The following is a 72,089-nucleotide window of genomic DNA, read 5'->3' on the forward strand; positions in this document are numbered from 1 at the left end:
ATTTAACTTTGAATGAGAAGATCTACTGTCGTATTACAGAAATGAGTAGAGCGTGGGTCTATAGAAAGATATTTCAGAAGTTTGAATATTTTTTTTACCATCAAAGGTAATTGCTGAGATGGCAGAAATGTAGGGAGAGAAAGATATAAGGTAAAAGAAGAAAAAAGTAGGAAAAAGGAGTTAGCAGATAAGAGGAGAGAGCAGCTCATTAGTATCTAGTCTGAAGATTTAATAATTAAAGAAATCTTCAGAGGCTAATATTTTGATTATACATTGAGTAAATAACAGGGCTGTGGCAGTTGGAAGATAGAATTGAAACAAACTAAAAGCTTAAAGTTTTAGAGCAGACGAATACTCAAGGTGAAGATTATGCAAGCCACTTATTTGTGGAAAAAAATAATATTTAGGACAGACAAGACGGATGAAACTGATAACAGCTGCATCTGCCGCAAGAGCAAGGAAAACAATAAAAGGGAAATGTAATTGATGGGAAAAGTGTGGAAGAAAGAAGGAACAAAAGGAGAACTTTGGAAAACAAAAGATCAGTAAGTACACAGAAAAGGAGTCAGCCCCCCTCTCAAAAAAAAAAAAAAAAAAGAAGAAGAAAAAAGATAAAATAATTCAGATCAGTTATAAAAAAAAAAACATAAAAAGAAGGCAGAAAAAAGTACTACGAATCAATGAGAAAATCAGGAAAAGATGCAAAAATATGTAAACTTTGTTAGCCAGATGTATTGGCTTTCAAAGTTTACTGATGATTACAAAATAGGGATTGATGTTAAGTCACTATCCGATACCCAAACCCTCCAGATTGAGCTCTCTCTCTCTCTCTCTCTCTTGCATACTGTTGGTGTGCTAAAATGGCCTCAAACTATATGTTAAAAAGTGCAGTATCATCATCACTTTTGGTAGACCCCTCCCCATACTATAAAGACTGCCAGGTGTCTTTGGCAAGAAGGTACCTGTGTCATTTGTCTTTTATTTTCTTCCACCACAAGCCAGCTAATCACCCATTGAAAAATACTGTTATCAAAGGCCACTCTATGGCTGTGTGACTGCTTTCAGTGACTGCTTCAAGAATGCCTCCCTAACCTCTTCCATTTCCTCCAGGGTGCCATCCTCTTTCCTTTTTTTCTTGTCTTTCTGCCTTTTCCTTTCTCCTGTTGCCCTCCTGTATTCTTTTTTTCAGGTCTCATTCACTGCCAGGTAGTTCCACAATTGGGCATCTGGTGTTCTCTATTTCTGTATTAAGGCCTCTATTGTTTTAAATGGTTACCCACCATCCTTTTCTCTGCATGCTAAATTATCCTCTTTATCTCTCCCATTTCTCCAGATTTCATTTTTCTTCCCTATCTTTGCCCCCATCATTTTAGAGGGTTCCCTTCACTACACTCCTTGCATCCCAATTCCTTTAGTGTTATTTCACTTGTGTACCTTAGTACACTTTTACATATTGCCTTACTCTGTCTGGTTAACCTCCCCCTTTTCTGTTTTTATCTAGTGACTTATTTTGCATGCCAGTACATACATAGGGATATGCAGCTTCATTTTCCTATTCATTCTCATTTCTGCCCTGCTCACATTTTCTCCTTGTCCCTAGAGTCTACTTGTACTTCACAGAGAGGGTGGAGAATTGTTGGTAGTATGCTTGCTGCATTAATTCTCCCAAGAAACGTGCATGTCTTTTCCCATCCCCGTAAAGTTTCCCCTTACTCTTTTTCTAACTTCCTCTTCATTTGCCTCTATTGTTTTTTCACCACGATACCAAACTAAATTCCTAGGTACTTTAGGAGCTTCACCTCTTTTATCTCACCCATCCCACCCTACCCCTTCCATTTTTCTAATCTCAGTGCCACTGTCTTTTTGTTATTGTATCTGTTTCCTGTCATTTCTATAAACTTATGCAATGTCTCTATTATAGCTTTCATTGCCACAGCCACATCCTGTGACATTAACATACAGTCATCTGCATATAATAGAAACTTAGATTTTATCCCCTCCTTTTCTTCCAATATTGCTAAATTGTGTCCGACTTCCACTGATGTCTTGTCAACAGGCCTGGGGACAGTGAGCTTGCCTGTCGGAACCTTGTCTTTGCAAATACTCCTTAATTTTTGAGTGTTTCAGTGTTTGGCTCATGGTATACAGCCTGTATCTAAATTGTAAACTTTTCCCTACCTGCGTTTGCTGCAGCGTCTTCCTTTACCAACTCACCATACTGAAGGCCTTCTCCAGGTCAAAGAACACAATCCCACCTTTCAGTCCCATTTCTGCTCTTTCCTGAGCATAAATTCAAGCAGGTCCAGTCAGTTTTTTTTTCCTTTCTTCCCTTTATGAAGCCATTTTTCATGCTTATATTATTTTTGGCAATACTTCATTCAGTCTTCCTGTCAATACTTTTGCCAAAATCATAGCGTCTATATTAATCTAAGAAATACGGCTATAATTTTTCCCTTTTTCCCTTTCTCCTTCTCCTTTAGGTATCATGGGTGTCATGGCCCTTGGCATACCTTTAGACTTTTGCTGGAGTCCTGTATTCTCTTATATTCTTCTTCTCGGGCATTCCACATTTCTATTTTGTAAATTTTACATAATGGCTAAAACCACCTAATCTGAGCACTCATGTGGTTTGTCTTTTTTTTTTTTTATTTGCATATTTGTTTCAAACAAAAATCTGTTGACTAATCTGTAATGACAGTTTTATGCGTCACCATTTTTCATTCACTTTACCTTTATTTATTGTATGTTTATTAGAACTTTCCTGTGGCTTTTGCCAGAGTCTAAACTCCTGGCATCCAGAAGCCTTCCTTTTGTTTAAAAAGATTCTGTAGTAAAACTGAATGAACTGTGTTCATCTGCTACAAAATACTTACACACTTTGAGATTTGAGATTTTTTTTCTCTCGCTACATGTATGGAAATAAAATCAAATATAAAATGCTCTTTCCCCAAGTATGTTGTAGCAGCCTGATGTCATAGATTTTTCCTAACATAACAAATTCTTTCCTAAAATAACAAATAATTAGTTATGTTAGAAAACTAAACTATTAACACTGAGTATTGTACAGAACTCACATTAAATGACAAAACCAAATCAAACCCAGTGGACATTGCCAATATCCTAGCAAATAAGCTATCCAAAGTCTTACAATCCTCATTGCTCTTCTTTGCCTCCAACTTCACTTAAGAACATATACTGAAAGTGCTGTCCAAGACTAAGAACACTTTATCTGTGGGACCAGATAACATACACATCTCATTTATAAATGGTACGAAACACACACTGGCAGAACTTTTACATAAGCTATTTAACCTGAGCCTGGCTACAGGCTCAGTCTCAGAAGTTTGGCATACAGCACTACTAATGCCACTCCATAAAGATGACCCTACTTCAGACCCCAGAAACTGTAGGCCCATCAGCCTGTGTCTTATTTGTAAGGCCATGAAACACATTATAACAGATTTGATTAACATAGACATTAAAATTCTTGTCAGGCTAGATGTGCAGCCATTTGGTTTTGTGAAACTAAATCCTGTTTAATGACCCTGGTTAACTTCTTTGAGAAGGTAACTCAAGCTGTTGATAGCAGTCATACTGTACACAGCTTACTATGATCTGGCCAAGGCATTTGACACCATACTAACATAATTAATGAACTAAATGCATTACAAACAGATTCCCTAACTGGTAAGATGCATAGCAGGTTAGATAAAAGGCAGAACCCACATATGCAGATGAACATGAAGGTGACCAGTGGTGGGACTGCTTTTGTTCGGTATTTACTTCTCTAGCCTACAAACTGAAGACAGAGATATATGGCTAACCAAGTTGGTTGATGGCTGCAAACAGGGAGTCATTGTCAAATAACTTTCTAACACAGACGTCCTAAAACAGCAATTTACACTTATACATTTCTGGTGTATTGAAATGGGTTTAAATTAAATGTTAAAAATGCAATTTTATTGTATTTGGCAGGCAAGCCACTTTCCCAGCATATAGCCTTGAAAACCTTTAAAATAAAAATGTAGTTAGAGATCTAGGAACACGGGTTCATAATTCTCTTTCCTTTGACCACCATGCAAAAATTATCAGGAAATCCTTCTGGGCACAGCTTATTGTCAAGGGAATATCACCTGGATCTAAAGATGTCACTGTCCCCTTGTATTCATCATTGGTCAGACCAGTTTATAGAATACAATGTCCTGTTTGGGATATACTTCACCAGACATATGAACAGTTGGAAATACCCCAAAAGTTCCTAACAAAGAGGATCACAGGCTTAAAATCCCTAAACTACCAGAAAAACTAGAAGCATCGTTCTTCTTTTCTGTGTCTTATAGGTTCCCCAGAGGAGACTTGCCTTCTGAGCAATTAGTGAGGCAGACGTCCAGGATATCTTTTACCTTCATAAATCAAACCTCACAAATTTCAGAACAAGAGATCTAAACCTGTTTCAGCAGATCAATAAAATACGATGGAGAGGCAGATCTGTTGCTCAGCATCTCCCTACCAATGAAACAGGCTTCCCCTGTAGATAAAGCAGTGTGATACACTACCTTCCTTCAAATGGGCCTTAGATAATAGGATGGGCATTCAGAAATTAATCCCGGGCATGACTGACATAGCCCTCCTTGAGAAGGGAAGTACAGTCTGTGATGGGAACTGACACGGTGAAATGATCACAAGAATCAGTAGTCTTGAACTTGGTATGATTCCTGTTACAGAGAATTAGGAATGTTTCTACTGTTAGCTGTGGCTGCAGGCAATGTTTCATAGTTAACAGTTATCATCCTGAAGTCTCCCAGTAAGACAGTCATGAGTCCAGTTTGCTTACCATTACAATTGCTTTTGTGTTGTACTCATAGCATTTTATTTTAGCTCTTATAATTTTCAGCTTGCCTAAAAATCATGCTATATATTGCACTGAGGTAGATGCAAGGCTGTGACTGTGACTGTGCCTGCACCTTGTGGAGAACATACACGGGCTTAGTCTATAGTTAATCATACCAAAAAGAAGGGGGAACAGGGTACAGGAAATGAGTGCCTAATGGCCAGCTGGTCTGTTCTGGGAGGAATGGCTTGGTGGCTCAGCTTGTGATTTGTCCTAATTATAGAGTTGTCAGTCAGCTCAGCATTATCCACAGGCTAAAATGGAGCCTCTGAAGGAGGAGTCTTAGCTTGTGGAAGTATGTACTTACAATGACATCTGCTTCACTGATCACAAGTGCTGGGGGGGATGAGAAGAGCACTGCAAAAATCCCTCCCATCTCTGGGTGTAATGACTGTAGGACCCACTGCCACCCTAAGTGAAAAATGACTGGGTAATATGGGTTACTGAAGGATTATGAGTAATCGTACATCAGGATATGGGACAATACAGAAACAATACAATCAACTCATAATGACGTTCACATTTCAAACCATGTGACAGTCTAGTTTTCTGTCTCTAATCATAAAAAAGCAAAAAGAAGAAGTTGTATTAAATAATTTTTATTGATACTTAGAAAAAACTAGCACATTTACAGTAAATGATCCTTTTTGGTTCTGTGAGTAGAAGAAATCCACATTTTGCTTCATTCTTCACTTCACGTTGCTCCCGTTATGGGCATTCATTCTTCACTCTCTCCTTTCTGAAAAAAAATTCACAATATATGAATGACAGTATTACATTTTACATTAACATTTATTTTACTGTTTTCAATTTGTTTATATACAGTGGTATATTCTACATGAATTTTCAAAACTAAGCTTGAGTCCTAAGAATCATCTTAAAATAACACTTTAAATATTTTAGTTTATGTTTTACTTTTTATTTGCCGAACCATTGAAGTGCAATTATTTTTATGACTGATAGCATAAAAATAATTTTCATTGCCTGAATTAATGCTTGCCGGTATCAAACTCCTTTGTGATATGAGATTGGGATCATATGAAGAAATTGTATTGAGAATATATGAATTGTTTATGCTTTTCTACCCTCTGCCTTGCTGATGTGAAGCTTTTTATAACCGACTTGAGTTCATTCATCCCTAGTGCTGAGGGCCCCCTAGATCCATTAGGGTAAAGGCTGTTAAAGGGTGCTGTCATTTTAGCAGATATTCAATAATTTGGTTTCTCACCAGCAATGCAGGTATGAGAGCATTTTTGTATAAAGGCCCTAACCTCATCTCTGGATGGGAGAGTAGGCTATCAGCATAAACACATCGACTCACAACACCTTCTTCCTGCAATCACATGCTCCTCTGCACCTGCTAAGGAAGGCTACCACCAGGCAGTGATTTGTTGAGTCATATGCCCACCCTCATGACATATACTGCATTGGCACATTTTCTTAGAAATTGTGTTTTTTATGCAAGCTGCTGCACTCCACCCTGCCCTAGGATGGACCTGCCCATCCTCTACACCCTCCCTCCAAGGATGGACCTGCCCATCTTCTCCATCCTCCCCCTAGGATGGACCCGCCCATCCTCTACACCCTCCCCCTTAGGATGGACCTGCTCATTTTCTCCACCCTCCCCCTAGGATGGACCTGCCCATCCTTCTTTGCCAGTGCCATCAAGTGTCCGAGCTGCTAATCCATCTCAAATTGCCTGGGCAGTCAGGGCTTTATACTTCCATGTCTGTAGTGCTGGCTATACATATGTAGATCTCTGGACTGTGGAACAAAGTATTTACTGATGTATTGTATTATAAGTCAAGTTCATTTTGGGTGTTGCAAAATGTAAATGTTATTTATGATATCTTCAGTATAGATTACTGTGTGCTGGTTAAAGAAATCCAGAATGTATAAGGTAATAGTATTTTCTGAAAAAGACAAATTATGATGGCAACTGGATGAAAAGCTTGGGAATTCTTTATCTGTGGTACTTAGTTAACTGTATGTATGGATATATTGTAAATGCATTTTTATATTCTCTGGTTTATGTTCTATTTAAACACAGTATGAACTCCTTTTTGTCCCCAACAAGTGCTAACATTTCTTTAGCACTCTCTGATCTGTCACCAACATGGACAGATGTGAGCATAGTATCTAACATCTCATTTGAAGCTTGCTACTCAGGGATCCATTAGTCAGTCTGCACTGCGGTGCTACTACAATATGACTTTAAAAGCTTGATGTGGTGAAACAAATGATTGCCTTCTGAGATTTCCGACATCAAAGGTTAAGTATGCTCAACGTGTTAAGCCAATGGCATTGAGATGTCATGTGCACTAAGTTATAATTGTTAAAAGATGAGTGCGCTCACCACACTGAAAATATGGTACTGCTCATATCTGAGAAACACAAAGAAGATACTCCGACTAACTGGACCTAGGAAACATACCTCCATGTATTCAAAAGTTAGTAGTCAGAGGCACTGAAATATCATACAGGTACCATGTTGAATTATCTTTGCTTTGGTTTTGGAAAAAAAAGGAGATTACATGGAACTAAAGGCAGTCTTGTTAAAATAAACATTTTTCATTAAACTAGTCTGTGTCTGCATACGTTATTCAATGGCTTCTTACATTACAGAATGATTCTGACTCTGATAATCTACTTGACTTATGTTTACTGGTTTAATGCCTGCCATTTGACAACCCTGTATTCTTGAAGTAAAATTGGCCAAGGACCACTGTTCTGTTGTTATACAGGTATTTGTTGCAGACTGACAGATTTACAGTCTTTGTACACAGAACTTTACTGACAATCTCATTTGACAACTGCAGACCACAACAAATAATAACCACGTTTATAATAAAAGGATATTGTCTGTAGTATCATGCCATCTCCATCCCACCTTTATTATATATTATTAACTTCATGTCCTTGTAACTTTGAAGTGAGTGAAATTTGCTCTGTTATCAAATTACATACTAGTTACTTGGCTATTGATTGAGTAATTTCTCATTGAGTTACTACTGAAAAATTAAATGAATATTCAGTTTTGTAGATAGCAGTAGTTGTAGAAAATTTAGATAGACTGCATTGAGTTTTTTAACTTTCATCTGCCTTTTTCAATAACTACTTGTCATAAGCCCATGGAAAAAATAAAACTCTGTATTTGTGAATCTGAGTGACTAGAATGTATTCTTCCATTGTATGTGTTTGTGGATACCTGGATTATTTGAAATGTGTAGGTATAACAAAGCTGTAAAACTGTTTTTGTCTGTCTCCTAGACAGCAAAAATTATTAAAATTACCAGAATAAAGTAAATTATTCCTTTTTACCTAAGCCTCAGTTATAATATATAATAAGACTAAACTAGTCTTGAACTATATAAGGTCTCAGTGCCAAGGATTGCCTTTGAATGTTGTGAGTAAATTACAAAACACAGACAAAAGCCCTTTTCATAAGAACCATGTAAATGGCAGTATACATTACATTACATTTGTTTACTAGTATCTCCATTATAAATTGCATTATCACAGTTATGGCCTTAGGGATATAAAGTAGTAACTTTGTGCAGTTTAGTGATTTATAATTTAAATAAATACCATAAGGGAAAGCAAAGAATAATATAATATTTTGTATGTCTAATCAAAAGCCCAAAATGTAATTCATTTTATGAAATTATAACAAGAAAGTATTGAGTTTCCAGTTTTTCAAACGGTCCATCTTGTGTCTTTATATATATATATAGAGATATATATATATATATATATATATATATATATATATATATATATATATATATATATATATATATATATATATATTTTTTTTTAGTACAAGAAACTCACCTTGCCACCAATATCACGGCTCTTAGCTCTGAGCTTGTTGACCTGGGACTCGGCGATATCAGCACGTTCCTCTGCTTCTTCAAGCTCATGCTGGACCTTTCTGAACTTGGAAAGTTGGGTATTAACCTGCTCCTCCTGGAAGGCAGAAAATAGGAAAATATCACATTTAGTGCAATCCTAATGTCAAATACAAAATGAATTTGTTGTAAATAATATTTTTTGCTAAATCTAAAAGTTGAGTTGTTAAAAATGAACTAGAGTGTTAGTTATTACTTACAGATTCTTCTGATTGTCTCTTGTAAGTTTTGACTTTCAGTTGGAGTTTGTCGACCAGATCCTGAAGTCTCAATATGTTTTTCTTGTCCTCTTCAGACTGCAATGAAATGTTAACAGTTGAATGTATGTTTCACATATCTGAAAATTTAAAGAAACTTATCAAAGACTAGTGAATGAAGGGCTAATATACCTGATAACTGAGCTCCTTAACTCTCCTTTCATATTTGCGAACACCCTTGATAGCTTCAGCACCTCGTTTCTGTTCTGCTTCCAGCTCATTTTCTAGTTCACGTACCTGAAATATCACAAAAGAAATCATTGTTATATGTGGCTTTTCCATACAGAACTATAGAGAAATTTATTCTGAAAGCACATACTCTGGATTCCAGTTTCTGGAGCTGTTTCTTTCCACCCTTCATTGCTAACTGCTCAGCCTCATCCAAACGATGTTGCAGGTCCTTCACACTCTGTTCAAGGTTCTTCTTCATCCTTTCAAGGTGGGCACTGGTGTCCTGTTCTTTCTTCAGTTCTTCAGCCATTAAGGAAGCCTATTAATAAAGTAGATTAGACTGATCATAATTCAATTTTCTAAAAGTATATGATAATACAAGTGCACTGTATGGATGTAATGTATTACAGTTCAGAATTAGAATAATGGAAACATTAGATCTATTTTTTCTGCCTTACTGTTCTATCATCTGCACGTACGTCTTGTAGACTATGGCATACATAGTCGGATTTTGTTACACAGACTATGATCGCATTGTGTCATACATTTCTTAGTTAAAAACAACAACACTGTACAGAAAGGCTGCTAGGAATTTTGGGAGGCTCTTACTTTATAAAAGGGTATTCATTGACATTTGCATATTTTTTCACACCAGGTAATACGTCTCGCTAGTTTAAGAGCACTGCAATATTTGTACCTGCAGTGGTATTCTGTTCTATGCCATGTAGTGCAACTTTACTTTTTTAGTACAATTTAGTGCTTACATTTTAAACTGTTGCCAACATACTTTTTTAATTAACAGAGATGTATGGCTGTAGTTAGTTAATGACAAAAAGGAAGGGTGAGATCAGTCATTTATTATGTTATTTGTCTCACCAGAAGGTAAACAACATTCCATTTTGATAAGACAGATGTACAAAGAACAAGAAATATTTTTGCAATAGAGCAACCTAATGCTGATTTTATGGCAAGTCTGACATGCAAGTCAGAAAGAACTATGTGCTAGAAAACATTTAAGGCACATAGTTACAATCCTCTTTATTTTATTTTTCTTGGGATGTCCTATGTCACTGCAGAATAAAATATTTTAAAACCATATTGCATGTGAATCAAGCTAATGTTTGCCCGAATCATTTTTCTGGAAAGTATTTATAGTTCTGTTCTAATGTACTTTGTTATTTAAGTATTTTCTAACAACCAAGAAATATTTATATTTATGTTTATCTAAAAGTATGATTTTGCTACTCTGGTATTTGGTGGCAGATGCTTTAAATAGCAAATGTTAAATTTTATAGCATAATTTCAACTTAGTTTTCTGCTTTGGTCAACAGACTGTTTAAAATGGCAAGAATCATCATGTTATCATTTAGTGAGATAACTTTGTCACCCTCACAAGGGTCTATATGTTTAATGGAACATGAAGCATCTTTCTAGTCTTGTTTCAGTGTTACATTCTAGATTTAAAATAAGAGATTTGTAATTCCACAAGAATGTGATAAATGACTACAGTTATATTTTTGCACCTTGCATGCCAGATATCTAGGTATCTCTGCTTTATGTGCTCCTCTCTGGTACTGGGCCACAACACAAAGATAATTTATAATACCAGAGAATTTATACTACTTTGGACTATTTTCTAGTTAACTTTTGATCATTCTTTTTACTGTTTTTGTATTACAGGTGTAATGGTATAAGTACAGGTCTGGGATTAAAGTTGCAGCTGTAAAATTCCACCAACATAGCAAAAACAGTACACAAGCAAAAATGCAAACAAACAAATAAATAAAACTGTTTAGCAACTGTAGCTCCTGTACTTTCAATGCATAGTGGTTAGAGTAGCTAAATGGTTCGCAGTGTAGACAGATTGCCATGACCTTCTCTTTTTAAAACAAAGAAAAACTGACATTTTAAAATTAAACAAACACTTAATATATATATATATTTTTTTAACTTACTAAAAAGTAGTTCAATTTCAACCACAGAATACTACCACGTGAACCACATTATATGAGGAATACCACCCTTTTTGAGTATATGATTTTCTTCTGCCTGTGGTATTTGTGCCATTAAGTCTCTGTCTGGTATACAGTATCCAGAGCCAACAACAACATCACTATTTGTCTTGGAGAAGAACTCTCCAACACTCCCCCTCCCTTGTAATTACAAATGAAATCTTTGAGGGAATGTTTAATGTTGCCTCTTTTACAAGGAAGAAAAAACACTCAACTGTAGTATTTATAAAACTAAGGGTGGTCCACGTTATAAATGTGGGGAGGCTACCCCCATTGCAAAACAACCTTCCTTTCACTAATTATTGCAAAACAACCTTCCTTTCACTACTCTGAATTGTACTACTTTGTCAAAACAGTGAGTGCTGAATACCATTTCATTGACATGACAAATGACAAAGAAGTCAAGAAATACCAAAGTGGTTCTCCTTTGCAAACAGGTATTGGCTTAGTGGTTACAAGTTAATAAAGTAGGTCAGATTCAGAAACTGTGCCTTGTAGCGTCATGCTGGCTTCCTCTAGGCTGCTAGTTAAACACAGAATTGCAAAGTGCAAATTATAAAGATGGCTCCATATGGAACCCTTGTACATATTTAATAATATGGCTCGGTAGGGCATACAGTATTTATGATGACCTAGTGTGATACTCCCTCACCAACAATCGGAGATCACCATGACATTAGATGGGGTGTGACTGGTACCTTTAGGTTAACACATAGCTGAGCCACTTGCAAAAATCCACATTAGACTAAGGTTGCTGTTAGTCACTACTGTGGTTGCTCAAAGATAATTCTTCTTTGTTATAGTTTGGGTGTTTAAAACAACAATGTTTTTGATGTGTTTTGGGTGATTTCACCTTGTACTTAGAAGCAACTACCCATTACAGCTGAGAGCAAGTTTTCCTTAATCTAGCCAATAATTGAAAACAATTTTACATATCATAAACAATTATATAGTTTTAGTTCTTGTAAATAACTTTATTTTGATTGGAGAAAATGAAACATCTGTCTTAAATCTGTAGCAACAAAAAGTATGAGACAATGAGGAAATGGACCTGGTTAACTTTGTAATTTCACTTGGCATAGTCTACACTTTGTGGCGTTACAGTCCAATTAGACTTTGCTGTCAAATGAAATTGAATGAAAACATTTGGAAAAGATTTGATAGCAACCTAATTATAAATCAGTCACCACCATTTCTGTTTCCTTTTCCCTTTCTATAATATTATACAGATGAATATAACTTAAATAAGCTATCTTCTTTTATTTCTGGTATTCTGTCATCTAAGCAATGATTATTTTTATTAATTATTTCTAATTTAGACAATGAAAATTATCCTTACATCAGTGATGGCCTTCTTTGCCTTTTCCTCAGCATTCCTTGCTTCCTGCACTGATTCATCCACCTCTGACTGGAGCTGGGTGATGTCACTCTCAAGCTTCTTCTTGGTGTTGATAAGGCTGGTGTTCTACAAAAGAGATACATTGTAACATTTAATTAGTACCACCTATTGTTAAAGAACTGGAACTAAAATCACAACACAGATACAAATAGCTATGCTGTGTTACCTGGGAATGCAGGAGCTGCACACGCTCACTTGCATCTAGCAGTTCTTGTTCTGCAACCTTGCGGCCTCTCTCTGTTTGTTCAAGTGCAGCTCTTATCTCTTCAACTTCTGCTTGCAACAAGGTATTCCTGCGCTCAATCACAGCTACCTGTTCTTTCAGGTCATCCTGGCTTCTGAGAGCATCGTCAAGGTGTAGTTGAGCATCCTGTGACAACGTTTAACAAAAGTTTCAGATATTGCTGTTTCATTTTCTGCCTCTTATTACACCAGGCATTATTGCTCCTATATGTCTTTATTATATTTCTGACAGTTTTAAATTAAATTTATTGACAGTATTTATACTGCATTTGTTTCATTTGTGAGCTATGATTATCCAGAATGCCAGAGTTTGAGTATAGCAAGTTTGACTGGAATATTATGCCATTTTAAGGAATCTATTTCAGTATTTGAAAAGTCTTGAATGTCTCTTTAAATATACAATGTTGTCTTGGTAGTATATTCCAGTTAAAGAAAACAGTTTATAGAACATATCTATATACACCTCAAGCCTATTGTATTTTAGTATTTTATTAAAATGATACTCTCTGGTTTGGGTTTTTATATTTCAATTCTTACTAAGACTCTTTTTGTACTTCGGGCTTGTCATTCATAAATTACAGTATACAAAACTGTCTCACCTGTGTTTCCTGCCCTTCATTGATTGCCGTAATTCTAAGCCTTTATTTGAAAATATAAAACTATACATTTTTACGCCTCACAGTTAGAAGTTGCCCGTTCGATTCTCAGAGCGTCTACTGTGTGACGACATGCGTGAATGGGCGTTCCTTCATTGAAGGTTGTGCTTTAGGCCCAGCAAGCCAGCACGTAAAACTTTACTACCAATCATTAGCGGACTGGAGTTCCACTGTGGCGACCCCTAACTGGGAAAAGCCGAAAGACACACACATTTTTACCTTAAGTTGACCTTGAGTGTTCCTCAGATGTTTCTGAGCTTCAGCAGCTTGTCGGTTGGCATGGCTCAGCTGAATTTCCATCTCATTCAGATCTCCTTCCATCTTCTTCTTCACTCTAAGGGCATCATTTCTGCTCCTGACTTCAGAATCCAGTGTGCTCTGCATGGATTCTACCACCCTTGCATGGTTTCTTTTCATTTGTTCAATCTCTTCATCTTTCTCTGCAATCTTCCTGTCCACTTCAGACTTGACTTGGTTCAACTCCAGCTGAATACGGAGTATTTTAGCCTCTTCATGTTCCAGTGATCCCTTTTCATAAAAATAATTACAAGTACAATTATACCAAAAAATATTTAAGTAAGTAAAGTGTACCCAAAACAAAAAAATGCAACCTATATTGTATATATTGATCTGGATGCCTCTACCTCTGCCTCCTCAAGTGCGGCCTGGAGGTCACTTTTCTCTTGCTCAACCTGCTTCTTGGCTTTTTCCATCTCATGGATGCACTTTCCTGTCTCACCAATTTGTTCAGTAAGATCTGAGATTTCCTCTGTATCACAGGAATAACAAAAATGCTATATTAAGTGGTTTATTAACACAAGATTATTTTTGTATTACACACTTTTCCCTACAAAATAGAATGTTGTATTTTTGTTTTGTCTGTAATTCTTTCCGTAGCACAATTATTGGTTAGTTTCAAATGGCAAACATCCAAGTTTTAACTGCCATTACCTTGACTTTTCTACTTACGCTGCAAGTTCTTGTTTTCACGTTTCATTGTTTCAAGCTGGTCCAGAGTTTCCTCATAGGCATTTTTGAGTTTGAAGATTTCTGTACTGAGGCTACGGGATTCCTTCTGAGCAGCTTCCAGCTCAGCCTGACCTTCTTCATGCTTCTGCTTCCATTCTGCCAGAACCTTTTGAGAAAATTACAAATAGAGTAAGTTCTACCTGTAAGACATACTAGGTATGTTCAGACAAGTAAAATACCATTAACAGGTGCTATAATTTACCTTGTCAAAGTTTCTCTGTTTTTTGTCAAGAGCTGCAGCTGCAGAGTTTGATCTCTCAACATCAATCATCAGATCTTCAACTTCAGCCTGAAGTCTCTGCTTGGTCTTTTCTAAGGAAGCGCATTTGGAGTTTACAGCCTCAATTTGTTCCTCAGCTTCTTGCAGGCGTTGAGCAAGCTTTTTCCTTAAATTGCATAACATAATTGCTATGAAATGATTCGTAATATACATCAGATTAATGCTCATACTTCATCTCCCAAAAGAGCTGTTATTACCATGAAGTGCAAATCACTGAAAACAATTTGTTAAAAACTTAAGTCCAAAAGAAAAGCCAGTGGACATTAATGCCTGAAAGAGAGTTACTTTAACTAAACCTACAACATTACTGCTAAACGCATTATCTGTTTTACTTAGTTGTCACTGCAAGTGTTCCTACATAAGGGTCCTTCTCCCTACGTCTCCCTACTTAAAATATGCTAAGTGAATTATTATACTGTCTTAGAAAAAGGACAAAATCCAATACCTGTCCTTTTTCCAGGGTGGGATAACATGAAATTTTGTATATTTTTAGTCTGGTGGTACAAGTGGGCTTATTGCCGTGTATCACAGTGTTAATCTCGTCACTCTAGTGCATTTAGCTTACTGTTATTCACAACCATTGTTTTGGCAGTCTGTTAATTGTGATGTGTGTTTGTAATATGTGACTCACACATACTTTGGCAAGCCAACCTAAAACCCAAATTAATGTTTAAATTAGATATGGCTTACTTTGCCTCTTCCAGCTCTTCTGTGCGCTGGATAGCATCTGTTTCATATTTGGTTCGCCACTGTGCAACTTCACTATTGGCTTTGGACATGGATCTCTGAAGTTCAGCTTTTGCTTCCTGTTCTTCCTCAAATTGTTCACGAAGCAGATCACAGTCATGGCGGGCAGACTGCAAGGCATGTGCCAGTGCATTCTTGGCCTATAATCAAAAGGAATATAAAAGTTTTTTTTTTTGTGAACTGTTTATGGCATCATGAAAAGAATGGAACATCACTTACATTCTCAGTTGTTCATCTAAGGTTCTTGCTCTGAATATCACCACTTTATTTCAGTTTCTTTGATAGAGACTAATTATTCTGAGCTGTTCATCTAAGGTTCTAACTCTGAGCCTCACCTACTTTATTTTCAGTTTGACTCAGACTTATTACTCTGAGGATTACAGAACAATTGCACTTAAGATGTATGCTTTCTGAAAAACTTCTTAATCTGTAAGCATGTGCCAGTATTACTTTTAAGATTTACTTTTTGCAGTAATTTGATATAGAAAATTGATAATGTAGTTTCAAAGTCTGTGTAGTCCTATACTCACTGGGTAATATTTCGTCATGTCCCATATCTTACCTTAACTTCTTCTTCCAGGTGCCTCTTCAGTTCCTCAGTCTGTTGAGTAAAGGCTTGTTTACCCCTTGTCAGTTGTGATACCAGGGCTTCCTTTTCTTCAAGTTGTCGTGCAAATTCACCTGACAATTGATTTTTTTAAATAAAAGCAGTTACTTTAATAATTCAGTTTCTTTTACAATATTCTTTTAATGTAAGTATATTTACATAATATTATTTGTTTCTATTTTCTTTATATATTTAGTGTAGTAAGCAGTAATTTAGTACCTGTTTCTGTCTGCAGTCTTGCTTTTTGAGCAGTTAAATCGCTAATAAGGCGCACATGCTCATCATCTTTTGACTTGACCTCACTCAGTTGATCTTCAAGTGATCGAGCAAGTTTTTCAAGATTTGCCTGCAATTCAGAATAACAGATAAAAGTTCATGAAATCATTTGTTTTAGAATTCTTAACCTATACATATTCATTTTCTTTTGTGAAACAGACCTTTGATTTTGAGACAGATTCCATGTTGCCGGCAAGATCGTCAATTTCCATCTTCAGTTCACTTTTTTCCTTCTCTAGTTTTTGCTTCACACGTTGCAGGTTATCAATCTGCTCTCCAAGCTCTGCGACAGTATCAGCCTGCTTCTTACGGAGAGCAGCAGATGTGGCTTCGTGTTGCAGTGTGGCCTCTTCCAGATCCCGGCGCAGTTTCTGAAACTCTGCTTCGCGCTTCTTGTTCATCTCAGTCTGGACAGCGGTTGCACCACCAGCTTCTTCAAGTCTTTCGCTGATTTCTTCAAGTTCCCTGGCAAGGTCAGCCCTCTGCTTTTCTATTTTAGCTCTGGAAGCACGTTCAGCTTCGATTTCTTCTTCAAGTTCTTCAATACGAGCCTGAAATTATGATAACACTTTTACAGTTTACCTCAAAATAAAAATGTAGTCTGATAAGACTCCATTTCAGTCTATGACTAATGGCAGCAGGATGGAAACACTAAAACACTATAATTGCAGCAGTCTTAAATAAAAACACTAAAGCAATATAATCTCTTGGCAACAAAATATGCCATTAATAACCAAGAATGCTAAATGGCTACATCTCAAGCAAATGACAGATCTTTGGGTTGGCTCACAGATATTTATGCTTTTTACATTTACATTTAGAAAGCTTTCCCTCCACAGCTGTAAAACTTACATTGATATTCCCATCCTATAACCTGAGAAATTCTAAACGTTAAGGACCATTGTTGTGTACACTTAGAACCAGCCTTCACTGCACAGTTTATACAGCTTTTCTGCTCTGGGTCCAACATTATGGGAATCACTACCTTCAAATCTTAAGGAACTAACCTCCTATTTCAAATTCACCTTAAGCCTCATCTTCTCAAATCAGTCATTTCCATCTGCTTAATCTCATGTCATATTACATAATATTTGGACACCTAAGCCAATTACAGTAGAGAGTCAATTATCCGAAATTTCAGTTATCAGAACCAGCCTTCCAAAGTTTTTGGGTAGGAAAAATCATAAGGTCTGAATATGTAAACATTATAAGTATTTGAGCACATTTTTTGAGCTTGTAGCCAGTTTTTGTGTGAAAAATATTTTTATTGCCCACTGGAATCGCTGAATGGTTGAAAAGTATATTCCTGCATGCAGAAAAAAACAAGATTTTAGAAGTTTTTTTTATCCGGTTCAATTATATGTTTGATTATCCAAACTACCCTAGGTCCCAGTTAGTTTGGATAATCGACTGTCTACTTTAATCTATGTTAGCTACTTCTCTGCCATATAGCTCATACTTTAAATTGAATGTCTTTACTTCACCCTCATCTTCCTTTCTTCTCCCCCATTTTATTAATTTTCCCGTTATATACTGTATTCTACATACCAGTGACTTTTGTTTATAACCTGTCAGCATAGTTCTTATCTGTAGAATGTATGTATCTTTTACTTACGTGATACTTTTTTATATATTTCTCTTTTTCTCTTTATATATATATATATATATATATATATATATATATATATATATATATATATATATCCATGTTAGATGTTTCTAATCTATGTAGACAGTTGTTTGTATCTATGTGCTTTTATATTCTGCATGTGCTCTGGGGTAATCCTGAATTTGTCAATATGAATCAATGCACTAGCTTGGTAAACAAAAAATCATAAATACAAACATACATTTATTCACTGGTAGAAAAAATATACCTGCAGCTCTTTGATTTTTTTCTGCAGTTGTGACCCCATAGCTTGTTCATCCTCTATTTTGCTCTGCAGCTGACTAAGCTCAAAGTCTTTCCTAAAAAGAAAAATTCACATGTGAAAAATTAACACAATCCAAATGCATAATGCATTCAATTTGTTGCTAAAGGTAGAAAGATTCATTACTAACTTTTTTAGCTTTTCTTCTGCTTGTTGCTTGTCATTTTCAAGATCCAGAACAGTTTCTTGTGATAGTTTTAAATCTCCTTCTAGCTTTCTCTTGGCTCTTTCAAGATCCATGCGTAATTTTTTCTCTTGCTCCAGGGAACCTTCAAGCTGCACATAGAAATAAGCACTCATTTAACCATTCTATTAAGAACACAGTCTGATTATATTTCCTGTTTAGCTAGAGCATACTTACATCATCAACTTGTTGTTCAAGCTTTGTCTTGGCCTTTGTCAGAGTGTTGACTTTGTCTTCTTCAGCCTGAAGGTCATCAAGAGTCTGCTGGTGTGCCTCTTGAAGGGCCTTCTTCTCCTTATTTAGCTTAGCAATGCCTTCATCAAGGGTTGCTAGTTCTTCTGTCAGATTTTTTACCTAATTTAGATAGAAAAGTATGTGATTCTCCTATTTTAAAATATCTAGAAGGGAAAACAAACTACAGCAAATGAGTGTCCCCTACGAGTTTCTAACATATAATATACCTTATTTTCAGTGGCATGTTTCTCCTTCTCAACCTTTGCCAGAGTGAGTTCTAAGTCGTCAATGTCTTTCTTAAGCTCTGAGCACTCATCCTCCAGTTTCCTTTTTTTGGCTGTTAACTCAGCATTTGATTCCTCCTCATCTTCCAGCCTTTCATTCAGCTCTTTAACTTTGGCTTCAAGCTGAATCTTACTCTTGATGAGTCCATCACATCTTTCTTCTGCATCTGCTAGGGCCTCAGTTTCCTGTTATTTATAAAATATGTTTAGTTAAATTGTCCTCAGAAGAAATTAACTTTATTTTTAGTTGTCATAAAAACTTCTGATTTGCTTACCGACTGAACAGATAGTTGAAGGTCATTCTTCTCCTGTGAGAGGGAAATCATTTTCTCTTCTAGTTCCTTTCTTCTGGCCTCTGACTTTGCCAGTTCGGCCTTGGTCTTTTCAAACTCTTCCTTCATGTTGGCCATTTCTTTCTCAGACTCTGCACTCTTCAGCAAAGGCTTTATTTTGAAGTACAACTGCATCCATGGCCAGGTCTTGACATTCATGAATGATCTGATGTTATACTGGATGGTAAAAATGGATTCCCTGTTAAGAAAGCAACACAGTCATTATTTAATAAATGCTTCAATTGGACTTTGTGTGAGCCAGGCTAAATACTGCTCTATCACATACCTCCTTTCCATCATCTTCTTAAATTCAAGTCTCATTACATAACCACGACAGATGGCTTGTGTACGAGTGATAAGCATTGCAAGTTTCTCATCTCGCATTTCCTCAAGGGTACCCAAAAGACCAGCTTTGAAGAATACCTATATAACATGAAGTAATTTAGGAATGCATGGTTTTAGCTCTTGCAGTGGTTGGCATAACATTCAAGAATTGCAGTGAACTTGTGTTGAACTTTATCTGCTATACATTATTTCTTACCTTAGTATGTCCAAATCTATATTGGGTGTGATCTACATCAATGGATCCCAGAAGTTTTTCTGATGCCTTCTTACTGTCAATGAATTGACCCTCAGGAATGGCACTTGCATTCAGGACCCTGTATCTGTTTTAATATATTTAATTTGAGTTAATTCACATGGAATATTATCATCAAACTATGTTCAACATTAGAGGAACTGTTTTAGTTCCTTCTTTAAATGCAATCATTTTGCACAGTAATTAAGACAGTAGTTCCCAAGTATCTTTTATAATTCCAATTATTGTCTTATAGTAGGTGAATTTAAGGAATAAGATACTTTGAGTTTCTTAAAAAATATTGTATATTACTTAAAGTATTTCAGATTATAGCCTCAAGTGAAATATCTTTTGGTCTGTAGATGTTTTGTGTAAAATTCTGATAATTTTTTAAAACAATGATAATTATTACAAACCTTTGTTTGAAATCAGCATAGATGATTCTGCTTGGAAATCCTTTCCTGCAAATCCTGATACCTTCTAGTACACCATTACATCTCAGCTGATGCAGTAAGAGCTCATTGTCCATTACACCTAAAACAACAAATCAAAGTATAAGATAAACATATACCCTTTACTAAGTACAGCTGGTTTATAGTTTCACATGCACATATCTCTGTATTCACTTGCGCGTATGCACATTTGATATAGATATAGCCAGCACGTGGCCATCAATGATTATGGATTTTCCAATGACCAGCCCAGTTTTACATTTTGCGAAAAACATATATATCCCCCATCAGAGATGGTCAAGTAGTGATTATTTTTATCATACACTGGAGTTATTTTAAAAAGATATTTCTTACCTTTTTAATAACTCCATTATCAAAATAAACTTCATCTTGACTTACTTTTCTGATGTGGGCAGACAGACTTGGGATGCAGAGAGTGTCTGGTGATGCCCAAGTATAACCTTTTGGCTAAGATCAAATGTGGTAATTGATTACCCTTTGGACACTGAAGACTCAGCATGCAGTAGTGTCACTAACAGTGTGGCTTATTATTAATTATCACAGTAACACTTTTGCTAGTTTAATTATTTGCATTTCTTTCTTCATTGGCTTTATAAGTTACATTCTGAAATGTGCTGTGTCTGCTTTGCTGTACTGGGGACATTTGTCCAAATTTGCAATTTTCAATGCTGGGTTGCCAAATGCTGGAGTATTCCATTTTTTTTAAACTGATTAGTTAAGCAGATGTTTTGTTGTGGTATTTGCAGTTTACTGCCACTAATCAAATAATCCCATTGGTGGTCTGTTTTAGAAGAGTTGTATAATATGCATTATTACCTGGTGTTTTGGTTTCATTGGGAATCAGGCAACGCACAAAGTGGGGATGAGTACTTCTCAAGTTAGTCATCAGCTTGTTCAAGTTTTCCTGTAGTTCAACAAAAAGCAAACAGGGTTCTTATGTTATATGCAAACTCTGGTTTTATTAAAATTCATCAATTTAAAATCATAAGCCAGGCTTACTGCAACTGACTCTTGTCTGGTGGGATTATACAGTGACTATAATCATTTATTTATATACATACCCTGAAGACAGCAGATACTGTCTGGAAGGAGGAGCCCTTCTTTTTACCACCACCCTTCTTTCCACCAGACTCTAAGATAAATTGAAAGGAAACAGAAATGTAAAACAATATAGGGCAACAGCTTACTCCTGACATGCAATACTATAGTAGTCTGCAAAACTGGCTTAATGCAAATAATTGTAAAACATTTTGTAATCAAAATGTATTCCTAATCAGTTTTATTATAAATTTTTACTATAAACAGATTATTTAGACAAAGCTAAACCATATTCCAAGTCAGACAAAACTGAATTATTTGCTGTCACATTCAGACTAAGAAAGATGGAAACACATTATCCGTTATTAGTAATGATCCAAATTTGTAGCAGTCTAGAAGTGAGCTTAAATGCTTTAGCATTTGTTTACCTTTTGGTTTAGTAACATCATACTACATGAATGAACTATGTGGTAAAGACCCATAAGGTACTAGCGTTTGTCTCCAGGATGGACTCAGGAACAGTGCTTAGGTTAAATAACCTTGTTTAGTTTAATAATGGCAGTGCCCATACAGACTGAATGGACCAAACTATCCCATTACCAGCTTTAAAGCTTAGTGCTGGGCCATGTGTAACAATAGTATTTCTGCAGATTTTGTGATGTCAGAAATTTGGTGATGCATGAAACACAAAGCAGTGTGCTATAAAGAATGATTAGTACTTTTACAGTCGAGTAATTTGCATATAGTTAAAGCACAGAACAAGATATTTCGGTTATGCTGTCATGCACACAAGTACAAATGTATCATGTACAGGTAGCTCTGCTTTCAAGAATGTGCTGAAATGTAGTTCCAGGTGCAAAGATAGTAAGCAAACCCTGTGTGTGTGTGTGTGTATGTGTGTGTGTGTGTGTGTGTGTGTGTGTTTGTGTGTGTGTGTGTGTGTGTGTGTGTGTGTGTGTGTGTGTGTGTGTGTGTGTGTGTGTGTGTGTGTGTGTGTGTGTATGCGCGCGTGTGTGTGTGATGTTTACCTACTGTATCCTGAGCCTGGATGTCAAGTTTAATACAAGAATGTTCCCTGGCAGGTTATCAGAGTATTATTTTGTATTGTATTTGGTTGTTTACTGGAGTAGTGGACTGATCCATAGGGCCATATTTAAGCCATTTCCTGGAAGTACAGTCTGGTTAAGTGACTTCATCAAATAAACACACTAAACAAGTGTAGGCTGTGGGAATGAAATGCTGGGCTATAGGATGAATCTCACTAATGGGTTGTAGTCTTAACCCACTACACTAACTGCCATATAGAGTACTAAAAAGTATGTCAAAATATTACATTTGTTGTATATCAGTAACTGGCATAATTCTAGTCTTTGTTTCCTTGCCAGGCCAGTATAATTACCTTCTGCACCCCCATAGGCTGCATAGAGGAAGGAAAGCAGTTTTAGGGAAGATTTCTGGTAGAGCCCCACAACGGTTTCATTCAGTGGGTCCTTATTCTTCTCCAGCCATCCAGTGATGTTGTAATCTACAGTGCCAGCATAGTGCACCAGTGAGAAGTGAGCTTCAGCCTTTCCTTTGGCAGGTTTGGGCTTCTGGAAGTTGTTGGACTTTCCAAGATGCTGTTCATAGAGCTTGTTCTTGAAGGAAGTGTCTGTGGCCTTGGGGAACATGCACTCCTCTTCAAGGATGGAGAAAATGCCCATAGGCTAGAAAAGAGAATATTACTATTATAAATTTAGAAATTGCAGTTTTCCAAATACAAAAAATATTTCGGATGAAAGCATCACTCACCTTCTCAATCAGCTCAATACAAGCAGCCAGGTCCATACCAAAGTCAATGAACTCCCAGTCAATGCCTTCCTTCTTGTACTCTTCTTGTTCCAGGACAAACATGGTGTGGTTGAAAAACTGTTGCAGTTTCTCATTGGTAAAGTTGATACACAGCTGTTCCAATGTGTTGAACTATACAGGTGATAACCAGAAACTCCATAAGTAATTCATACGTACCATGTATTCTTACCATACGTAAGTCACTATTATTTTACAAAACTTACATCAAAAATTTCAAAACCAGCAATATCCAGGACACCAATGAAGAACTGTCTTGCTTGCTTAGTATCCAACTGCTGGTTGATACGGAATACCATCCACAAGAACATTTTCTCATAAACGGACCTAACCAGGGCACCAACAGCATTGTACACCTAAAGAAAGAAGTCATAAAGAATTTATTGATATGGTCTCAACAAAATGTACAGATAATGAGGTAGATTTAATTTATAACTGTGTAACTGTAGGTGATCCTTTACCTGTGGGACAGTTTGACCCTTGGTAACAAATTCATTTCCGACCTTTACTCTTGGATAGCAGAGAGCTTTGAGCAGGTCTGCAGAGTTCAGGCCCATCAGGTAGGCAATCTTATCAGCCACTGTTGAATAAGGACACAATAACAGTTATTTGGATGCTACTGATTACACCATAATGAAAATGTCTGAGATTAAGTTACTTTCTAATTATGCATTAAACAGGTGTCACCAAACATTTATGGTAATATAAGACTTTGCAGAGAACTCATATATGATATCAGCTCATATTCTATGAAAGCTAGTTCTTTCTGATAGAAATTCCAGGAATTCTACACGGCATCTGACATAGACCTTATTGGGTTATTACAGTACTGTTCATTGTTACTAGCAACCCAGTTGCCTTTCTTATAAATAGTGAGACATATGTTAAATATATTAATATTTCCAACTTATATTGCCCCTTCTGTTAAAGAATGGGCAGGCAGATAAGAAATGGCATAAAATACACTCAAATTACAGTGTACAGCTGTTACATTATAGTAATTATGTATTACTGTTTGTGTCACAATAATTGTCTACTTAAGCAACTCTGTCCCATTTCTATGATAACCTTGGTTGAGTTTTAGATTTTTAGAGCATTAAGAACAATTATGTAAATGTTTAAAGCAGAACAAAGAAGAAAAGTATGCAGTACAGAATCTAATATGCAGGGTATGATTTGGACATAACTGCCAATAAACATAATACAACTTTAAAAGCAACAAAGAACAGGTAGGATATAAAGCAATAACTCATCTCAGGCTAGGTAGGTATGAGAGATAAAGCAGAAGAATTAAGTAAAGATATCAAGGGAATAGTACACAGATTTTAGGGACTAGGATGCAGTTACATGTGCTTAGCAAAACAGATGTTATTTCGTTAATGGTCTCAGTAAAATATGTGTCACAGAGTACGCCTAGATTTCAGGTAGTCCTGTTTTAGATAAGATATGAGGAAAGGAAGATGTGATGAATGGAGAACATGCTTACAGTTCTTGTACTGAATTAACAGAGCTAATATACCAAGGAGGGAGATATTAGTCAATGTCGCAGAGCAGAAGACAAAATAGTTATTATCTGACACTTCAGTGTATCAGTTTAGGAAGGTAAACATATAGTATAAAGAAAGGCACAATGCTCCTGTCCCCAGGGTTAAAGTAATGCAGGGATATGGAGACCCTCACGCGAAGACTCCCCAAAGTGCTGAGAGGAGTGAAATGGACATTCATCCTAACCATCTTTTTAGGAATCTATAGTCACATGTGACATATCTGCCTATCTGTTTTCAAAGTAATTAATGGACCATGTTATCACAAAGAGGCACATTTTTGCATAATCAGTATGAGATTAACAGAATAAGATCACTTGTGAGAGATGCAAAGACAGCAGAGATATTAAGGGCTTTTGCCAGATATACAGAACTATCCAATCTGTACGTATCACTGCCGTGGTAATGTAGTCTATTCTGAATTATACTGCAGGACATCACAAAGTGTTTTTTTATTTTTTTCTATTGTTCTTTTTCTTTTCCTGACCAGGTTAGTCCTACTAAGCTAGTAGCCTTTTTCAGGGGAGACAAGAGGTGTAATTTCTACTACTAGTGTAAATTTGGCCAGGACATCATGGAACTTTCCTTGCTCTTTTTGATAGATTGCCATGGAATCTTTTACAGCCACCTGAGCTACCCCCAACCCAAGCAGATGGGACTTCAGTTTAATGTCTCATCTGAAGGACGACACACTCAAGAATGCAGTGAAGTGCCTCCTAATGCTGCACTGCAGTACTAGTAATCTAATCTCCTGGAATGGGAGTAGAACCCACAGCCTTCTGGTCTTCCAGCACTAAAGGCAAGTGCTCTGCCAGACACTGACATTAAAGTTGTACTAAACCAAGTAATCCTGGATCCGTAGAAAAATATTTTTAGTAGTTTAAGAATAGCAGACAGACTTGCCTGTCATCTTCCATTTTATTGAGTGTTCAGACTTGCGTTCCAGCAGAGTCAGATATAATACCAATAACAATGATCTACTGAAAAGGGTTTATGGGGAATGAGCCAGAATGGGGGGGGGGGGGTACTGATGAATATGTTTTTAATTTTCATATAAGTTTCTACCAATGTTCCCAGACCTTTTTTTAGCAATGGAAACTAAAGTCTAAAGGATAAGTTCAGGTTGTTTTGATTTCATCAAACCTATGCCAAATCTAGTCCAGTTGAGAAAAAAGTTATTGACAGTGTTGTACAGTATTTTTTTATGTATGCATCACCTATTGCTTATACTAGTATCTAAAGTACTAATCTTAGTAAGTGTAAGAAGATGCTGCAGGCTGCATAAATTATTCTAGAATACTGCAACAGATCACATCTAAAAAGTGCCAACCTTCAGTGCCATCGGGCTCTGCCTGCTCCTCACGTTGCTTCTGCTTGAACTTCAAGTTGCTGTGATGCATGATCGCACCAGTCAACTTGTAGATGCCCATTTTTTCTTCATTTGTGAAGCCCAAAATGTCAATGGCTCCCTGTGGGATTAAAGAGAAGCAAGAAATAAAGAAGCCATTCTACACAACTGTCTTATAAAGAGCTTTATTTGTAAATTTTGATCCACTTACATCGGTGGCCATCAACTCCTCTTCATCATTGATGCTTTTTACAGTGATCTCACCCTGACTGCAGAAAGGGAAGTCGTATGGGTTGGTGGAGATCAGCAACATCTCTGAAAGGAAGCGAAACATATGGTTAAGGCTGATTGCTATAATGTATCTCAGATCAGACCTAAAAACTGTTGTAACTTACTATCACTATAGAATGATTCCTCTAACAGTTTTATATTATGGTATGATTTTGCTGGAATAACAATAATGAGAGTGTGTGTGCGTGCGTGCGTGCGTGCGTGTGTGTGTGTGTGTGTGTGTGTGTGTGTGTGTGTGTGTGTGTGCGTGTGTGTGCCTACGTGAGAATAGTTTTCTTTTTTATAACTGGTCTTACAAATGCTACTGTTAAACATTTGGAATGAATAGCAGGTGGCACAGATCTTCTATTGTATTGTATTATTTTTAATTGCATATACTGAAACCTGTCAGAACATTGTAAACACATAATTAAATGTGTCATTTTCAAGATACTAACAATGAAAAACAAAATTACCAATAAGTTCAGGTTTCTTGTTGCACATGATTTGGTAAAAGATATGGTAACCTCTTTCAGTTGGAAGCTGGAATGTCACTCTAGACTTTTCAAGCAGATCTGTGAAGCAAGAAGGCATTTAACATAATTGTAAAAAACTGAATTCAGATTCTTAGATGGTATTTATTGAATGTAGTACAGTTTTCTTACATGTTTCAATATCAGCAGAGGCCAGTTTTCCTGTAGCACCAAAGTGAATTCTGATGAATTTACCCTAAGGGTTATATATCAGAAAGATTTATGTTAAGAACATTTTCTATACAAATTAGATGTCATAAGTACTGCATTATACAGATAGTCCGATATGACTTACAAAACGTGAGGAATTGTCATTTCTCACAGTCTTGGCATTACCAAAGGCTTCCAGCAGTGGGTTGGCCTGAATGATTTGATCTTCCAGAGTTCCCTAAAGAAAGAAAAAAATAAAGTTGTATATGATTGCTAATTGCTTATATGCATTTTACTCATTAAAGTTATACAGTCCATGATAATGTCACATTTACCTGTATTTTGCCACTTGGCTGTGGTTCTTGCTTCTTCTTGTCCCCCAGAGCTGCAATTGTTGCAAAGTACTGGATGACACGTTTTGTGTTCACAGTCTTTCCTGCACCAGATTCTCCACTTCAGGTATAATGAAAGTCATAAACAAATGTTAAAAATGACTTCATATTCTCAAAAAGCATCAGTCACATGTTTGCACATACCCCCTCCCTGCCAGTTATACTTACGTGATCAGGATAGACTGGTTCTCACGATCTGTAAGAAGTCAAAAAGAAATGTTCAGTGAACAGTATGCCACAGGAATTAATAAGGTTAGATTAGAAGGGTTCCCTCTTACCAGTTAACATGAACTGATAGGCATTGTCAGAGATGGAGAAGATGTGGGGAGGAGCTTCCTGACGCTTCTTGCCTCTGTAGGCAGCAACCACCTCTGGGTTATACACAGGCAACCACTTGTAGGGGTTAACAGTGGCACAGAACAAGCCAGAGTAAGTCTGGAATAAAAAGAACAGAACAGTTTAAGTTTAAGAAATAAACTTTATGCCATGTTCCCTTTTTATGGAAAAATAATTTTATGTTCAGTTCCGGAATTTTTCTGTTTATGTGCATGTTCTGTGTATAATGTTTTGCAGAGGTTGCTACAAAGTGGAATACTGCATCGAATATATTTTTCTACACAATAAAATATTGTTGTATAATATGTTCCAGATTCAAGTACCATAGTGCAGTTGCTTGTAAGATTTGAAAAACAGAACACAAGAGAAAAAAAAAATCAGAACTCAGGTAATAGAGTATTATGATTTCTTTTCACCAACTAAATACTATAGTTTTAATAATTAACACAGCTGTTAATCTCTTATCTCTGTTGTTTATAACATCTGTGAAATATCTTGAATTTATATTTAGCCTGGCTCAGTTTTCATCCAATAAAAGACATGATTAGCATTTTTCCTCTAACTGACAACTGTTGTTATGTTCAGAAAAAGAAGACAGAAGAATGATGCAGGAATACCCGTTTGAACAGTGCTAACAATACCTGCTTGAACAGTGCTAACAATACCCATTTGAACAGTGCTAACAATACCCATCGGAAGAGTGCTAAAAATACCTGTTTGAAGAGTGCTAGCAATATCCATTTGAACAGTGCTAACAATACGGGTTTGAACAGTGCTAACAATACTCGATTAAACAGTGCTAACAATACCCATTTGAAGAGCGCTAGAAATACCCGTTTGAAGAGTGCTAACAATACCCATTTGAAGAGCACTAGCAATACCCACTTGAACAGTGCTAACAATACCCATTTGAACAATGCTAGCAATAAAGGTTTGAAAACTGCTAGCAGTACCTGTTTGAACAGTGCTAACAACACTGTAATTTTAAAAACAGAGACCTTATAAACTTAAAAGACAAAAACAGGCAGAATATTTTGATTTATATTGATATATTATGCATTACTAATACCTTTACATCCCTAAAAAAATATTTTATGTTTTGTTTTACTGTAAAATAATATGTAGCAATGGCCATTGTGGCAAGATTTTTTTTAAAGAAAGGCTTTCTCTTCCCACATTGCAATGATGACCTAGAGACCACAATGGTTTATCATGTGATCTTTAATCAGGTCAGGAAACCTCACAGAAGACAGCATGGTCATGATGTCACTATTTTAGTATGTTGGAATTTATTTACATTCATTATGTTAGAAGGTTTATCTGGTTGGCATTCCCAAAAAAAGGCACTATAAGGGTGGACAGTGTTTTAGCCAATTTTCAACAGTCTAGAAGGGAGAGGTGCAGACCATCCCTAGCAAAGCAGTGCGGCCTGTTGATCATATCCTGCTAGACTGATAAGCATTGTACCCCATCTGAATGACACCAAATCTTAGACAGTTATTGAAGTCAATTATTTTTTGCTCATACTGAGGCATCATCCCTGGGTTAGGTAGGATACTGCTCACTGCTAGGCTCATATCTGCCTCGGACACATACTTCAAGAGCTTCATCATGTCTCTCTCCATATAGCCCAGTGAGGCACATCTCAAGTTATGTAAATCTACATGTACTCTGACAGAGTCATACTGATATTTGCTTTTGAAGGACTTGAGGGTGTGCATGATCTAATGACTCCTGGCATTAGACAAGCAACTGACCATCACCTTCTCCTTACTCAGGCTGATGAGTAGTGCATCACTATGTCTTAAAATGGAGTCGCCTATGATTAGAATATTTGGTTGGGTGCATGTCTGTCCATGACACTTAGGACCCCTAGTGCTGTATCAGGTGGTAAGCTTTGCAGACTTAGAGTATTTTGGATAGTTCTAATGCCCTTATCACAGATTAGATGTATTTGTGGTTTGGAACAGTTAAGCTTTAGAACCTTGGCATATGATAGATGATGTGTTTTATGTGGACTGTGAGAAGGTATGTTTTGGGAGAACTGATGACAATCCTGGTATCAGTGTTGCCTGTGTATGAGATACTTTGACCTCCAGTGACATTATATATGTACATCTTTTACATAGTGCACTATAGTGTTTGAGTAATAGGTTAGTAGATACCCATCTTAATCTGACTGGCTTCAGAAATTGTGGGAAAGTGCTGGTCCATGATTTCAACTGGTCTGATTCTGAGGGCAGGGAGGTCATTACCTAATAAGGTAGGTAGATGAGTTTGGTTCTGGAGTGCAGAGTTGACAATACCTGCTGGGATAGGTAGTTTGGGATGGCTATTCAATTGTGGGAGGTATAATAGTGAGTAAGTGAGTGGGGGTGAAGAGCAGCTGCACAAAAGCAAGAAAATTATGTATTTTACTCATTAAACTAATAAAATGATGTAAAAACAGTCTTAAAGGTAGCAAAAATCAAATAGCCTATTAAAATATTGAGAATTGTCTTGCATGCTATTTAAAGAAGGGCTAGCTTCAAAACACTCCATTTCTACGTCAGTGTGAAAAAGGAAAAAGGGAAAAAAGGCAAATTTATGTCATATGGATATGCAATGCAGGAAACAACTAGCCTTAGCTGAAAAAAAATATGTATTAAAACTGTTAGCCCCAGCATGAAATTTGTGATATAACACAAATTATAAAATAAGTCTTACAATACTATGATGCACAAACATTAATGTTTCAGAGATCATCTGTATGAAATCCAAAGGAATGTTTTTGTGGTTTCTGGTTATAGCTATCCGTAAAAACAACCACCTTAAGCTTTAACAGTTAGTAGCAAAAAGATCTGCCAGTACAAGAAAATGTTATTCATTATCAAATTTGGCTACGTTTCCTGGACTTCCTGTGTAATTAATAAGATTTTCTTTTAAGTTTCTCACCTTGGACAGCCTATCTGAACTAATGTGCTTTTTGTAAACTGATGTCTGACTTTAACAAAATGTTATAATTTGCTGCACATGGTAATAAGACAATGTTTTCTTAAACCGATTTATTAAATTATCACTTGACACTGCATATGTTGGTCTCACAGTTTTAATTTATTTCTATGTAATTTGCTCCTTCCCTTTTTTAAAGATTCCTATTCCAGTTCTTGTATCTCTTTTACAATATTCAATATATCAAATAGAGTTGGTTTAGACTTTGATTTCCATTTTCTAGTAATTGCTTTTTTGGCAGCTGACAGAATTAAACTTAACAGGTCCTTACTATGTTTAGGAAATTCAGATCTTGTATCCCATCTCAAGCACATCAATTCCTTAGTTACAGCAATTTGGTCATCCAAAGTTTTTTTCAGAGTACTCTGTAGGAAATGTTTAAAATCTGCCAACTCATTACACTTTCAAACATATGTTGGCAGTTACTGCTTTCTTCCCCATCACACCTCAAACAATTGCTACCTACCTGGGGAAAAATTATTTGAAGTCTGCTTGGGGCTGGTAATAAACAACTATGTTGGTGTTAGAGCTCATCCCACAGTACAAAGTTAAATCCCTAGAGAACTCTGCATCCCAAATATCCATGAGGAATATTTACATGCATTGTAAACATTGATTAGTCACCATTATAGAATAGAAAAGCAATTCAGCATAAAGTGTTCATTTCAGAGAATATTTTGTACAATTAATAAAGATGTATGATGACAAAAAATAAGCAAAACACTGATTTAGGTTTGAAAAACAACAGAAAGAGAGAGGGTAGATCAGTTTTTTACTCACATAGATCATCCAGGCTGCATAACGATCTGCAAGGTTATACAGCACAGAGGGTTCATTCAAATGGGTCAGCATGGCCATGTCTTCAATTTTGTCAAATTTGGGAGGGTTCTGTGGACAGACTTGGTCTTCCTTAACAGTCACAGACTGAAAAACAATGGGAAAATGAAGTTAGTTATACATGTCTACATTCTGGAGTCACCTGAGAGTAAATTACCAAACTTTTGTTTCCAGACTTACCGCACCCTCATCGTTTTTCACGGTGACTTTGTCACCTTCCCTAGCTGTGATCATTCCTCTAGCATACACCCTCTTAGGATGTATCACAAAGCAGCTGTTCTTGGCATCAAAAGGTTTGCTCTGTGCTTCAATTCGCTCCTTCTCAGACTTGCGCAAGAATGACGCAGCCTCGCCAAAAACAGCCATCTCAGAGTCGGAAGACATGATTGCAGCTTACTAAAGAGAATATAAAAATGTATAGAAAGAGAATAAAGGATGATTGATTTTCAGCTGCCCACACTGCTTGTTAGCTGTCACAGAATTAATTTATCCACAACCAACTTACTGCTCTCAACATATATTATTTTTTTGTTCCATATATGGCTATATGATAATTATATATGCTCATACACACACACACACACACACACACACACACACACACACACACACACACACACACACACACACACACACACACTTATCTCCTCCATTTCTTTTTATTTCCCAAAGTGTTTCTTTTTCATCTTTCTCAATGCAGTCTCTTTTTTAACTGTTCAACAGCATGTTTTTATGTTTCTTGTTGCATTTGCATTCTTGCACAGAGCATGAGTTTAACACTCTTATGGTATTTTATTGTAGTTTCTGCTAAATGCAGGGCCGGTGTTACCATTTAGGGGGCCCTTGGAAAATGCCAAATGGGGCCCCCCCTTGGTGCTTTCAGTCTAAGTATAACCCTGTCACTGACACCCCTCCTAAGCGACTTATTTTTTTCATGCTGCAAACTTAGTAAGCACAGACTGACCTGTAGCTACAATGCTCTTACATTACAACAGTCTATGTACCACATTATGTTGGCCCATCGCACAAAAGGGACATTTACAGTTACTGGCATTTAGTTGCAACAATGATACATTACAGCAACTCCATGTACAAGTCTGGACTTAGGCAAAATAGCACCCTAAGCACTGACTACTGTTGCTTGCCCCCCACACACACACCCAACAGTGAACCCCTCTGTTTTCCCCGTCTTGAGCTTCTCACACCATGCACATTATGTTTTTTTCTCCATCTTCTCACATTTTACCTTACTCTTCGGCTTATTCAAGATGCCATGACTTTCAATATTTTCTGAAGTGCATGTTAAAGGTTATATTTTCTTTCTACATAACCTTTTCATCAAGTGATGGCTTGAACAGAAATTATGATTAAGGAATGAAATTCAGTGTAGCTGTTCAGCTTTAGTTTTCCTTGCATCCTTTCAACACACTTTTCCTAACCAGAACAGTGCAGTAATAACCTCTTAGGAAATAGCTCAATTAATTTGGGAGTCCAAGAAGCCTTAGATGCTCTAAGATGCATTTTATATCACTTCCCAACCTTTTATTCCAGTGGTGGCCTGAACAAAAATCATGAGTTAGAAAAGAATTTGTCTTATTTTTTTCCTTTCTAGTTAGACATAAGTTGTGCCCAAAGCTTAATGTTCATGACTGACAAAATGGTATTTCATAATAAACTAACAAGACAATTGTTGCATTATTGTGAAGATACATAAATCATATCTGGGAATACCAGCTGCCTACCAACCCCCCCCCCAAAAAAAAAAAAAAGACAGTCACTTCCTGTGCATCTACCTGGTTCAAAAGGTCACAGTCATGTAATGTAATTGACTGTTTTAATGCATATAACTAGCATGCTTCCTCACTTCTCATCCATGCTCCCCCTAAACGCAACCATCTGTGATGCCTGACGTGTGATTGTGAGGAAAGTGAAAAAAAAATGATGATTATACTAATGTATCCACTTTGTTACCACTATACATTACACTGCCCGCACACAGGCTACAGTAACCTTCTTCATACCTCTCAACTGTCCAGATTTTCGCAAAATGTCCACATTTGTGCCTCACATTTTTGGTTTGTTTCTCATAAAATTGCAGTTTTCTGGCAAATCACTGGCAAATAATTGAGAATAGAAGTCAGAAAATAATGAAAGATCTTTGAGTTTCAGACTTTATACCATTCAGAAAATTCATGCTAATGCAAAACCTTTTGTTCTATCAACTTTCTTAGTTTGTAAGAGTGATATTTAACAATTGTCCCTATTTTGGGCCCTTGTCCCCCCATTATGTCTTTGTCCTGATGTCTTGCTCTAAGAGGTTAAGGTGTATGCTCTGAGGTCTTTGAAGAAAATAAATGAAAGAATGGCTGCACTGTCTCCAGCCCAAACACAAGTTAAAAATGACCTCCTGAGTATACCTCTAAGGTTTGACTGTGATGAAAATTAAAGCAATGACCACACAATGCCCAGCCCCCCCACTATCACCACCACATAACCTACAGCAACCTTCGGTACACACGCATCTGAGCAAGGCTGGTTTTAGAATGGATGCAGGTGAGAGCAGAGGTTACCACTAAGTCCATATCAGAATCTATTAATACAGTCTGGGGTGTGAGGGCCAACAGACTCCTAGAAGATCTAAGTGTCTGAATGTTCTGTGTTATATTTTATGCCTTATTTTTGAACTATAATTACTTGTCAATTACCTATTTTACTGCTACCCAGAAGAGGGGTGGAGTTAGCATAAGGGATAAGATCTTCACCTAACAGATACAAAATACAAGGCTTGATTCTGATCTCTGGTTATTGGCTAGGCTTGCAATAGTCTAGAGACTGATAGCCTAGTATTTACCTATGAGTAATGCATGTGTCTCAAAATTATTGTATGTGCACACAAACACCCGCACTGCACATTTTATCTTCAGGGAAAAGAAAGGAATTCCATTTCACCTGCTGCATGTTTTTGAGGTGCTGGAGTTAACCAGAGCACGTGGGCAGACACTCATACAGACAAGGAGGGCATGCAGATTGTATAGCCAAAAACTCAAGCAGTGCAAAGCAATGTAAGATTGCAGTGTTACTCACTGTTCCACAGTGGCAATGAACCATTGCTTTTATACATCATCTTCCTGCCAAACCTATCATATGTAAGGTCTGTTTTGTAATGGTAAGCATATGGCTAGCTTGTTACTTTTAAATACAGTGTAACCCCCCCCCCCACACACACACACACAAGAATAATGGCAGTGCTGATAATGTCTGTGTCAGAAAGTGAAATACATTATAGCCAGCTTGTTACTCCTACATTGCAACACACATAAATATCATAACAATACTGGTTTTGCACTTATTTCAGCAAACAGTACATTGTGCAACACTTGTACTGCCACACCAGATCAGTGACTGAGGTTTAGAATTTGGCGAACACGGGTGAGTTAGTTTTATTAACCTCATTGAGGAGTAAAACATATCTGTCACTGTCCCTGATTTCACAGACTGTTGCTGATTTTGCCTCATAATTTTGCCGCCTCCCTCATAAAAAAGTTTTATTTGTTGGTAAATCATTTATTTTATTTATTTTATTTTATTTATTTTATTTTACATTTTTTGACTGGGCTAGTCCAACTGGATACATGTCCATTTTCAGTGGAGGCCCGGGGAGAAAAGCTCCAAGAACAGGGTTACATAAACAAATACAAGGGCAAAGCTGAAGCAAGTAAATACACTGACGTTTAAAGGCAAAATAAAGCAAGCAAGTAGTTATATATATAATTTAAAAGAGATACAGACTTGAAAAGATGGACTAACAGGGCTACATTGTGGACCCTTAAGGTTTTTGGATTGGGTGGAGGCTTAGAGAGGATTACAGATAATCTAATCAGATAATATAATCATTAGGATTACAGACAGGGTAACCAGCTGAAATGTTGCAACCCTTTAGAGTGAGTCCTGAAATATAGAAACTGAATCAACAAAAAAGCAGATTTCCATAGTCTTTTTTCTGAGGTATGGTGATCTTGGAGTTCGTGTATATAAGTTTGGGATGTGAGGTGTGCAGGGGGGAATGCCCACTGCAAAAAAGAAATTTAAAAGAGAAGAGCATGTTCAAGATTCACTCTTCTCTTGGATTTTCAGTATTTTTTTTTGGCATGTCAGCAGCAAGCATTATGAGTGCCAGCATTTCAATACACAGTCAATAAACCCAGATATCAGAATTTTGTACTTATTGTGCAGAAATACACGTTGATTCAAAATGTGCTATTCCATTAACTTTTTAAGTGAATTAGAGTAATATCTAAAATGTGTTCCTGAATTTTAGAGCCTTTATTCTGCTCTAATTTTTGGCTTTACCCAGAATTCTTGAGCAAAAAAATGTTAAGCGTTATAGTATCAAGTGTTATGCCAGTATCTATAAAACTCCCTGAAATAGAAGAACATCCCTGAATGTCAGAAGCATCAGCTTTTGTTAAAATTCAAGGTAAGCACAGTGATTGGTTACTCTGGGGTGCTGATCTCTCTAGTGCTTAGCTTGTTCATATTCATTCATTATCAGCTTTATCCTAACAGGATCATATCACCAGCCTGTTTTAGTTTAACAGCATAATCAGAAAATGAATACATTTTTTCTCCTAATTTTTCCCCAACCAGCAGCAGCAGCTTTTGTTAGGTCCCCATACAGTCAAGGATGATTAAAGCCCCCCCCCCCTTGCAGTCACAGGGATTGTAGGTGCCTAAAGCTGGCTATGATGTTAGTTTTATTGGACAGAATGTCCACTAGCAAGATTTAATTGAGCCAAGGGCATTATGTCAATGGTATAATATTTAATGAAATTATGAAGCCTGTTATTTAACAAAACACTGTTACTATAACCAGAGGTATCCTTCAATTTTAAAGGTGATATAAATAAGAGTTATTATTATCCACCTGGTTTATTAAGTACACAAGAGTGCTGTACTAGCTTTAGTTGGTTTGCATGACAAGTTACAAAATATCAACATAAGATAACTTGCTGTGGTTGGGGGCCCCCAGGACTAGGGGACTCCTAGCCAACTCAAGGTTTGTTGGTGCCTAAGGCCATCTATGGCTAAATGTTATTCTATGACCTATGGCTACATCTCCATGCCAACCCATTACTGATATATTCCCACCTTTACAAAGTCACTTGATGGCTGAATAATGTGTAGCACCACTCTGCCACTATTCTTTCTACAGAAGTTCACTGTGAATCATTGGTACCAAAGTTGTCTGTTATCCAGACATTTTAATGTGCTGCCCCATTACAGAGTACAGTTGAATTAATTGTTGCTATTAACTTACAGCATGTTGAAACTGCCCGTTAGCAGCAACTCTCTGATTATTGGCCATTAATATAAACCTATGTAATTCCTCTGTCTGATTTTATAAACTGTATATGTTTTAAGTGGAAAATATTGACCATTTTTCAGTTTTGTGTCCACCATTAGAGCTACTGTTTCTATTTTCCATGAATGTTTTTAACCCTTATGCTGTGTGTCATGTAAAGAGACACAAACCTGCTTTGCACCCACTTTATCTTTAGAATACACTATAATCCAAAACAGTTACATCTCATATGTGCCATTATTTTTCCAGCAAAATAATTTGTCTCTCTATAATAACAGCAATGGTTGGATGAGACTTTTATTACTTCTGCCTCTAGGCCCTGTTTTTTTTTTTTTTTTTGTATGTGTGATACCTGAGTATACTGAATATGCTTTTTATAATTATGCATCTGTCTTTTTCTAATTTATTGGGTCTGATTCCAAAAGACTTGCTGTCATTGTAAGTGACCACATACACTAAGAGCAGGTCTTTTGGATCTCACCCCCAGTGTAAGTCTGCTTATAGAAAGGCTTTACACCAAAGTGAGTTTACACTGAGAGCAACTCTTTTGGAATTTTATCCATTTTTTTTAATGGTTCCTCTTTCCTTATTTCACTAGCACCTCCTCCTATTCTCAGCACAAGTCTTTCCATGTACCCTTCATTTTTTGACAAGTATCTTGCCTTAGTTTAGAATTTTCTTTTGGGATTATTTTCTTTAGGAGAGCCTTAAGGGTAATGACTACTTGCTGAAGTAGATCATTTATTTTAATTCCTGTATCATTTGACTTTGTTCTTTTAAAAGATTATCAAAGTCGAGTGATTTAAACTGTTGATTGAGAAGTATGCTATCCATTCCACATGGTTGCAGGTTATTCATCTTGTACTTTCTAATGGATTTAAGCTTTTCTTCTGTGTATCATTTTTTAAGACGGACACTGATGTTTTTGGTACATCACGTACACCTGCCCTTCTGCTGTAGATCTCAGAAATGATAGATGAGTGTATAGGCTGCCTAATACCCCACAGGCTGCCTAATACCCCTTCTAGCTCTTACTGAAAAATCCTGTCCTTACCCAGAACCATACTGCTAGTTACTAAACACAGAATAACAGTAGGAATTCATTTTCTGCCCTATGTTGATGCTAACAAGAATGTTATAATATGCTGTCAATCACAAAATGAATGTGGCAATTAATATGAGAACCGTCATGTATACCAGTCTTTCTGTTACTTTAGAAGTAATTGTTTGATCTGTAGTATTTGACATGCATTTATGTCAGATACTACAAATCAAGCAATTATGTTTGCGCTACTTTAGATGTAATTTGTAGTATCTGACATGAATGCATGAGTTGCACTAAGATATAAATGAACAATGACAAAATGACAAACTTCAGGCTGGGGTTTTTGCAGAAGGTATGCTGAATATGTGGCCCAAAAATGTTAAGATAGGGCTATGATATCCCCATTTATTGAAATGCCTACAGAATTGCATGTGTCTATCCCCCTCCCCATAAAGGATTATATACTTTGCAGCCGATGCTTGTAGACTGAAGCTACGTCTTCATTTTAAGAAACTAAATAGAAAAAACTGAAAATCAAATTCAGTTTGTACATTCAAAAAAAATTTAATTTAACAGCAATACCATGTAAAACTGAAAAAGAAGTGATCAGGATAAGATCTATAAAGCATATTAAGAATTTTAGTAGCTAAAATAGCCTTGAAATGTTGCTATTGAAATACCAAAACTCTTACTGTGTTAATTGTACAAAATTAACTTCATGATTCAGTGTATTCCTAATGTTATATAACAGTATTATTTATTTATTTATTCATTTATTCCAGTTTGATGACCGGGGAGTTCCTCTGGGTTCGGAGAGCCTGCTTTCAGTGGAGGCCCGGGGGGGGAAAGCTCCAACAATACATAGTTACATGAATAATTACTAAGGAACTTTGCATTACTGACAAATAAACAGGTAGCATTCATAAAGAAACAAATACAATTTTAAGTGAAAAAGACAGGCAAATGGCCTTGAGGCTAGACTTTACAGTATAGTTATTTGTACATAATACAAATGAGCAAGGTTAGCTAGGTGAGAGGTTAGCCACAGAACAAAAAAACATGAGAAGAAAATGCTCTCCTGGCTGAAATATATTGTCAAACAAGAGAATAAGACTAGTGATGTTAGGAACATTGCTGTGGAAAGGGATTTTAAATGGAACAAGTGAGCTTTCTTGAGGCTAGCAGAAAGCAGAATAAAATAAAGCATCAACATTAGTTTGTTAAAGGGTAAAAGCCCTGTTGATGAAACTATTCGAAGAAATGGTATCAATTACTTGAATGAACTGCCACAAATAAAAGCCTGAAGCAGAAGCACTACTTATTGCCAAAATTAATAATGTAGTAGTATAGTAAAACAAGTGGCCCCTGTTCTCTCCAGGCATTTGTATGGGTTGATGGGCTTGTTTTCCTTCTGCTGTTTATCTGTCAAAGAATATGCAAGTCATCAAACAATATGGTACAGCTTGTTTATTGTAACTTGGTTATGGTGCTTTCTAAAGAGCTACAGATATCTCTATTCTGAATTGCTAAATTGCTTTAAGCTACCTTCTTTGACTAGAAATGATGTACTTTGCTGACTAGTGAGGGAACACACTGAGATGGATTTTCTGAATCATTTCTGCACGTATACATAGCCACGTACAAATCAGTGCATTGTGGGTTTTCTAACCGCTCTGGTAAAAATGTTTAACTTCTACACTACCAGCTCTTGGCTCACTAATGCAGCAAGTCACTGAATATATTTTACTCATGCATTTTGCGAGACAGTTAACATTTCAACATTATCATATAAAATATAGATCAACTTTTCACCTCCCACATCCATATTTACATTATCACCTCCACATCTTACCTAATTTGAATTGATTTCAAGTCACAAACTGTTTTAACCAGCTATTACTAACTTACAGTATCATGATATTCTTTCCCATCATATATTTATCATCTACATTAACTAGTTATAAATTATGAACATTACTCATTACTTGTACAAATCCAGTGGGATAAAGCAGTAAACATTTACATAGTTTTAAGTCTTATTAACTAGGCACAAACATGTGAAAGAAAACCTACCTTCTATGTAGTTGCCCGTAAAAGAAGATGTTAAATAACCCTGTAAAGAGAAATTGAACAAAATAAAATGTTTGTATTCACTTCCATTCAATAGTATGATGAACTGAATAGCAGATAAACAGACTGCTTGGTAAGTAGAAGTCAGAGACTATCAGTAGATGCTTTGCACCGATTGTGTACATTATTCACTCATCAGTTTACATGCACTTAGCTGCTGAACAGTTATCCTTACTGCTATCCAGACTGTTCAGTAATAATTCTTAAACTGCTTCATTCTGTGGTCTGATCAGTGCAGATCGCATAGGATGACATTCCATTACTGATGGTTGTTCTCTGTCCCACTTATTCTAGAATGTTTCTGTTATTTGAGATCAGAATAGATACTCTATATACCAGAGAACCAAAAAAAAAAAAAAAGGCATATTTTGCATGACTTGGTCAGTAAGATATCCATTCTGATACAACACACTGTTACTGGACCTGTGTCAGCATGAGAGCTGGTTAGATGGAGAAAAAATTCAGTATTTGAGTATAAAGCAATGGATTCGTTCTACATTGCAAATATGGACACCCAGTAGACTTTGGTTGGAAATCCATATGTACCATCACACTCCCCCACCACCTACTAGCTCATTATTTTAGTAAATATGCAAAGCACATGAAGGTGAACAGTGGGAGAAGGTGCACATAGTTTGTTTATTGTTTGTTACTGATATTTACAACACCATGTTTTAAAACTGCTGATCTTTTTTACTCCATAGGACTACCTTCACACTTTACCCCAGAGAACCTCACAACAATATTAGGTACAGTTTGGCAGTGTAACCCCCCCCCCACACACACACACACACACACACACACTCCGATTCCCAGCAGGTCCAGCTTCACTGTTTGTTGTCATCACTTCAGTGTGTTTATTGCTCAACAGCCTTCAATTAGCCTTTGCAGTGGAAAAATGCTGTATCTAAGAAACTTACTAAATTTTTCACCATACATCTCCCAAGGCCCTCTATGAAATAATCAGCTTTCTTCAACCTCTTCTAAGCAAAATTATATAGAAACTAATGAATATAAATATTAAAAGCATTAGCAAATAAGCCATGTGTTTCCTCCTGTTGCTCTTAGTGTACTGAAACTGCCACTGTTAGGCTGATGGAATTTGCTGAAATGTCCATTTGTGGGTTTACTGGAAAATAGCATGGAAGCTACAGTTAACATTGTCACACCCAGGAGGTTTACTGTGCAGGGCATGTTGTATCACAGGCAGGCAATGTGTAGTGCAGTCCTTTGTGTTCCTTGTTTTAAAATATTCTTATATTTGCCATCAGACAATTGGGAGTTCATCTGACCTGCATTACTTGCACCAACCTGACTATGCAAATTGTATTCACTGTTTCATGCCACTCTAGGATTCCTGCAGTGACGCTCTACTTCTTTATTGGTGATTAATTCTCTCCTACTCTGTTGTGGCTGACAGCAGCTATACATTATACTTTGCTGTGATAATTGACTCTGAAACCAGACTCCTTGCTTTGGAGCTATTCAGGTGAGGGCAACACAAATATATGCATGTGGTGTGTGTGTGTGTGTGTGTGTGTGTGTGTGTGTGTGTGTGTGTGTGTGTGTGTGTGTGTGTGTGTGTGTGTGTGTGTGTGTGTGTGTGTGTGTGTGTGTGTGTGTGTGTGTGTGTGTGTGTGGTTATATGTACAAACACACACATACATTCAGTTTCCATGTATAGTTGCAATTTTGCTAGATCCAACAAACTGGACTGCACCAAACACCAGGAATTTCAGCAGTTAGCCCAGTTACTGATGCTGTGGAATTGTCACTGGTTCTTTATGTCAGCTTATTCACATGTGCATACACACACACACATTTTATATGTATACTTGCCAATTTGCTAGGCCTGTCAAAGTGGAGTGAACCAGACATCAGGAATTTCATGAGTTACGTCATTGCTGATGCTGTGGAATTTTCACTGGTTCCTTATGTCAACTTATTCACATGTGCATACACACACACACATTTTATATGTATACTTGCCAATTTGCTAGGCCTGTCAAAGTGGAGTGAACCAGACATCAGGAATTTCATGAGTTACGTCATTGCTGATGCTGTGGAATTTTCACTGGTTCCTTATGTCAACTTATTCTCTTTTAGTGTCTAAAGTTGAAGCCAGGTCCACATTTTAGCTTGCTAAGTTGTGGATCAGGCATACTGATGTTATTACAGACTTTCTACACTGTTTTCAATCTGCTGTCTTTATAATCATTACAGTTGTCTATCAATGACAAAAAACGTTGGCAGACACATGACAGTCCATGCTATGTTGCAACTGTGCTGAATGCTGAAATGTTTACATTGCTAACAAACCAAACCTAACCAAACCTTAGTTTACTTTATAGTTGACATGCATCAGATACAGACTACGATGCAGCAAACAAACCGTGATTTTTTTTCAACAGTAAAGTATTATTCTAAATTTATCAGCATCCTAATTAACAAACAAGTAATTTCAGTTTTTAACACTAACAATAATTTAGGCATAGTCTTCATCTAAGTAGTATAAATTGTTACTTACCACCAGGAGAGGATCATCTGTAAATGTTTGTATGTGTCCCGTTCACTTTTATACGGTTTTGTTGCTGACACAGGCATCTCCATCTTCTGATTCCAAGTAAGGAATGTAAAAGGATCACTAACCATAAGAAGGGGTACCTTGGCATTAGCATTAATAATGACCTGATTTATTCCTTGCTTTAGATGTCCATGTTGCTTGAGTTGTTTATAGCAGCATGTTCTGCAGTTACATATCTTTCACTGAATTCTTAGAAGCGAAAGTATGGCTTTGGTCCATATTCCCTTGCAGCCAAGGCTTCCTCAGCTTTTCATAGTTGTTAGTATCAGTAAAGGAATCTTTGCTTCTAAACAACTGATCAGACAGCACAAACTTGACTAGAGTTTTCACTTGTTCCATTTGCACAGGAATTGGTTTATTGAAAAGGTATAAACTGGGATTTATACTATCTTGTCATTTTCAGATGTTTCTTACAAAAAAGACTTTACATTAACTGGTGGTAGATTGGTGGGGGGTGATTGCTCGTTAATCAGTACTTCTTTTATTACCATCTTGTAAGTGCACTACACTGTATTTACAGTAGTTTTAATAATATGCAGTGGTAAGTTATATATTTCTTAATCAGCTGTAATGCTAACTGCATGCACTCTATAACTGTACAGGCACACTGCCATGTGCTTCAGTCTTTAAATGGTTCACATTTTTTCCAGTTTTTTAGTTGTTCTGCTTTAATTGATTAATATCGTGTAAAAATTAAAAGCTAAGGTGTGAGTGTTTTCTAAGTGAAATCACATCACTGAATGCTGCTGTCTTTACTTGTAGTATTGAATGAATTAAAATGTAACCTGAACAATACATACATTCAGACTAAAATGTGGTTTGTAATTGACTTTTGTTTTATTGATTATGTATTTACTTTAGTGTTCATTAATGTACTAGTATCATACATAGCCTGATTACACCAACTGGCAATTGATTTCAAGGACACTAAGTGTTAACGATTCAGACTGATAAAAAATAGCATCATTAAGTAAAACCTTTTTATTATTGCATATGAAATAGAAACATGTTTTTAATACTAAAAAGTTATTCAGGTAACATGGATGAATAAAAACTGCTGGAAGACACTTTGTATGAAAATTGTTTCAGAGAACCCTGAAATGATTTTTATTGGATGTGTTCTGAAAAAATATGAACAGAGGTGCAGGAAATAATCCATGTGAGTGACTTCTGAATGTTTTTTTTTTCTTTAAAGAAATCAGATGGAGGTACTTTGAATTATATGATCTGCTGTTGAGAAATGAGAACCATTTTCACAACAGAGAACAGTTGAGAAATGACAATCATTTAATGCATACAGTTTCTATCTTTGTTAAAAGAAGTTTGTAGTTTAAGTCTTGTCTTCATTTTGTTTGCACAGATTATAGCTTAGTCATTTATCATGCCTTCTTTTCAGAAAATATATTAAGAGATCATTGCTGTAGTTTGTTATTCAGAGTTAGCACATACAATTCACTGCAAATGAATATTAAATAATTAAATACATTTGTGCGTCTGTACTTTTCTGCAGTCTTGGACATTCAGTTTAGTATCATAGTAAACTAAGGAAAACCTAATAGGGATGTCTCTGTGAATAAAGAAATGAAAACAGAGATTGGGAGAGGAGTCACATTAGAGTTTTCAGGAATGCAGTAAGCATAGCACAACTGCTAGTTAGGGGTAGACAGAATTTACATGTAACAAACAATAATCTAGAATTCTGATTCTTCTTGGAATGTGGTGATATTTATTTAATCTCCTAGAACGCATGTTCGGGTCTGTTCCTTACATAATATGCATTGAGTGGACAGTATAGAAAGCCATGTGGATACAAGTACATAAGCTTTTGAATTATTGTCCGCAGTATGTAGCAAATTAGTGTGCTTAGCACATTTAGTCCACTTGAAGTAAATCTCAAAAGCTGCATTTATGTGTTGTTACACTTTGTTTAGCTTTACCACTCTTCCTATGACCATTAACATTATTATGTTTGTGAAATGAGGTCTGATGGTTCCTGCCTAATTATTTTATTTATTTGTTTATTTCTTCATTCAATCATTCATTCATTTTATTTTACATTTGTTGACCAGGATAGTCTGATTAAGTCAAAGGCCCCTTTCCAATGGAGTCCTGGAGAGAAAAGTTTCACAAAAAGGAAGAAAGGAAAGGCAAAAAAAAAACCATTGTAACTAGAATGGAGTATAATAAAAGGCAAAGCTCTGTAACATTAAAACCAAAGAGTTACAAAGGGTTACAAAATTAAAAGATGATTTGTAACATATACATTAAAATTCTATGAACTTGGGCTACACCCAGCTGTTTATCACATCACAGTTGGTTGTAATGGCAGAAAGTAAGATACCATATTCAATTGAGAGAGCGATATGTAGGTAGTCTTTAATGATTTGACATTAATTTGCCAGAAAACCACAATTTTATGAAAAACAAACCAAAAATATGAGGCAAAAATCTGGACATTCTGCAAAAATCTGTACAGTTGAGAGGTATGGAGGTGACTCTTTCCATGGCAGAGATATAGATACTTCAAGTAGGCACAGGAAGTTTGAGATGAGGCAGCTAACAAGGCAATGGGAGCTTGGATGCTTCTTCTGACTGACTATACCAGAAAAATGTTGTGTCTTTCGGCTTTTCCCGGTTAGGGGTCACCACAGCGGAACTCCGGTCCGCTAATGAATGGCAGTAGATTTTTACGTACCGACTTGCCATGCCTGACGCACAACCTTCAACGAAGGTACGCCCATTCACGCATATACCAGAAAAATAAATACTTCAATAATCATACAGAAATAAAGATTTTGATTTTCACCTGTGCTGGCAGCTCCAGAATAGGATATGACACACAGCAGAACTTTTTTTTCTATAGGTGGAAAAGGATACACTCGCTTTAGGCACATCAGGCCTCTTTTAATCCCCTTGATCTGTGTGTAACATTTAATGATAGATTCTAAAGGAAGTATGTAATTACATGTAAAATCCCATATTTTTGTGATCTTAACAACCACCTCAAGGATAAGAATATCACATTTTATGCACTTCATACTACCAAGTGACGTGTCATTACTCTTTAGGAATGTGTTAATGTTCTGAACAGAGAAGAAGGAGGCATTATAGGCTATGTAGAAAGTGCTGAGTACAGGGACCTCTTTGAGTATGTGTGACTTGTAAATTTCTGGCACAGGAGAAAGAGTAAGGCATTTCATGCTTAGTGTGAATCAATGAAATTAATAGACAGCAAAAAAAGATACAACAATGGATGTATTATTTTTTCATCTTTGAGTCTGTAATGCACAGCCACCGGTCAAAAGTAGAAGCAGAAACACTTTTTGTCAAACTCAAGAAAACAGGAATGCCCTGTAACATTTTATGGGCACTCGGTGATAAGAGCTAGCAAGGGAACATGTCCAGCTGATGGCAGTGGTGTAACATATATGCATTTAACCAAGCTCTGCTAATCAGTGTGCTAGTTTTCTATCACAAACAACCAACAAACACAACAAAATGCAGTCCAATGTATGGATATTACGGCAATTGACAGCATGGAAAAAAGTTTATTATTCATCTCAGAATATATGATTTTACAAAGACTTTCGCTGGTCTAACAAAGACCCCAGGGGATAAAGAGGAAACATGATACACTGAGAAATAAAGTCATGGAAGAAGCTGCAAACATCCTTTTTATGAAAAAACATAAGAGAAAATATACTTTAGGGGTTTACAGAAGGGGAAAGTGAGAAAAATGTTCAGAATTACAAACAAAAAGAGAATATATCTACACATACATACATATTTACATATAAGCTAGTAGTTGCATTAAAAAACAATGGTAGTGTTTAGTTACAGAGACTATGCAGCTAAGGCAATATAGAGGATGTACCTTTCAGATGCAGTTAACAGAATAGAAAAAAATGTGGTGAGACTGAAAGATTTAAAATGTCAGCTGAAAATAACTCTGGCTAAGTATTGCTTTTATTAAGAGAGTACAGATCACTGTCTTCAAACAGTACTAACTTTCCTAAAATTTAGAAAAACTGGAAACAGGCAAAAAAATTAAGTATAACATATCCACAAACAATAAGACAAAATAAGAAAGGGATTAGAAGAAACATGCTCTTGCATAAGATATTATTAGAAACAGGTCCTGTTCTAACAGTCTAAGTGATGGCAAATGCTGTCCTTAATAAAGGATGAAGCAAAGTTGTAGCAGTATGCTAACCACTGACCACTCCTGTGTCTCAGCAAAAAAGGAAGGAAATGGACTCTAGGAAATTATTTTGACAGTATTTAGCTGATGGGAAGTTTCATCACATGCTGCGAAGTTTAGTGAACCAGTAGATATCTATTCATTGTTTTGGTTTTTTTTTGTTTTGTTTTGTTTTTTACCTAACTGCTTCTTTCACTTTACAAGCAGATGCAGTTGAGTATTTCTATATTTTATGTCACGTAGTTGTCCTGGTTTACTGCTGGAAACAAATGCATTGGATATATTATGGTGTGATGTAGTACTGTTCATTTACTTCTGTGACTGCTCATTGGGGCATGTTTTTGACATGTGTGTCTGTTTTGCTGTGTTGTTGTGGTGGGACCTACCACTTATTTTGTTATGAAAAATGGGTACAGCAGTAATAAAATCTGTTCTTATCCTGTCAGTATTGGATGTAGTGTTGTTAATGGAGGAGGAATAACCAGAAAATGACAACAATGATCTGGATTGCTGTTACCTTATAAGCAGTAAAGAGCTGAGGCACTGCCGGTTCCGAATATAAGGCATGCAGGAAAGACAGATTGTTGCTCCATACTAATGAAGAATCAGCCCTGGACCTGACATCCAGAAATAGTACTTCATGAAGAAGATTTATTATCTGGCCATGTGTAAAATCAGTTGCACTGCATGGGTACCACCCTGACAGAATTTTAATGAGCTTATGTGAGGATGTTTTATTTTCAAACACCTTTACTGAATTATCACTTGTGACAGGCAAATTTACATTCATAGAAAAATAATAAACCTATATTAACATAAATATTGTACTTCACATATATTGCTATATATCATATAACCTAAACAATATTACATAAATTATTCAATTCCTACCTTTTTTAACAAGAAACGTCTTTACTAAGCCATCACTTACTACATAGGCAATCATACATTTAAATAAATGAAACAAAAAAAAAATAAAACAAGTAATCTCCGTGGTATCCCCGAAGTCTCAAAACAACCCACTAAAGTGTAATGGGTCCAAAAACAAAACAGTCTAAGAAACTTGTCTGTGTGGAAGATTTTCAGTCCATATATTTCTAGTTAATCACTGTATATTAATCAGATCAGACAATAGTAGTAGAAGTAGCAAACTTAAATTTGTCTTAAGTCAAAACAAAACAAAAAATAGTAATAGAAAATATATAATTGCACAGCATTATTAAGTATTCAAAAGTAATATAAGCAAGGCAGGCAGTCTGTTTCCAGTCAAAAATCATTTAGTAAGTACACAGACAAGCGATCCAAGTAAAACAAAAATAGAGTAATAATTTCCTCACAAGCTTTCTAAATGTATATATATATATATATATATATATATATATATATATATATATATATATATATATATATATATATATATATATATATATATATATATATATATATATATATATATATATATATATATATATATATACATACATACATATACTTTTTATCAGGCATGGGAGTGGTTTATTGTGCTGTAAAACAAAGTGTTATTGGTACACATGTTAAATTCACATCCCTTCCCCCATCAGTGTGACATTCAAGCTGGTCCTTCCCTACTTAGTAGCTGTCATAATAATATAAAACCCTTATGTACTTTAAATAAAATTTATAATGATGTGGTACCTCTTATTTAACCAGATTATTAAGTAGATTATTAAGTTTGTGATTTTATCCAAGACAATATACTACATGGCTGGAAATATATCAACCTTAGTTCATTTGGAAATCAAAAAATATATATAAATATATACATGTACATTTTGCATGTAACAATCAATTCCTGTTTTCACAACCTATTGTTAACAAAATTCGCTTTCGTCCTAGACTTCTTCAGGTCTGTGTACAAGAACCCTAAAATAATCTATAATATATATATATAATTGTATAATTAGTTAGTATTCTTTTAACACATCATTTTGAATAAAGTGGAAAGAAGAACCAGAAAAAAATAAAAATAAGAGCAAATGTATGTATGATGATGGAAACAAAATATACACTTAAACTTCAACTGATTTAAAATGGTATTTAAAGACAATTTGTAGAATAAAGTAAAATACAATTAGTCATGTAAACAATGTGGCAATTTTCTAAGTTCCAGTGCACTTTTAATTGAACAGTAGTAGTTTAATCTAGGCTTCCTAAAAGAGTTCAGCTTTAATTGCCACATGAGTTCATGTTTCTCCAGAATATTCGGAATGTCTCCTTCAAGATCACCCATGTCTGTGCGATTCAGGATCTGGAACTTAAAACTTGTGTGTCTTTTATGAAGAGAAAAGTGTTTGGCTATTGCATTATTTTTACATCCAGAGTGGATTTCTGACAGATGACATGGAATCCTACGCTTGAGTTTATTTACAGTCTTGCCCACATAGAATGCATCACATTATTGCACTGTGCCCTGTAAATTACTTTTGTAGTGTTACAGTCACCCTCTGCACTGGTTTTAATGATCTTCTTTAAATAAGGGCAATAAAACTATCACCTTGCTGTATAAATATACAAAATGTACAACAACACATACTACATGCAGCATATCACATGCTATTTACATTTTATTGATGACATCTTTATTGTGTGGGAAGGTGACACCTTGCAGCTTGGAGATTTTATCACTTACCTCAATCAAACAACCCCCTTCCTGAAGTTTACCTCTTCCCATGGCTGTACTTCAACCACTTTCTTAGATATGCAGATTTCCAAGGACACCAACAATAACAGAATCACCACTGATCTATTCAGAAAACCAACGAGGGTTAACTTATTACTCCGCAGTAAAAGTCTACATTCTACAAAAGCCAAATATAATGTAGTGAAGTCCCAAGGCTATAGATTAGCTAGAATTACCACAGAATTGGAACCATTTTTGAGAAACCTGAACAACTTAGAGAATGATTTTCTAGTGAGAGGCTATGAAAGTCAGATGTTAAAAAACATCCTGGAACCCATTATATATATATTTTTTCTGGTTCTTTTTTCCACTTTATTCAGAATGATGTGTAATAACAATACTAATTATGAATACAAAACCAGGAAAGCCGCTGAGTAGAATGCAGTTACTGAATTCCAATTCAAAACGAAAGTGACACCATCCACGTACTTGAACGCTTTTATTAAACAAAAATCACATGCGTTTTCGTCCCTTACTGCAGGACTTCCTCAGATAAAATGACTTAAAAACTTTCAGCTTTTTATATTATAATTACAATCAATTAACCTATGAAATACCATCTCTTTATTTCAAATTAACCAATTTTTTTTCTTGCCTCATTAATATTAAAACAGTTTTACAAATGAAAGTTTATATATATATTATGTTATAAAATAAGTAAAACAAATTTAATTATAGATTTTTATGTGAATAATTTAACATTGTAGTAATTAAATCATTGGGAAAGTTCATATATTCAATATATAATGCTTAAAAATATATACTGAAGAGACTTGTGTGCAAAACTCTACAAACACTGAAAAAACAGAAAAAAGCTCCCTCTAGTGTGAGAGGGAGCTTTTTTCTGTTTTTTCAGTGTTTGTAGAGTTTTGCACACAAGTCTCTTCAGTATATATGTTTAAGCATTATATATTGAATAGATGAACTTTCCCAATGATTTAATTACTACAATGTTAAATTATTCACATAAAAATCTATAATTAAATTTGTTTTACTTATTTTATAACATAATATATATATAAACTTTCATTTGTAAAACTGTTTTAATATTAATGAGGCAAGAAAGGAAATTGACTGGTTCATTTGAAATAAAGAGATGGTATTTCATAGGTTAATTGATTGTAATTATAATATAAAAAGCTGAAAGTTTTTAAGTCATTTTATCTGAGGAAGTCCTGCAGTAAGGGACGAAAATGCATGTGATTTTTGTTTAATAAAAGCGTTCAAGTACATGGATGGTGTCACTTTCATTTTGAATTGGAATTCAGTAACTGCATTCTACTCAGCGGCTTTCCTGGTTTTGTATTCTTGGTTTATATTTTGGATAGCCACACTATTTTGTTGAACAATACTAATTATACAATTATATATATTTTTATAGATTGTTTTTAGGGTTCTTGTACACAGACCTGAAGAAGTCTAGAAGAATGAACGCGATCTTTGTTAACAATAGGTTATGAAAATAGAAATTGATTTTTACATGCAAAATGTATATGTATTATATTTATATTTATATATATTTTTTGATTGCCAAATGAACTAAGGTTGATATATTTCCAGCCACGTAGTATATTGTCTTGGAAAAAAAAATCACTTAATAATCTGGTTAAATAAGAGGTACCACATCATTATAAATTTTATTTAAAGTACATGAGGGTTTTATATTATTATGACAGCTACTAAGTAGGGCAGGACCAGCTGGAATGTCATACTGATGGGGGAAGGGATGTGAATTTAATATGTGTACGAATAACACTTTGTTTTACAGCACAATAAACCACTCCCATGCCTGATAAAAAGTATATATATATATATATATATATATATATATATATATATATTTAGAAAGCTTGTGAGGAAATTATTACTCTATTTTTGTTTTACTTGGATCACTTGTCTGTGTACTTAATAAAAGATTTTCGACTGGAAACAGACTGCCTGCCTTGCTTGGATTACTTTTGAATACTTAGTAATGCTGTACAATTATATAGTTTCTATTATTATTTTTTGTTTTGTTTTGTTTTGTTTTGACTTAAGATGAGTTTAAGTTTGCTACTTCTACTACTATTGTCTGATCTGATTAATATACAGTGATTAACTAGAAATATGTGGACTGAAAATCTTCCACACAAAGAAGTTTCTTAACACTGTTTTAAAATAAATGAAAACAAACCACACTGACACAATCCTAGTCACAAGCATTTTACATCACAATCATACTGACACACTCTCAGTTGCAAACATTATACATCACTTATAATCTACCCAATCTTTCTCACTCAAACATTACATAGCTTATTTAAGTCCTGCTGCCTTTTATGTGAGGACATTTTAGGATTTAGTTTCACAAGTTGCACAACTTGAACTCTCTCAAAGCAATTTCAACACATATAAATGCATTCTTTTTTCTTCTCTGTTATTTCTTTATGCATTTCCTATAGCATTGTAAATTGTCTAAATTTTTTGCCTATGTGCCATCACTATGAATTCACAGAGGGTCAGGGGATATAGTCCTCCCTTATAACTTTGGTATAAACAATATATCCAGAGCAGCTGCAATTTTTTTAAAAGTCTAAGTAATACTGAGTCAGAAGTGACAGAAGCAGAAAATAGCAAATATAAAAGAAAACAAAACTGCTAGCCAACATGTAAAAATAAATTCAAAGAAAAGACACAAAATGTTCTAAATGTGTACAACCCCCACTCCATAACTCTCAACATCTTACCTCCATGGTCAGAGACAAATCCCAAAATAATCGAATACCCTTTTAAGAATATCAGTACTATTAACTTGGGAGTTAACAGAATAAGAAAATATGAATTAACATACATTTTTTGAAGTGGAAGGAGTTTATAATTCTAATTATTGTCATTATTTATTAAGTGTAACCTACCACCTTTTTCCCAGAATCACCAATATTAGTAAGAATTTAGGAGAGACAGAGCAAAAGTTTGAGGCAAAACTCAGGAAAAGTCGAGAAGTATGTCCGACTCCAATAAGTTTAATGCTTTCATCTCTAAATAAACTCAGACTTCATCAGAACATTTTGCACATACTGAAACACACCGATTTAATACTATCCATGACATCATTCCATCATATAAAAACAGCTTTACACAAAACATAATCATGAAATATGCAACAAAAAAGTATATTACACAATTAATTATTCAAGTTGAAAAAGATCTACATCAGTTGTCTACATACAATATAGACCAAAAAATGAAAAAATCTAAATAAAAAATAACCACCCACCTTAAAAAAAAAGTGTTGTTAAGTACCTAAAACATTTATTGAGGAAATAGAGACAATACTGGGAACAAAAATATGTTGTCTAGCGGCCTTTGCCTTTAGGTAACACCTAATTTACTAACTTCATTCAACTCTGAGTAATGTTTAGCTGAAGGGGCAAATTGCCAATGTGGTTTTCTTAGTTCAAGCTGTGTATTAAAGTCACCAAAGTTTACATTTGGTGTTACCTGCTCAACTGCAAAGAGTGACAATTTAAGGAAGCCAAGGGCATATGCTGCTATGCATCAAATATAAAAGATGGATACCTGCAATATTTTGAAAAAAAAAATCACAAAATTATTGTGAAATAACCTGAAAATAAAAACAACAGAAGAATATTAATGTGTAACAGAGGTCTAGTTAGCTATATTGTGCCCAGGGCTGTTTCCCAGTGTAGCGTCCTTCCTCAACTTTAAGTTGAAGAGCAAAAAAAAAAAGTATGGTACAGACACTTTGCACCTGGTATGCACTGAAGAACAATTTTAACCTGCTGATTGTGCCCGCTAACACTTTGTACCCAGGGCAGCTGCCCTATTTGCCCCAACCTACCTATGCCACTGAAGTACAGGGCCAATCTCCCTACAACCCAGATACTTTAATATTTCCAAACTGATGTTGTATAACATTTAAGGAAGTAAATTAGATAGTTTACAACAATAAGCAATTATTAATTATCTCCATAGCTGTGTAGCCTTTGTGTAGGAATCTTAAAGTAGGAGGAGATGTGCAGTCTCTCACATCAGATTTGGAAGGTGGCTTGCTTCTTCACATTAATGTTGTCTAGTCTTTTGATAATTTTCAGCATTGCTTTTCATACATGAATATGAAATTATTTCAGGGATGCAAAGGAACTACTGATGCAGCAGGGCATTGTATAATTAACTGACTCTCTGTTCAGGTGACTGCACCATAGTTTGCTTCTGGGCTGAGGAGCCTAATATGGTCATGATGGTGATGACATACTTAGTGCAGGTAATGTGCATGTTGGACAGGTAGCTGACAGCAACAAACAAGGATTTGGCTAACATGTTTGGGAACTGGGAGTGTCTCAAACAATGACGACCCAGCTAAAAGACTGATAGCTATATCAGACCTTCAAGAGGTGGCCTAAATTAACAGAATGAAAAATAGTGCTAGCACTGGGTTACTGATGTGTCCTTATTGGCTTAAGTCCCATGTAAGTGTTGGTGTAGTCTCATGTTAACATTCCTCACTCTTTCAAAGCCAAGTGGCTTTCAGTACAGCAAGCCAGAGCTAACATTTCAAAATACTCAAACTAAACACCCTTTCCCCTCTGTCTTCTAAAATTTTTACTGCAACACAAACAGATAAACTCAGAAGCCAAGCCAGAGATGATCATTCACTACAAACACCTTCTGTCAGACCACACCCTACTAGTCATTCCTTCTCTGTGCTTGCCCCAAAATTATGGCAGTTACTTCCCCAGACTTGTCTGAATATACAAACTACTCCCTGTTTGAGCCCGAGTTCAAGCACTAGTTATTAAAACAGTCCAAATGCAGGTGCCCATCCAAAGGGCACATCACTTAACTCAGTTACATACACTGGTTATACCCCACTACTATTTCAGCTCACACCCACCAGGTACAGACTCACACATTCTCAATAGTAAATAAGGGGGGTTATTACCCAAACTGCTTTATAGCCCCCCACTGCACATACATTACTCTTCATTCACTCTCATCTGATTGCATAATATTGATTTTCCTTATCAAGCTATTACTATTCTAAACTCCCTCACCTCTTCTCCTTTCTACTAGTGATGTTATTTTTCTTTTCTATTCCATTTATGTAAATATATGCATTTATAATGATTGTTGAATTTTCAGTATATGCCATATATGTTACCCTCAGTGTAATTGTGTTCTGCAAACTGCTTTGTTACATTATGATGTAACCCATGCCGAACATTGCACATTGTCAGTTTTTGATCAGTGCTCTACCCTGGTAAACAACTATAAAATAAAATAAAAAATAAATAATAATAAAAAAAAATCAACAAATGGGACCTTTCTAAAGGTGTGAGGGATTTGTATGTATTTCTGCAGATGATCCTAAGACCTTGAGATGGAATGTAACATGGGACAAAGCAGGCATAAAGGAAGAAGGCATAAAATGAAAACTGGTGTTTCAGAAGCCATGGTCACAGACATAGCTAATAAAATTAAAAGTGAAAGCAAGAGAAAGCATTGATTGATTTGCGTTCGGATATGCATCTTTATTGACTGTTATAATTCTACAATTCGCCTGAACCCATACAGAGTTGATACAGTACAGTTCACTTTCTGTGTAAACATAATTTTCATTCTTGTTAGGCCTCCCCACAAAGGATATCTTCACCATTTGAGAACCATTTTGATGTGCTATACCATGATTACTCATAGCTCACAAATTGGTGGAGCAAGCCATTGATGGGTTATCTGCACACTATAGTTTTATGGAGTGCAGCATAGCGGTATGGCCCTGGCCAAGACCAAGGCCCTGTCCCACAACAGTTTGCTAGAATTGTTATCTGATAAAACTGGAAATGGTAAGTGAAAACAAAAAGAAATGATATCCCAAAGAAGTATAAAAGTACCTCTTTCCAAAGTGTTAGGTATGCGTTAGATGTCACAAACTTTGCTTCACTTTAACAGCCCTATAGCATTGTGGATAATATCTTCTAGATTATTCTGATGTATTATCAGGGAGATATGGTTGTGTCTTAAAGACACATGTGCATTTAAAGGAGTGAATGAGTTCTAAGGTGATCTTGGGGGAGAGAAACCACTAGCTGGATTGCACAGAAGTCCCCCCTGTAGCTGTACCAGATACTATGAATTTGGTGTTATCCATGTTTATACTAAACTACTTGGTACAAAGTTAGCTGGACAAAGGATACATCATGCTGCAGTTGAGAGCTCTCTTGAATCAAAGACTTGGATACTGGATGAAGTTTCCTTTCCAGCACTGTGGCACATACCTCACCTTGGAGGCAGAGGGCAACCTTACTACATGTTTAGGTTTACTGGGTGTGTCCATCCACCTCCTCCAAAAAATCTGAATCATGACGTTATAGGTGTATGTTATAGGAGCATCCTAAAGCATATAGTTGTAAGCTTTGACAGCCTTAGGCCTTGGTTTTCAGTTAGAAATGTTTATGAGCCCCAGTTGAAGTAAAACATTCAGTAATGTCCAGTGTCGCTGCATCTATCATCATGTTTGTCACTGCATACTTTATGTATCGAGTCTGTTCCACCAATGTTTTCTCTTGCTTTCACTTTAAATTTTATTTGCTATATCTGTGACAATGTAAATAGAACACACTCATTGGTTATCTTTCTAAAATTGGGACTCCTACCCAAGTTTGCTAGTTCAGTAGTATTATTTGTTAACCATAACACCTTGGCAGTGTTCAGTGCTTTCAGCCTCTCTAATCAAATCTTATTGCTAAAGTGGAACTTTTAGATCATCATACTGATCTCTTCTACTCAAATAATTCCAGTCTCCTTTTCCGCTTCTGACTGCCTCCTTAAAGGAAGCCTCATTCATTGGATTCAGGAGTTTTTCAAAACATTTCTTCAGTCTCACAGCAATATCTCCAGTTGATGTCAACATTTCTACACCCTTGATGAGAAAAGCCTCACTAAAATCCTGCTTCTCCCTTTTTAAGTCATTAGATACCTTGCCAGACCCACCTTGAGGCAAGTGGACAGTCATTCTCCATGGCTTCGCCAAGCTTTTGCTTTGGTAGGTGCTGCCTTCTTGACTTGTCAGTACCTTTCAATCAAATTGGGAGACCTCTCAAAGGGCAATGTATGGAATGCCTCTTTCTTCAACCTGACAGTGTCCTTCACCTACCACACACAGATCCTGGGGCTGGTACCATGGTGAGCACACAGTATCTTCTAGCCACAGCTCCTTGCCACTGTATCAATTATTGAGGCATTGACTGCAGTCCATTCAGACATAATATCCCTGATATTCCAGGTTTATAGGAGAGACTGTGTTGAGCTGAGACTTCATTGCACACAGAATTCACTCAAAACCAGGAAAAACACCAAAACAAAAGTAGAAGTCACAAATGGCAGACCAGAGGTTATAAGTCCACAACATTTTGGTTTATTAGTCCACAGGTATAAGCACTTTCATCCCAATCAAATCACATAAGGAACTTCATCAGATACAAGGTTTTCAAATTTAAAAATCAAATAAATAGACTTGAATAGGTGACATCACTTCCTAACCATATTTAAAGGGAAACTGACAAGCAAAATATTTAATTACTGTTTAAATGCAGCAGTAAGACATAAGACTATACAACAATAAACACAGAAGTAAAATGCACAAGACACATTGAGATATAAGAATTTCTCAAATTAGTATAAAAAAATATATAAATAAGTAAATAAATGTATAAAAGGCAGTTGTTATAGTGTTGTATTCTAGCCACACCCCACCATCAGTTAATATGCTTTGAGCCTGATAAATAGGACAGCAAGTAAATGACATATTCAAAAATATTTTTTTTTATTTAAATTAATATCCTTAGAATGCATAGAATGTATCAGATCAGTAGTGAAATGGTAAATGTAAAGAATTAATACATATAAAAAATATTTTTTTAAAAATGGATTATAATATTTGATATTAATTCATAAGACTAATTGTGTTTATACATATACTTCATCTTTTGAGGGCTTTCAGTTTTAATAAACTACTAATGGACAAACTGTCATTGAGGCCAGGCCAATGTATATGGTCCAGTCTAAGTTGCCAAATCAACTCAGACCTTTCAAGAAGGTATGGCCAAGCTGCCCCCCTCTCTATATGTTTTTGAACTTCTAAAATAATGAATTTGAACTGATGTCCTTTGTTAACCTTCACATGTTTTGCCAGTGCATTACAGTCATATTCATCTCTAATGTTCCTTACATGCTCACTAATTCTGTTTTCAAGTTTATGTTTGGTTTTACCAACATAAAAACAAGGACAGTTGGAGCAAATTGCACAGTAAACAACTCTTTCCGTAATGCACAAAACTCTCCCTGGTATTTTGACTCTAATGTTGTTAACAGTGGTCTCATCGACTTCAAGAATATATGAACAAAATTTGCATGTTCCACATTTTAACATGCGGCCATTAGCTCGTGAAAAATACAAATGTTCAAATAAATACTTCAGGTTAGCCCCCTTCCTAAAAATGCAAACAGGTCTCTCACCTATAACATCCCAAAAATCTTTTTCGCCCATTAATAGGTTCTAGTTCTTCATTAATATTTCTTTAATAATAGGGGCCTCACGTGAAAAGGTGGTGGGAAAACTAGATTTATAGTTAATGGTGTAACTCATCAAATGCAAACCTGGGGAACTGTAATTCCCCATATGCTCTACTTCTGAAGGATCAAGTAGAGCTCTAGTTTGTTCAACAATATCTAGATCATGGGAAACCTCTTGGTTAATCTGATTGAATAAGTGTGTTCCTAGAATGGGTGTGAAATGTCCATGCTGTCTTTTAACCATAAGTTCTCTCGTAATATTCTCAATAAACTGTAAAGGATATCCTCGTGAGTAGAACATGTCCTTAAGTTTGTGACATTCCAACACAAGATTCCCATAGGGTAACCATATGTGCAGCGTGGACAAACTGCCCTTAACCACTGCACGTTTATGTGAAAAGGAGTGGCAGCTGTCAGAGTGAAGAAAAGAGTTGGAATATGTTTCCTTTCTGAATATTTCTGCAATAAATCTCTGGTGCTGGGAGTCCTTAATGAGAAGGATGTCTAGATATGCAATACTGTTTTCTTTTATTGTGTATGTAAACTCCAAAAATTATGTTGTGGTGTTAATAAATTCCATAAAAAGGGGGAAAGGCCATTTGGTCCTTCCCATAAGATAAAAATATCATCCAAATATCGAATATAGGTATGGCAAAATGGAACAAAACCTTGATAGTCTGAGATACCTTCTTTCCCACTCCCAACATAACTATGTTGGCATAGAGACCGCAACAGGCAGAACCCATTGCTACCCTCTTGCACACAGAAGCTTTGGTTTGGCTATCCCATGACAACCTTTCTACAGGTTCCCTGGGTCTGTCCATCCACCTCCCTCAGCCATCCACTTCAACTTACCACCAAGTAATCTTCATTTGAGAGCTCCACCTCTATTGAACAAAGCATCTGGAATGTGCAGTTTCAGGTCTGATGATGTGAATCCAAAGCCAGTCACTGACGTTTGGCCCAAGGTGTTCTGGTGTGAAGTACACTTATGAGCATCCTTGGCATTCAGACATGGTGTTTGTTAAACTTAGTGCATTGGTAGCACAGAAGTCCACAAATAGTTCATCACTCAGGTTCAGATTGTTGAAGTTCCTCCCAATCACTCCCTAGAGGTATTTCCATTATGCATCACATTAACTTTGAAGTCTTCCAGTAGAACTATAGAATCTGTAAATGGTAAGAATCTGCAGCTGGTTCTCTGTCAAACACTGTGCTCAATAAATGATTCTAAAATGCATCACTACAAAATATACATATGTGAATCTTATACCATCTAAGTAATACTTAAGTGCATATGGACTGTGTTTGATTTCTTTCTATAGCTTGCAGTAACAGTAAAGTGACCTTGGCTCTTTTATGTGTGCAGACTTCAGTAGAATAACACCCAGCCAGGGGCTTGTGAATATCTAATCACCTGCCCTAAACCTTTCCTAAGGGTCACCACCTTTGCTTGAGAAGTCTGTTTTCAAAAACATTGTTATGTAGAAATAAGATCAGCTAGACCTAGCTGGTACTTTTGACCTCATATGCAAGCTCAGGCGTCTTTCCCAGTAGACAGGATACAGGCCATATAAGAGATGATTTCTATTGTTGGGTCTAGATCATCATAACCAGTCCTGATTCTGCCTGCAACTTGGTTGGCCTTGTACCCGACCTGCACCCTCAATTTACATGTGGAAAGCCCACATTGTGTTTCAACACATTTTTTTTTTCATCTGAGCTTAGGTGGGCTATGTGAATCTCCCAGCCACAAGGTCATTGCTGATGAATGCCACTTCCATACCTTGCTGGAAGGGTACATCCTGTATCCCTGTTCCAATGAGGTTCTCAAATTGCTAGTATTCAACAAAACTATTTATTTTACTATTGCCTGAAAATGTCCCTGTTCTAATGTGGTTCTCAAATTGCTAGTATTTAGCAAAACAATTTATTTTACTAATGCCTGAAAATGTCCATCCCTAGCATTGCTTTAAGCTTTCATCTGATGATCAGACTGCATTAGATATCAAGCAAGCGGGTTTATATCACATAATCGAATCACAGAACATCGAACACGCAAATGCGCAAATTTTCACATAATTGAAGTTCATGGATTTATGTCACACTACAGTGAAGATCGGGAATTTTGCCCTTTCCTCACTGTAGTGCAACCTCTAAGTAGGAATATATATTTAGCAGGGGGGGTATGCAGCCCCCCACAATACAGTATTCAATTATGTGAAAATTCTCTCATTTGCACGTTCGATGTTCTGTGATTCGATTATGTGATATAAACCCCAAGCAAACATTATAGATAAAACATCTATTATTTTCACATAAAGTAATGAAAGTAATGCTTCCATTCTATAATATCACTTCAAAATTTCAGTTTCAAATGTTTGCTGTCTGTTCTGACAGTGTTTTTGAAAACAAAGCATTTTTTAAATAAGAAACATCTTTATTGAATTATCACTTATGACATAGGCAATCATACATTTATATAAATGAAAAAAAACATATTTCACATTTTCAGTTGCAAATATTATACATCACTTATAATTTTCTGTACAGTTAATGCCAAACATTACATAACTCATTCAATTCCTGCCTTCTCTTAAACCTCATTCCTCCTCTAAAACATTATTCTACATGTATTGTTCCCACAATTCCATTTTTTCTATGTAATTTTTTCCTATCCTTTAATAAAGATCCAACTTCCAGTTCTTTTATCTCTGTTACTATATTCACTATTTTACAGTAGGTTTAGACTTTGATTTTGATTTTCTAGTACCTGTTTTTCACAGTCACCAGAATTAAACTCAGCAAGGCCTTACTATGTTTAGACAATTCTGATTCTGCATCACAGCTTAAAAAATGATAAATATGCATGGGTCAGTAATCATGAACTTTGGTATACATTTGTAGTTCATATGCATTGTTCTATCTAGGTATACATAGGCATAGCTCTATATGACTAACACGCAACCACCCTTAAAATATGTACCTAGATAGGTGAACTCTTTCCATTTTGTTGTGATCACCCTTGCACATGTATTGAGACATTTTTATTGCTGACAGCAATTTTGCAACCCATTACATTATGTTTCCATAACAGTATATACGGGTCTGAGGTATTCAAGCCTACTTTGTCTGTGTATCTATAGCATTTGCTGTTCAACTGTTGCATATCACTGTGTTGTCTGTGCCATTTATACATGTACATGTTTATAGTTGTCCCTAGCATAATATGTACAGAAGTCAGATATTAGTAATTTCTTCATTTGTTATTGCCAGGACTTGCAATACCTGTTCTTACTAATTTACAGAGAGAGTTACTTTCTAGTCTTTGGATAGCTATTGTGCTCTCTAGTTTAAATCTTAATAGCTTTTACTTAAAATTGTTGATAGTTCCATGTTTTTTTATTAACTCTATCTGTAAAACTTTTTAGACTCATAGCTAAACATAAGCTACCTAAAGGCATTACTATTTTCCTACTCCAGTAACAATACAGTAGGTCTTTTGTTTTAAAATTACTCTCTGATTTGGTTGTGCAAAGATAATTACTTTTAATATACATAATTATCACAAATAACAAATAACTTTAATTTTAATTTCACACACTTTGATATTTCAGTACTCAAATCAATAACAATTCTAGGGAGTAGCCTTTTATTTTTCTCACTTCTTATTACATTCTATACAGCTATTGTAATGGCAGTAACACAGAACGGACATAGATTACTGTTCTTAGGATGGGTGAAGGTGGTTTTGAGGAACTTCTCATTAAACCAGTAATTAAATATTCCATGTTTAGACTTGTAAATAGTTTTAAATGTTTTACAATTATACTCAGTGTTCATGTTATGTTCCTAACAGAATCTTTACTATCTAACACAATCTATAGGAATGTTTTCATGTAAATGTTTGCCCTTAAATGTAAATGGACTCAACAATCCTATAAAGAGAGGAAGCTTAACCAAATATTTGAAAACTAAGAAAGTAGATATTGCATTCTTGTAAGAAACTCAAATAATAGAAGAAGATTTGAATAGGATGTCTTTTAATAGCTACTCTACACTTACAGAATCTCATTTTCAGACCAAAAGAAGAGGCACCATGATATTGTGGAGGAAAACACTACCAGTACCTAAAATAATCAACACGTATTCAGACAGAAAAGGCATGTTCTGCTTAATTATTCTAGAAATAAATAAAAAACTAATCACATTAGCCAATACTTATTGGATTCCTGGTGTTGGTGCTGCAACAGCGAATAAATATCTTGACTTACTTGCAATCAAATCTAAGGAAGAAATAATATATGCAGGTGATTTTAACTGTATTCTTCTCTCCAGAAGTGACACTACTAAATGTGATAAGTTTAAGATATCTGCACCTGCTAAAAGATTGAACAACTTCATCAATAATTCAAATATAAGAGATATTTATGAAAAAATAGAACCCAAATCCCTAAAATACACACATTACTCATACAGATTCAGTACACAAACTGCCATCGATAAGATATTGATTACAGATTATTTATTCTCAAAAATTCTGGAAGTTTTCAGTAGCTCCTGTCCAATGTCCAACCACAACTCTATGTTCTTTAAAATCCACATGAAATCTAGTCACCTAGTATATTGGCAAAGAATATCAGCATACATTGTTAAGATAACTGGGTTTAAGGAATGGTTACTGAAAGAAATCAAAATATTTCTAGACATAAATGACAATGACAGTATTTCTAAAGTTATTGGCTGGGATACGCTGAAATCTTACATTTTTGTTAAAATCAATACCTGGTACCTAAACAAATGAAAGGAATGGGATAGTACGCTATTGAGAATACAATCAAAATTGATGAACTAAAAGAAATCTAAATAATAAAGACATAAACACAAATACAGAACTGAAACAAACTTTTTTGATTACATGGAAATTCTTAATCACAAAGTGGCAATAAATTTAGAAAGAATCAAATTACAGTCTTACTCTGTTAACCCAAAAAACATGCATAGATTAGCTATGAAATCAAAAAAAATAACCAATGTTAAACATATAAGGGAAATTGTTGATGAAACTAAAAATAAAAGTAAAATTGTAACAGATTTAGAAGATATTCTTGAGACGTTCAGAAAACATCATGAAATAATAAATAATACAAATCCAAATATTAATAACAACGTCCCAAAAGATAACTTCTTAGATGAGAACATAGGCAACAGACTATCAATAGAACAGAATACCAAACTTCTCAAACCAATAACATTAAGTGAACTAAAGAGAAGATTCAAAGCCTTAAGAAAAATAAAGCCCCAGGATTAGATGGATTAATAGGAGAAATTTATAAAGTACTCACAGACTATACATTAAAGATACTTTTACAAGCTTTTGAGGAATTCAGAAAAAAAGACAAGCTCATTCCCTTCCTGGAAATATGCCATGATTTCCCTATCCTAAAACAGGACAAAGACCCCAAAATAGTAACTTTGTATCATCCCATTTCACTATTAAATGTGGACTATAACATTTTACATTAATATTAGCTAACAGATTAAATCAACTGATGCCTAACATAATAGGTGATGATCAAACAGGCTTCATCCTAAATAGAAGAGTACAAGACAATGTTATCAGGCTCCTTTCCTTAGTAGATCATGCTAACAAGGAAGAAAAAGAACTATCAGTTATTAGCCTAGACTTAGACAAGGCTTTTGACTCTATAAGTTGGTCCTATTTATTTAAAGTATTAGAAGTATATAACTTCTCCCCTGACTTTATTGATATAATTAACAGATTATATGTTAACTCAATATCATACATCAAAATTGGTGCTTTTTTCAGGTCCGCTCAACATCCTAAAAGGCATTAAACAAGGCTGCCCGCAATCCCCCTTATTATTTGTCCTATCAATAGAATCTATAGCTAACTTTATGAGCAAATTCTAATATAAGGGGATTTTCTGTTAGCCCAAGCTGCATTTCTAAAATACAACTTTTTGCTGATGATGTCATGCTAACAACTGGAAATATAGATTCCTCTATAGATCATATAACAAAATCCCTGCAAGTTTTTGAAGAGGTTTCAGGCCTAAGCTTTAATCATACCAAAACAGAAACATTATGAATACATAAAAAAGTAAACACTTTACTAAGAAAACACAACACTTTTAACTGGAAAAATGGCACCATTAAGAACTTAGGAATATACATAAAGTCAAACTGGAATAATACTTTAAAAACAAATTACAAATACCTATTATCCACAGTTAAGGAATTTTTAAATAGATGGAATAAAATGTATTTCATGATAGAAGAAAGACTGTCATTAATAAAAATTATCATATTATCCAAAATGTTGTTCTACTTCCAAACTTTAATTGCCTCCCCTTCCAAAAAGTTAATGAAGCAACTAAATTTTATGTTAATAAATTTCCTATGGTTTTCTCAAAAGCCAAGAATCAGCCATGCTTGGCACTACAGAAGCTAGAAATATGGGGGAATAGCATTCCCAAATTTAGAACTGTATGCAGAATTGGCCATACTTAATGTGATGAGCCAATGGTTAAACTCCAAATATAGTTCTAATTGGAAAAATCTCCATGTAAGTATCTTATAATCTGACATAGACACAAATATTGGCAATAATATGTTCTCAGAAAATAAAAAAAAAATCTTCCTTGTTGTCAAAGAACATTTCTACAATACTAATAAGAATAAAAAAAATCTCTTTTCACTAATTATATATTAGTAGAAATAAGATCAGCTAGACCTAGCTGGTACTTTTGACCTCATATGCAAGCTCAGGCGTCTTTCCCAGTAGACAGGATACAGGCCATATAAGAGATGATTTCTATTGTTGGGTCTAGATCATCATAACCAGTCCTGATTCTGCCTGCAACTTGGTTGGCCTTGTACCCGACCTGCACCCTCAATTTACATGTGGAAAGCCCACATTGTGTTTCAACACATTTTTTTTTTCATCTGAGCTTAGGTGGGCTATGTGAATCTCCCAGCCACAAGGTCATTGCTGATGAATGCCACTTCCATACCTTGCTGGAAGGGTACATACTGTATCCCTGTTCCAATGAGGTTCTCAAATTGCTAGTATTCAACAAAACTATTTATTTTACTATTGCCTGAAAATGTCCCTGTTCTAATGTGGTTCTCAAATTGCTAGTATTTAGCAAAACAATTTATTTTACTAATGCCTGAAAATGTCCATCCCTAGCATTGCTTTAAGCTTTCATCTGATGATCAGACTGCATTAGATATCAAGCAAACGGGTTTATATCACATAATCGAATCACAGAACATCGAACACACAAATGCGCAAATTTTCACATAATTGAAGTTCATGGATTTATGTCACACTACAGTGAAGATCGGGAATTTTGCCCTTTCCTCACTGTAGTGCGACCTCAGAGTAGGAATATATATTTAGCGGGGGGTGGGGGGCACAGCCCCCCACAATACAGTATTCAATTATGTGAAAATTCTCTCATTTGCACGTTCGATGTTCTGTGATTCGATTATGTGATATAAACCCCAAGCAAACATTATAGATAAAACATCTATTATTTTCACATAAAGTAATGAAAGTAATGCTTCCATTCTATAATATCACTTCAAAATTTCAGTTTCAAATGTTTGCTGTCTGTTCTGACAGTGTTTTTGAAAACAAAGCATTTTTTAAATAAGAAACATATTTATTGAATTATCACTTATGACATAGGCAATCATACATTTATATAAATGAAAAAAAAACATATTTCACATTTTCAGTTGCAAATATTATACATCACTTATAATTTTCTGTACAGTTAATGCCAAACATTACATAACTCATTCAATTCCTGCCTTCTCTTAAACCTCATTCCTCCTCTAAAACATTATTCTACATGTATTGTTCCCACAATTCCATTTTTTCTATGTAATTTTTTCCTATCCTTTAATAAAGATCCAACTTCCAGTTCTTTTATCTCTGTTACTATATTCACTATTTTACAGTAGGTTTAGACTTTGATTTTGATTTTCTAGTACCTGTTTTTTTCACAGTCACCAGAATTAAACTCAGCAAGGCCTTACTATGTTTAGACAATTCTGATTCTGCATCACAGCTTAAAAATGATAAATATGCATGGGTCAGTAATCATGAACTTTGGTATACATTTGTAGTTCATATGCATTGTTCTATCTAGGTATACATAGGCATAGCTCTATATGACTAACACGCAACCACCCTTAAAATATGTACCTAGATAGGTGAACTCTTTCCATTTTGTTGTGATCACCCTTGCACATGTATTGAGACATTTTTATTGCTGACAGCAATTTTGCAACCCATTACATTATGTTTCCATAACAGTATATACGGGTCTGAGGTATTCAAGCCTACTTTGTCTGTGTATCTATAGCATTTGCTGTTCAACTGTTGCATATCACTGTGTTGTCTGTGCCATTTATACATGTACATGTTTATAGTTGTCCCTAGCATAATATGTACAGAAGTCAGATATTAGTAATTTCTTCATTTGTTATTGCCAGGACTTGCAATACCTGTTCTTACTAATTTACAGAGAGAGTTACTTTCTAGTCTTTGGATAGCTATTGTGCTCTCTAGTTTAAATCTTAATAGCTTTTACTTAAAATTGTTGATAGTTCCATGTTTTTTTATTAACTCTATCTGTAAAACTTTTAGACTCATAGCTAAACATAAGCTACCTAAAGGCATTACTATTTTCCTACTCCAGTAACAATACAGTAGGTCTTTTGTTTTAAAATTACTCTCTGATTTGGTTGTGCAAAGATAATTACTTTTAATATACATAATTATCACAAATAACAAATAACTTTAATTTTAATTTCACACACTTTGATATTTCAGTACTCAAATCAATAACAATTCTAGGGAGTAGCCTTTTATTTTTCTCACTTCTTATTACATTCTATACAGCTATTGTAATGGCAGTAACACAGAACGGACATAGATTACTGTTCTTAGGATGGGTGAAGGTGGTTTTGAGGAACTTCTCATTAAACCAGTAATTAAATATTCCATGTTTAGACTTGTAAATAGTTTTAAATGTTTTACAATTATACTCAGTGTTCATGTTATGTTCCTAACAGAATCTTTACTATCTAACACAATCTATAGGAATGTTTTCATGTAAATGTTTGCCCTTAAATGTAAATGGACTCAACAATCCTATAAAGAGAGGAAGCTTAACCAAATATTTGAAAACTAAGAAAGTAGATATTGCATTCTTGTAAGAAACTCAAATAATAGAAGAAGATTTGAATAGGATGTCTTTTAATAGCTACTCTACACTTACAGAATCTCATTTTCAGACCAAAAGAAGAGGCACCATGATATTGTGGAGGAAAACACTACCAGTACCTAAAATAATCAACACGTATTCAGACAGAAAAGGCATGTTCTGCTTAATTATTCTAGAAATAAATAAAAAACTAATCACATTAGCCAATACTTATTGGATTCCTGGTGTTGGTGCTGCAACAGCGAATAAATATCTTGACTTACTTGCAATCAAATCTAAGGAAGAAATAATATATGCAGGTGATTTTAACTGTATTCTTCTCTCCAGAAGTGACACTACTAAATGTGATAAGTTTAAGATATCTGCACCTGCTAAAAGATTGAACAACTTCATCAATAATTCAAATATAAGAGATATTTATGAAAAAATAGAACCCAAATCCCTAAAATACACACATTACTCATACAGATTCGGTACACAAACTGCCATCGATAAGATATTGATTACAGATTATTTATTCTCAAAAATTCTGGAAGTTTTCAGTAGCTCCTGTCCAATGTCCAACCACAACTCTATGTTCTTTAAAATCCACATGAAATCTAGTCACCTAGTATATTGGCAAAGAATATCAGCATACATTGTTAAGATAACTGGGTTTAAGGAATGGTTACTGAAAGAAATCAAAATATTTCTAGACATAAATGACAATGACAGTATTTCTAAAGTTATTGGCTGGGATACGCTGAAATCTTACATTTTTGTTAAAATCAATACCTGGTACCTAAACAAATGAAAGGAATGGGATAGTACGCTATTGAGAATACAATCAAAAATTGATGAACTAAAAAGAAATCTAAATAATAAAGACATAAACACAAATACAGAACTGAAACAAACTTTTTTGATTACATGGAAATTCTTAATCACAAAGTGGCAATAAATTTAGAAAGAATCAAATTACAGTCTTACTCTGTTAACCCAAAAAACATGCATAGATTAGCTATGAAATCAAAAAAAATAACCAATGTTAAACATATAAGGGAAATTGTTGATGAAACTAAAAATAAAAGTAAAATTGTAACAGATTTAGAAGATATTCTTGAGACGTTCAGAAAACATCATGAAATAATAAATAATACAAATCCAAATATTAATAACAACGTCCCAAAAGATAACTTCTTAGATGAGAACATAGGCAACAGACTATCAATAGAACAGAATACCAAACTTCTCAAACCAATAACATTAAGTGAACTAAAAGAGAAGATTCAAAGCCTTAAGAAAAATAAAGCCCCAGGATTAGATGGATTAATAGGAGAAATTTATAAAGTACTCACAGACTATACATTAAAGATACTTTTACAAGCTTTTGAGGAATTCAGAAAAAAAGACAAGCTCATTCCCTTCCTGGAAATATGCCATGATTTCCCTATCCTAAAACAGGACAAAGACCCCAAAATAGTAACTTTGTATCATCCCATTTCACTATTAAATGTGGACTATAACATTTTACATTAATATTAGCTAACAGATTAAATCAACTGATGCCTAACATAATAGGTGATGATCAAACAGGCTTCATCCTAAATAGAAGAGTACAAGACAATGTTATCAGGCTCCTTTCCTTAGTAGATCATGCTAACAAGGAAGAAAAAGAACTATCAGTTATTAGCCTAGACTTAGACAAGGCTTTTGACTCTATAAGTTGGTCCTATTTATTTAAAGTATTAGAAGTATATAACTTCTCCCCTGACTTTATTGATATAATTAACAGATTATATGTTAACTCAATATCATACATCAAAATTGGTGCTTTTTCAGGTCCGCTCAACATCCTAAAAGGCATTAAACAAGGCTGCCCACAATCCCCTTATTATTTGTCCTATCAATAGAATCTATAGCTAACTTTATGAGCAAATTCTAATATAAGGGGATTTTCTGTTAGCCCAAGCTGCATTTCTAAAATACAACTTTTTGCTGACGATGTCATGCTAACAACTGGAAATATAGATTCCTCTATAGATCATATAACAAAATCCCTGCAAGTTTTTGAAGAGGTTTCAGGCCTAAGCTTTAATCATACCAAAACAGAAACATTATGAATACATAAAAAAGTAAACACTTTACTAAGAAAACACAACACTTTTAACTGGAAAAATGACACCATTAAGTACTTAGGAATATACATAAAGTCAAACTGGAATAATACTTTAAAAACAAATTACAAATACCTATTATCCACAGTTAAGGAATTTTTAAATAGATGGAATAAAATGTATTTCATGATAGAAGAAAGACTGTCATTAATAAAAATTATCATATTATCCAAAATGTTGTTCTACTTCCAAACTTTAATTGCCTCCCCTTCCAAAAAGTTAATGAAGCAACTAAATTTTATGTTAATAAATTTCCTATGGTTTTCTCAAAAGCCAAGAATCAGCCATGCTTGGCACTACAGAAGCTAGAAATATGGGGGAATAGCATTCCCAAATTTAGAACTGTATGCAGAATTGGCCATACTTAATGTGATGAGCCAATGGTTAAATTCCAAATATAGTTCTAATTGGAAAAATCTCCATGTAAGTATCTTATAATCTGACATAGACACAAATATTGGCAATAATATGTTCTCAGAAAATAAAAAAAAAATCTTCCTTGTTGTCAAAGAACATTTCTACAATACTAATAAGAATAAAAAAAATCTCTTTTCACTAATTATATATTAGTAGAAATAAGATCAGCTAGACCTAGCTGGTACTTTTGACCTCATATGCAAGCTCAGGCGTCTTTCCCAGTAGACAGGATACAGGCCATATAAGAGATGATTTCTATTGTTGGGTCTAGATCATCATAACCAGTCCTGATTCTGCCTGCAACTTGGTTGGCCTTGTACCCGACCTGCACCCTCAATTTACATGTGGAAAGCCCACATTGTGTTTCAACACATTTTTTTTTTTTCATCTGAGCTTAGGTGGGCTATGTGAATCTCCCAGCCACAAGGTCATTGCTGATGAATGCCACTTCCATACCTTGCTGGAAGGGTACATCCTGTATCCCTGTTCCAATGAGGTTCTCAAATTGCTAGTATTCAACAAAACTATTTATTTTACTATTGCCTGAAAATGTCCCTGTTCTAATGTGGTTCTCAAATTGCTAGTATTTAGCAAAACAATTTATTTTACTAATGCCTGAAAATGTCCATCCCTAGCATTGCTTTAAGCTTTCATCTGATGATCAGACTGCATTAGATATCAAGCAAACGGGTTTATATCACATAATCGAATCACAGAACATCGAACACGCAAATGCGCAAATTTTCACATAATTGAAGTTCATGGATTTATGTCACACTACAGTGAAGATCGGGAATTTTGCCCTTTCCTCACTGTAGTGCGACCTCAGAGTAGGAATATATATTTAGCGGGGGGTGGGGGGCACAGCCCCCCACAATACAGTATTCAATTATGTGAAAATTCTCTCATTTGCACGTTCGATGTTCTGTGATTCGATTATGTGATATAAACCCCAAGCAAACATTATAGATAAAACATCTATTATTTTCACATAAAGTAATGAAAGTAATGCTTCCATTCTATAATATCACTTCAAAATTTCAGTTTCAAATGTTTGCTGTCTGTTCTGACAGTGTTTTTGAAAACAAAGCATTTTTTAAATAAGAAACATCTTTATTGAATTATCACTTATGACATAGGCAATCATACATTTATATAAATGAAAAAAAACATATTTCACATTTTCAGTTGCAAATATTATACATCACTTATAATTTTCTGTACAGTTAATGCCAAACATTACATAACTCATTCAATTCCTGCCTTCTCTTAAACCTCATTCCTCCTCTAAAACATTATTCTACATGTATTGTTCCCACAATTCCATTTTTTCTATGTAATTTTTTCCTATCCTTTAATAAAGATCCAACTTCCAGTTCTTTTATCTCTGTTACTATATTCACTATTTTACAGTAGGTTTAGACTTTGATTTTGATTTTCTAGTACCTGTTTTTTTCACAGTCACCAGAATTAAACTCAGCAAGGCCTTACTATGTTTAGACAATTCTGATTCTGCATCACAGCTTAAAAAATGATAAATATGCATGGGTCAGTAATCATGAACTTTGGTATACATTTGTAGTTCATATGCATTGTTCTATCTAGGTATACATAGGCATAGCTCTATATGACTAACACGCAACCACCCTTAAAATATGTACCTAGATAGGTGAACTCTTTCCATTTTGTTGTGATCACCCTTGCACATGTATTGAGACATTTTTATTGCTGACAGCAATTTTGCAACCCATTACATTATGTTTCCATAACAGTATATACGGGTCTGAGGTATTCAAGCCTACTTTGTCTGTGTATCTATAGCATTTGCTGTTCAACTGTTGCATATCACTGTGTTGT

At 35.3% G+C, this 72,089-nt stretch overlaps 1 protein-coding gene across 1 annotated transcript; it reads right to left on the bottom strand.

The window, feature by feature from the left end:
- Positions 1-5,474: 5,474 nt before the first annotated feature.
- On the bottom strand, positions 5,475-42,869 carry LOC122809092 (myosin-1B). Its single transcript, XM_044080322.1, has 41 exons — positions 42,846-42,869; positions 40,262-40,301; positions 31,962-32,177; positions 31,725-31,868; positions 27,896-28,052; positions 27,786-27,813; positions 27,561-27,678; positions 27,371-27,463; positions 27,208-27,271; positions 27,019-27,117; positions 26,484-26,587; positions 26,255-26,393; positions 23,842-23,960; positions 23,587-23,736; positions 23,324-23,494; positions 22,932-23,238; positions 21,556-21,626; positions 21,311-21,398; positions 20,438-20,555; positions 19,986-20,109; positions 19,731-19,867; positions 19,388-19,643; positions 19,056-19,298; positions 18,772-18,948; positions 18,541-18,686; positions 18,357-18,447; positions 16,641-17,030; positions 16,423-16,549; positions 16,159-16,277; positions 15,540-15,736; positions 14,772-14,955; positions 14,510-14,675; positions 14,185-14,309; positions 13,760-14,068; positions 12,808-13,011; positions 12,582-12,707; positions 9,379-9,549; positions 9,192-9,296; positions 9,003-9,098; positions 8,726-8,860; positions 5,475-5,630 (listed from the first exon to the last, which is right to left on the bottom strand). Exons 3-41 carry the CDS (start codon positions 32,163-32,165, stop codon positions 5,610-5,612), a joined length of 5,823 nt encoding a protein of 1,940 aa, XP_043936257.1. The 5' UTR covers positions 32,166-32,177; positions 40,262-40,301; positions 42,846-42,869; the 3' UTR covers positions 5,475-5,609.
- Positions 42,870-72,089: the final 29,220 nt, after the last annotated feature.

The sequence above is a fragment of the Protopterus annectens genome, chromosome 8.part0, assembly GCF_019279795.1.
Source record: "Protopterus annectens isolate FY-2018-M chromosome 8.part0, PAN1.0, whole genome shotgun sequence".
Classification (NCBI taxonomy): Eukaryota; Metazoa; Chordata; order Ceratodontiformes; family Protopteridae; genus Protopterus; species Protopterus annectens.

Bases quoted from the DNA above. Each gene is read 5' to 3' on its own strand.
- LOC122809092 (XM_044080322.1), bottom strand. From the start codon at position 32,165: ATGTCTTCCGACTCTGAGATGGCTGTTTTTGGCGAGGCTGCGTCATTC. The intron at 9,550-12,581 runs GTAAGGATAATT...CTTTATTAATAG, and splicing joins CAAAGAAGGCCATCACTGAT to GCTTCCTTAATGGCTGAAGA. The intron at 8,861-9,002 runs GTAAGTAATAAC...TCTGCCTTCCAG, and splicing joins AGAGACAATCAGAAGAATCT to GAGGAGCAGGTTAATACCCA.